Consider the following 60948-nt stretch of genomic DNA (forward strand, 5'->3'; position numbering starts at 1 on the left):
AAATTAAATATAAATAGTACCTAATGAAAACTGACCGCACGATGTACGATGAACAATCACGATCATAGGATCCCATCCCTAGGCGAGGATCCTTTTCCCTAAATATTGACCCAATTAAAATTTAAAACACCATGTGTATATGTGAGTGTAGTCAAATTGCAAATCAGTGTGCTCTTTTTTTCGCATCTGAGTTCGAATTCTCTTTTTGTTTAACAATTTTTCTTCAATGAGACGTAGCATTGAGTAGTACAAAAAATGAATGGCTGACATTAAAAATAAAAAAAATCTAACAATTGAGAACATTAAATTTAACGATTAAAACACCTGTAATATTGAGTGTTACGTAATAATAAAAGTACACCCTTTAAATTAGATTGGATTAAAATAAAGCTCCAATGAAAGAACATAACTTATAAGAAAAAAGGGCCAAGCTAGGGTGACCCGTTTTCGATCCACTATTGATCCGATTAGACTTTACAATAGCTGTGTCTTGTGTGGGATGGATGACCTATTTATCATTGTTTGGTTTTGTTCTTTTTTTTTTTTTTGGAAATATGCTTTTCGCAAACGATATAGTGTTGATAGATGAAACTCAGGAGGGGTAAATGCGAAGCTTAACCTTTGGAGAGAAGTGTTGGAATCTAAAGGTCTTCGCCTAAGCTGATCAAAGACAGAATATATGGAGTGCAAGTTCAGTGCAAATGGAGGCCAAAATGAGTTAGGGGTGAGGATCGGAGATCAGGAAATACCAAAGAGCGACCGTTTTCGCTACCTAGGATCTATCTTGCAAAAAGAACGGAGAATTAGATGGAGACCTCAACCATAGAATACAAGCTAGATGGATGAAGTGGAAGCATGCATCCAGCGTGTTGTGTGATCGTCGTAGGCCACTAAAGCTCAAGGAAAAATTTTATAGGACGGCAATAAGGCCAGCGATGCTGTATGGCACAGAATGTTGGGTGGTGAAGCATCAACACGTACACAAAATGAGTTTGGACATGTGCAAAGAAAGCCTACTGACGCTCCGGTTCGAAGATGTGACTACGGGATAGAGGTTCAGGGCCGAAGGGGTAGAGGAAGACCTAGGAAAACTTTGGAAGAGACCCTAAGAAAAGACTTAGAGTACTTAGATCTAACGGAGGACATGACACAAAACCGAGCGCAATGGCGTTCTAGGATTCATATAGCCGACCCCACTTAGTGAGAAAATACTTTGTTGTTGTTGTGGAAATATGTTTGGTATTATTCTTTGGTCTCTCTCTCTCTCTCTCACATGTATATAGTTCCTCAACTAATCCCATTAAATTTTCCTCCTCTTCATTCAAAGCTCTTGAATTAAATCTCCTCTTCCATTTCCAGTAAAAGTAGGTGTGTAAGTGTGTGTGTGTGTTTCCTTGTGTGCACATGAGAGAGAGAGAGAGAGAGAGAGAGAGAGAGAAAGAGAGAGAGAATGGCATCTTAATTTGCTAGAGCCACTGGTTTTCTAGAGAGAGAAGAGAGGTTTTGAGCGAGAGAGCTTTAAAAAGTTCAACGACTTCTGAAGAAATTTATGGCGCCTGTGCTGTGCTGTGTAGCTTAATTTTTAGTGAGAGAAAAATACAGTGAGAGAGAGAGAGAGCAATGTCAAGGACCAGTCTGGCCTCAATAAATTGCTCACCTATAAATCTCTCTCTATAATACTCCATTTTGTACTACCACACATCACACACCTCCACTTCCATATCTTCTGCTTCCTCTCCTGCTTCTTCTCTACTCCAACACCAAACCACCACCTTATAATCCTCATCAATCATCAATATTATTATTCCTCTCTACCCATTTTTTGTTTAGATCCATCAAGTTTCAAAGTCCCTTCCTTTTCTCAATCAAATCTCTCAAACATTCATGAAACTCCCTACCTGGGTTTTTCTCTAAGGTACGTTTTGCAGTAGCTTCTTCCACTTCTTCACATTAACTCACACCAATAAAGCAACTTTCCCGGAAAACAACATTTTCTCGGGAAAATATTTTGGAGGAAAACAGGTTCTGGGTTTGCTTGCTGGTATCTGGTTCAGTGATTGAGTGCCGGTTTTGCATCGCCGTTTTCTGAGTTTTTGGGTTTGGTTAACCATTACGTGGCGGACAAGTAAAATATGGAGATTGGGACGGCGTTGCTGGTTTTGACGGCGATCACGGCTTACCTCCTTTGGTTCACCTTCATCTCACGGTCGCTAAAGGGTCCACGTGTCTGGCCGTTACTGGGTAGTCTCCCGGGTCTCATCGAAAACTCGGACCGGTTGCACGACTGGATCTGTGACAACCTACGCGCCTGCGGCGGCACGTACCAAACCTGCATCTGTGCCATCCCCTTCCTCGCGAAAAAGCAAGGCCTCGTGACCGTCACATGCGACCCGAATAATCTGGAGCACATACTCAAGACCCGGTTCGACAACTATCCCAAGGGCCCCACCTGGCAATCCGTGTTTCACGAGCTGTTGGGCGAGGGCATCTTCAACTCGGATGGCGACACGTGGCTGTTTCAGAGGAAGACGGCCGCACTGGAATTCACGACCCGGACGCTGCGCCAGGCCATGGCTCGGTGGGTCAGCCGAGCCATCAAGCTAAGGTTCTGCCCAATTCTCAAGTCGGCTGAGCTTCAAGCGGAGCCGGTTGATCTCCAAGACTTGTTACTTCGGCTTACTTTCGATAACATATGCGGCTTGGCTTTTGGAAAGGACCCGCAGACGTGCGCCCCAGGTCTTCCCGACAACGGCTTTGCCACAGCCTTCGACCGAGCCACCGAAGCCTCGCTGCAGCGGTTTATTCTGCCCGAGGTGTTGTGGAAGGTGAAAAAGTGGCTTGGGCTTGGAATGGAAGTCACCTTGAGCCGAAGCCTTGTGCATATTGAGGAGTATTTATCCGATGTGATTGCATCCCGTAAGCTCGAGTTGCTGAGTCAGCAAAAAGATGGGAACCCACACGATGATTTGTTGTCACGGTTCATGAAGAAAAAAGAGAACTACTCGGACACTTTTCTCCAACACGTGGCGCTCAATTTCATCCTAGCTGGACGCGACACGTCATCGGCCGCGTTGAGCTGGTTCTTTTGGTTGATCACTCTTAACCCAGTAATTGAAGAGAAAATCCTCCGTGAAATTTGCACTGTTCTAATCGAGACACGTGGTAATGATGTGACGAGTTGGTTGGATGAGCCGTTAGAATTTGAGGAAATTGACCGATTGATATACCTTAAGGCAGCGTTGTCCGAGAGCCTAAGGTTGTACCCTTCCGTACCGGAGGACTCAAAGCATGTGGTATACGACGACGTTTTGCCCGATGGCACATTCGTGCCCGCCGGATCGTCGGTGACGTATTCCATATATGCGACGGGGAGGATGAAATCGACGTGGGGAGACGATTGCCTGGAGTTTCGTCCGGAGAGGTGGCTATCTCCCGATGGTAAGTTCATAATGCATGACTCAAATAAATTTGTAGCATTCAACGCCGGTCCAAGAATATGTCTAGGGAAGGACTTGGCTTACTTGCAAATGAAGTCGGTAACCGCGTCAGTTTTGCTCAGCCACCGTCTCACGGTGGTGCCGGGCCACAAGGTGGAGCAAAAGATGTCGTTGACGTTGTTCATGAAGTATGGACTCATGGTGAATGTGCACAAAAGGGAGCTGGGGGCAATTGTGTCAAGCATTGAAAAGGAGATGGCAATGGAGGGATAATTGCAAGGGGAAGAGCAAGAGTGTGGCCGTTAAATGTAACGGCGTCGGTGGCGGTGGAGTGGTGGTTGGGTGGCTTAAGAGGGTGTTTAATTTTTGGGGTGGTGGAACCCATGGGAAACGGGAGGGGACTCAGGGGTATAATGGGAATTTGGTAAGCAAAGCCCATTGTGGTAGCTTTCCCTTGTAAGCAAAAAGCTTTGCAAATTTTTATTTACATTTAATATTCTTTAAGTTCTTGTTTGTTCAGATTTCATAAATTACTTTTATCAATATTTATTACCATTCATTTGCAAGACATCTTGTATCGCTCTCTTGCACTTAAGTTTGAACTGGACGAGACATCCCGTATCGCTCTCTTGCCCTTAAGTTTGAACTTCACGTCCAGTAGCTTAGAGTATATTGCTTTGTTAAGAAAAGGTGTATATGATCAACCATTTGATATTAGTGCAACTTTTTATACATGCATTATTATATATAATCAATCAACCATTGAGGTAAACTCTTGTGATTCTAACCACTTGAGCGACGAGCAGCAAGTCTTGAGCTTATGGCAATTATGGCAATTAAAAGGGGAGATAAGATGGAGGCTATTATTGTCTGTGACTGTGACCCAATGTAGGTAGTCAGAAAGACAGATGTAGCTGGTTCTTATATTCCATCAACTTGAATGTGGATGATGGATGGAAATGCCTGGCCCTACCAGCTCCAGATAAAAAGGGCCTACATATGCTTCTTGTTCTTTCTTCTTCTGATTAATCTGTGAACTATAATTAGGAAAGAAATTAACAGCTAAACGAAAATTCCAATCACAAATCTGCGATTTAATCGGTATAATGCGAGCAGCATTACTATTGCATGTGAATCCAACTGCGGAGAATTTCAGTAAGAAACAACTCAGGTGGATGACGAAGTATTAGCATTGTATGGGCAAAGCAAAAGGTTCACGGGTGCAAGTTACCCATAACTTCTCTACATTACGAGCCATTTACTGAAACGAAGCAAGGCATTAACCTGTAAAAAGCGGGGTCTTAAGCCCACCCAGAGAGGGCCTCATATGTTGTTATAAAACCATCGATGGCGATGTTTAAAAGCTAGTTCGCTTAGCCAGATTTCCCTTCATGTGTTTGCGTTTCTTCCATCTTGTCATAATTCCGTCCCTTCTGTTCTTGCGTTTCTCTAGTCAATAATTTTCTCCCCCGTTGAAAATAAGTTCCAGATTAATGTGCCCATGATGTACAATACAACAGAGACCTTGAATACATCATCCCAAGAACCTGCAGAATTGAAGCTCAATAAGTCAATACTAAACTGGAAACCGGAAACTGGAACTTGAGCGCAAAAAGCGAATTCAGGAGAGGTTGAATTAAGTAAAGCATTTGATTGTACCTCGTTGGAGTATGTAGCCGGTTGCAGCTGTACCGAAGACACCAGCAAGAACTCCTGCTGTGTTTGAGAGTCCCAGCAATACTCCCTGTAATTGTATTTATAAGTTTGATTGCACAGGATTCAGACAATTTGATTACTTGTTTAGTTCTTTGGTAAGGGATTGAAAGCACAAATAACCTTGTTAAATTAATAGACTAAAAATTGATAACGAAAAATTGCTCCCCACAAAACTCCGAAGTGGAAAAATTTCGTCAAGTAGCCATAGGTTTATAACTTCATAAGATAGCAACTCACAGCATAGCGAGGTCCAATGTCTTGGTGGTTGGAGTAGAGACCCGATTGTGAAAATGCATCAGATCCCTGTCAATAAGAAAGAACGTGTGAACAGATAATCGTAGGACTAATACTTACCAAACACCACATATTCAAGCTTGGTCAAATTGATAACAACTGGTTTTTACCTGACTGCATGCCATGCATAGTACTGCCATTGCGGGTGTCTTGACACGGCTCAGCAGCGTAAGGAAAAAGGCTGGTCCCAGAAACCCAATTGATTGCATGATCTGTCAACAGAAAACGGATTTGTAGAAATCTTAAGAAACGCAAAACAGGAAAGTCGGCACCTGACCACACATTTAATAATTCAAGATTATTTTAGTCCTTACCTTACGAACCGTCGTTACAGAAAAACCTTTGCTGACAAGTGTATCTGCAATCCAGCCTCCTATATTTGCAAAAATAGCCATTGTCAACCATGGCAAGACACAGAGGAGCCCGGATTCAGTGAGGTTGAATTTCAAAACCTGAAGATGCAAGACAATGTAAAAAGATTTTAGTGACTCAACAATTTATTGATAGGATTAACATTAAATCTGCTTCTGGTTTGGGTCAAAATTGTTGATTTTGCATGCGGTTAGGTTTCGCGTGAGACATTACTTTTAGTTTCCTATGCATATGAGTGCCTGTATGCTCAATTTTGGAGGAATCAATTCCAAACCTGATTGTAGTATGTTGGCATCCATGTCAATAGAATAAATGTTCCCCAATTGTGGCAAAAGTGGCAGACTATAAGAGCCCAAACAGGTGGTTTTGATAATATTAGCTTCCAAGGAATGACCTTAACAGGTTCCTTAGATATGTTTCCACCCATGATAAGCTCTTTTTCCTCTGTGCTAAGCTCCGGATCTTCTTTTGGTGTGCTATATGCCTAGTGATACAACAATAAAGAAGATGTTCTAGAGTTAACTTTAATGGAACAACATCTGAAGTGCCATTCATGGCATTTCATTCATATATTTTCATGGTGTCAGGAGAAGATCACCAATTACGTACGACGAATGGGCATGAGAAACAATTAGTGTATATGATTTTATAATTCAAAAGACAAGTGATAATAATTCTGTACACTTTTACTTTTAAAATGTAGACTCAGTACTCGGTAGTAGTTCATTCACACAATCCCGGAAATGAAAGGGAAAAAATTACTGGATATTGCACGGCTCAAACAAGAACATATTAACAGCCTGGAGATATGATAATATTTATTTGTCTATGATCCATATAGTCTATCCTAATCAAGAGTAGACAAGGTAATTCAAGTATTTCAAATGTTGAAGGAAGCAAGATCTTACTTTATTCAGCCATAATGCCAACCAGATACTACCAAGAGAGCCAAACGAGTAAAACACAGATGGCCATTTAAACTTCTGGATTAGAATCGGAGAGACAGCCAACCCAGTGACAGAACCAAGGTACATGCCAGTATATACCAGTGAAAGTGCTCTGCTTCTCTCAGACACTGGAATCCATTTAGAGAGTATGTTATTCATAGCAGGCATAGCGACACCCTGTGAATGAACAAGGAAAAAGGAAAATTTGTTCAGCAATGAGAACCCTTGCTTGAATTACCAAGAGAAAAAAAATCCTATTTCAAGAAGGAAGCTGAGATACAATAACTCAAATGAGAAAATTTAAATAATTATACATAAAAACTGAAGGAAAAGTTCTGCGTGCTGAACTACCAAAGTGAAATGATACAATTAGTGTTGAAATTAACCTGTCACACAAATACAAGTTTTAAGTGGTAATCGTTTTAGGTTATTTATTTTACTCCTGTCTTGTTTCTTAAACTGAATAATACATTCCAAGCCAATTCCTAAACGAAAAGGTAAAAACTTCAATTAATATTACAATGCAGAGTCGAAGTCGGAAAGGACTAGAGATCCGAAGCAAAGCACTAGAAAAGACGGACCTCACCAATCCCCATGAAAGCACGCATGATAAGCAAAAATGGAAGGCTGATTTTTGCTGCAATAGGTGTCAAAATTGTCGCTACTGACCACCAGATCACTCCAAAACCCAATACACGCTTTCCACCAATTTTATCTGCCAAAATGCCTCCAAGAATCTATATACAAGAGCAATCATAAAGTTAATACGATCATACAGGAGAACTGAGAGTAGAAATCTAAGCACATCTGCATGGGAAATAGAGATATATGCATGTATCATATAAGTATCTCGAACACAAAATATATGCAGAGCCAACTATTCGTAATAAAACAGTATCCCTAAACCATTTAAGAATACAATCATGATTAGATGCCCGCTAATGATCTCAGAGGAGATTGAGAATTAAGGTGTAATTTATCTTTGAGTAATGCACACACGTTAGTATACTTAGTCAAACCTGAGTAAGTAGGTAACCCCAGAAAAAAGAGGACTGAATCAAGCCGACTGTGGCACTATTCCAGTTGAATTCCTGTGACATGGGAAGTATTGCAATGCTCATGTTTACCTAGAATATAAAATTTTAACATTGTTAGCTGATTGAGATGTATCACATTAAAAAACCAACACCTTAAAAACAGATTTTCGAGTTTTGAAATGCTTATGTTTAATGATGATGTAACATCAAGGTTACTACCATATAGGAAAATAATTTAATCTTGAAAGAAATTGGCTTGGTAGCGTAAGACACCTTGTCACTAATTACACAAGAGTATCTGTTGTGAGGAAAGAGGCTATATATATATATATATATACATGTATGTATCATTGTGTATATATATCTTGAACCTTTCAAACAACATATATGCACTATGATGAAAAGCGGAAAAATACTCACACGATCCATGTTGCACAATAGGAATGCTGTAAAACAAAGGAGTACAATCACCCAGCGCTTAGGAATCTCCCACCAAGAAGATAATTGACGCACACTTCCAGCTGCCAAAACAGCTCCACTTGACCCCTCTATTGATGTGAGTGAGTCCACCTCTGATTCTGTTATGTCATTATCCTCTGACTTGTAATAAGCACAGGTCCTGTTAACCTTAGCATGTTTATACTTATGATATTTCCCGTAATCAAGCTTAGCCAGCTTTCTTGATTGTAAATAACTTCTAAAAAAGTGATTCGAAGAAAGATACCTTTTACGACTTCCTATAAGTATTTGTTTAGTAATGATGCTCTGAGACCTTATACTAGATTGCAGAGAAATTAGATGAGGGTTTTCACCTTCATCACGCACCCTATATGTTGCCCTCCGAATGTTTGTATCTGAAGAGCTAATTGCACGCGGATAAGGGCTGTACGAGTATCCAGATATAGTACCACTAGCCCTCGGAGTACGTAAAGTTGGGTAAATTGTTTTCCCCTGATAATACAGACGCTTTCCCTTGTGATGCACAATGGCGTGGTTCGTTTGACATACCTTCCCTGCCAATATCAAAGAGTCATAAAGTAACAATGTAATCGCCTCCGAAGCATCAAAATGTTGACAGTATAAGCAATCCGAAATTGTCCCATTATCTATTTCTAGCCTGGTATAAAAATTGTCTAAAATTTTTTTGAGCCAAATTTAGTTAGTCCTTGATGAACTCAGAAAGATAGAAGTATTCCCAAATTTTCTCAGTACACATATTTATACATACATACATACATGTTTGTTTAAAAACAAGAAACCCATCTAAATTTATTAGGAAAAAAATTTACATGCACCGTAAATTCCCTCGGATTGTATTGAATTGTTGAATTTAATAGCAGAGTTTAACTTTCAATTAAATTACTACATTCCCAGGACAATTAAGCAGTGAATTCAACCATTTTCTATTGAAAATCTATCAACATATCCAAATTATCCACAGAAAATGTAAAGCAGAAAAAGCAGCATGCAACTAGATTAAACTGTTCAACTCACAAAATTGGAAAACTAAAAAAAAAATACAGCAATCAAATTCAACCACATGCATGCAATAATTCCACTACAAACAAGCAAGAATTCACAAAATGCAACCAAAATTAATAATACTGAAAAATTTTAAAAATAATAATTCAGAACAAGGTAGTGAAGCTACTATACCTGAACCGACAAAAGAACCGAATTTCCGGTTCGATATCAAACCGCCGATCGCCATTGAACGTATCCCCCAACCAAAAGCAAGCTATACCTCACTGAATCAACAGTTGCAGGTTCAACGAAACTCTCACTCCATTTCGGAATTCAGAAAGTCGAACGACCAGAAAGCTTAAAGGCAGTGGCTGTGAGAGACGATTCCATGCGACGCCGTTTTGGGGCTCTCTCTGTGTGCCTCGCTGCTTCTCGGTCGTTTTCACTCTCTCCCGACGGTTGAGAGGATAACCAGACGCTTTTTTCTCATACAAACATTTTTTTTTTCTGATTTTTTTCTTTTTTTATTATTTAAACAAGCGGGAAAAATTGGGTGGGCGTGGTAGTCGAAGGAAGGTGGGTTGACAGGCTGACACGTGGAATATCATCTTCGTGAGGGTGAGGGAAGAGGACAAAGTTATCCAAATACCCCTCCATGCAAGCTGGATATCCAGTGGATTTAGAAGGGCGAAAGGATAATTAGAGGGAAGAAGTATGGGTATTTTTGAGAATTGACACCAAAAATCACGATTGCAAATTTTTTATTTATTGTGTTTATTTTTGTTTAAATTTTATCGGCGCATAATTGAGCCGACGGGGAATATTCGTATACGTAGCTAAGTCATACGTGGAAAGTGGGGATCGTAATGTAACGTCAGTCTGGAGATTTTATTAATTTCACTCCCATGTCACAAAATCGTCTAACCTTTTACTATTATTTGCTATAATTGTCACACACTATTGCTTGAGATGATGAGAATTGTGAATGGATAACCTAACTGGATTTCACATTGAAGTTTTGTTGAGAGATGCAAAAATTCTTGTGTGTTAGAGTGACAATGAAACCTGGACCAGATAAATCCGAAACGACATGAAAATAATGAGTTTTGGGTCAATAGGTTAGCTAATCATGTTGTTTTTGGGTTACACGTTAATAATTTGTTAATAACAAGTTCTTAACATATTTACCCGTGAGTAATCTGTTTCAATCCGATAAGAAAATAGTTGGTTTAATTTGAACTCCTAAAAAAATTCGTACTTCAGTAACCATGGTATTTAATCCCACATAAGTGAGATTAAAAAAAATCCAAAGCACCTTAAAAATATCAAAGCAATTTAAAAATACCAAAGCACATTAAAAAATTTATAATAATTAATTTTCAAGTGTGAAAAATGTGAAAACAAATATGCAAATACTCATGATCGCACCCTTTAAACTTTGATGATGGGTCCAACATAGTTTGGATTTTTAAAACACTACAAACCCTCATGAACGTGTATTTAGGAGAGTTCAAAATAAATAAAAGTTCATACTAATTAATGTAAAAGTGTGAAAAATGTGAAAAGAATATAAAAACGTTCGTGATTGCATCTTCTACGCTCAGGACGATGATTATATCATCGTTTAGATTTTTAAAACCCTCCAAACCTCATGAATAGTATTTTTTTTAGTGCAAAATTAATACAAATTCATAATAATTAATATAGAAGTGCCATAACTCTTGAGGAGATCCCATAACCTCCCCTATTGTTCCAAGGCAAGCAGGCATCGCTAACTAGAGAAGAGCCTCGGCAAATGATGGGCAGGTTATTGGCGTGGTTGCTAGAGAAAAACCGCAAAGTCCACAAAATCCTCCCTAAGGAGTGACAGGGGTATTGCGGTCGGAACCACGCCGTCTAAGATTTGACGAACTTGAATTTTTCGGGGATCAAGAGAGACAACACCTCCCGAACATAGAAAATCTCGTGGGTCTAGACAGTCATCGTGACATCCCGTCCCAAATTTATACTTATTTTATTGCCTAACCTTGAGAAATTACGAAATGCCCCTGATTGATGGAAGTCCTACGTGGACATTCGAGTTATTATCACTCTTTATCACCTTGCATAGAACGCGTCTTTACGAACACGTGAGCGCAAACTGTTGGAAATGTACCCTAAAGCCAATCATATGATGATACTTTACGGACATTTCACATGTTAAACTAATCTAGTTTAATATATGAAGGGTAAAGATTATTGTTTAAAGCCTTCTCATATAAATGTTATATGCTTAAACGATAAGTCCAAAGAATATGTAATTGGGAGAATGTGATCTAAAGAAGTTGGATTCATGAGACCATTCTCTTTCGTATACATACCCTAAACGTTCCTGATCATAGGATTACCAATTGGGCATTGACAGTCCGTTAAGATCAGTACGTGCTATGTCTTCTTTTAGGGAGAGTGATTGGTCTGGAGTCATTGGTGTGATTGACATCAAGACAAGCATGTAGGTGCTCAATAGAGAATGTGTCACAACCCGTCCTGGAAATGTACATTATTTTGTTATCGTTGATGTGAAAAGACTAAAATGCCCTTGAACGTTTGTGGCATTGAGGGACTATGTGTGGTTGAGGACCAATGTCTTAAGTCCTTATTATTTTGGAACCAATTGGAAGTAAGGAAAATGGGTTGTTTTGATTGGTGACCCAAAAATTTGGACCACACATCCTATTTCTCTCTCACTCTCCTATGCTCTCTTTTCTTTCTTTCTCGGTTTCATTCTCTCTCATTCGAAATGGTACGGACAAGCACCCAAGACCCTTGAAACTTCACGGATTGTGGCCAAAATTAGTACCGTTGTGTTCGTGAGGACCATACGAGTTCAAAGGTACCCATTTCAGGTAAGAACTCGTTCGATATCACGTTAACAATTCAAGCTCCGGGTTGAGCACTATTCACAAACTTTTAAATGGTTATGTTTTAGGACAATCCAAGCTCATAGCAAGCTTAGTGAGTCCCAAGGAAGCTCGGAGTGCTTCATTTGAAGGTTTTGGACGTCAGGATCATGTGGATGAAGTTTGACCGATTTTCTTGGAATTATCCGGTGAGATCCCGTGACTTTTAGAGCTTTAAATTAGTATGATTGTGTTCTACAAGTTAAGAGCTTCATTTTGGTATAAAATACGTGAAAAATGTCCGGCTTCGGTGACACAGTTCCCGCATCTGGAGGTTGAAGACGATGCGTGTGGGCTGCGCGTGAGGTCGTGCCCTATCCGGCGCGTGAGCCATAGAAAAATTTATCTAAAAATATCACGATGTTCGTGAGGTTGTGTAGGTCACGTTGGTATATTTAAATACCAAAATCGAGCAATGTATGAGAAGTTATTAGCTAGTTTTGCTTATGTGCTTTAAAATAACGTTTTTATAGTTAATTCACATATAGGTGAGACTTATCCCGAGGACAAGCTTATCCACGGACGACTTGGGGGCTACGACCCTTCGACATACCAGTGAGTGGGCTTTTGTTTTCAGTTTATATTTATATACTTGATATATTTCCCATAAATGCATTTTTAAGGAAAGTATGCTTTGAAATAATATGCCAAATGCTTCTATATTTTGAATATGCATTGCATGGTTGCATATATATATATATATATATATAAATGTGGTGCTGTGGAGGCACATGTGAGTTCAGGTAAGTTATGTTTGGTTGTGTGAATCATCGATGATGTGATATGTGATATGTGATTAAGTAATGTTGAGCTCATAAAGCTGCACTTAGGGTGATTGTGAATTAGCCAGAGATATGAGGTACATGCCTGTTTATTTACGTCACCTTTCGCACTATATGCTCATATTGGATCCAACTTAAGTGCACAGTCATGTCATACATACATTATTCATGGTTCCGACTCGTAGGTGACTATCGATTCATCGCCCGGCTATTATGAGAGAATAGAGTTAAGCATAATTATATTTCACCAAATCTTGTCGTACAGACCCTCTTTAGTGGTTCCGACTTATGTGTAGTATATTGTCGTATAGGTCATTGTAGTGACTCCGGCTATATTGACTTTTGAGCTATGAATTCAGCCGTACAAACTACCTCAGAGGTTCCAGCTAACATATCATGTTTCTATGAAATCATTCTTACATGGATTGTTTACTTTGTTATATTTTGGCATGGCATACATATGAATATGATTATGTGAAGCATGAATTGAATTGATATGATTTCATATATATATATATATATATATGTATATATATACTTATATCTTGATTCTGGGAAAATTATACATGTTTTACAGCAAGGGGTTAGTATATTGATAAATGAAATGATTTTGTAAAACATTTGTTTTTACCCACTCACGTTTTATGTTTTGCGCCCCTCCAGGTTCTAAGTAAGCTTGTTGTTAGTGGCTCAGGATTGTCGGCTGTTCTGACTTATCTAAATAATAGTAGGACATTCCTGGTACTGTATAACTAGTACTTGTCATACTGGACTGCACCTAGACTTTATGCTTTGATTAGAAGTGTTTACTGTTGTAACTAACTCCTATCACTTTCTGTTTAGTAATGCACTCTAGTAATCTGGTTTTTAATTATTCATATAGTTGCTATCTTTATCGCTTCCGCACTGTGCACATGGCTACGTCACCCTCAAGTGACGGCCAGGATGGCTTGACCTCGGTCGGGGTGTGTCAGAATGAGTCTACTGAACACTATCAACAAGGAGTTCTCATACTTATGTCACATGAGAACTCATGGTTAGGATAATGTAAAGTAGTCCTTTGACCCGAGGCATCATAGTTGTCTTGTGGTTAGGTCATTGATCTTTGACTATGTCAAAGTCACTCTGTCAGAGGGTGTCCATGACATAGTTGGGGTTAAGTCACTTAACCTTTGAGGTAAGTGAATGCACAACAATGAATCTCTAACCTTCAAACCGTTTGAGGGAGAATACTCTATGATATGATTAAGAATCTCTGGCCATGAATGAGATTTAGGAAGTCGTTCCAAATCACATTCAAGATAATCATATAAGTAAAAGAATCACATTGGATAGTAGACATGAATAAGTTATCAAACCAAACAATGTGGTCAAGAGTATTGTAATCCTAGACTGAATAGGTTCTCTACCTCTTCTGATTAGCTTGGTTAACCATGACATACTGCTAGGTGTCATTCATGGTTTGTGGAAGCCTTAAAGGTGTATAATCACTAAAGGGAGAATTGAAAGGATGTTTCAATTCACAATTAATTTGAAGAGTTCTAATCCCCCACTACCTCGCTAAAAGGAACCTAATGAATTGTACATCGTGTAAGGTAGAAATTGAAGAAACGATGGAAATGAGTAAGGATAATTAAATGGTTTAATTATTTATGGCTAAGATTAATTAATATGTTAATTAATCAAACGAATAAGTTCGTTAAAGACCTTGGGTTAGTTTTGGCCGCAAGGCCCAATGGGATTTGAATGCCAAGCCCATTAACTCAAGTTGTATGACAACTTGAATACACAAAGGGTTTGAACGCCCAATGAACCCTTAAGGCCGACCACATTAGAGAATGAAGGGTTTTGGTTCTTTTGTCATTTAAGTGAAGGGTCTATATAAAGAACTTTATAGCCAAAATTCATTTAGAGTTTTCTTTGAGGAAATTGGAGAGAACACAAGCTCTCATTTTCTCTCTAAGAGGTCGGCCACCCTAGAGGAAAATAGCTAGCAATCTTTCTTCCTCTAGGCCACTCATCTCTTCTTCAATGCTCTTCTTGGTGTGGAGACTTAGAGGTTCCCTATTTTGGGAACTTGGAGAATCCATTCCTTCATCCATCCAAGAAGTCATAGAGCCAAGAAGCAAAGTGCCTCCATCCACATCCATGGAGTCAAGGAGCAAGGAGACTAAGGAAAGAAGGCCCTCACATGGGTGATTATCCTTTGCTAAGCAAAGAGGTGCTTCAAAGGTATAAAAGTTTCTCAACTACTTTCTTTAAGATTTAAGTTGAGTCTTGGTTCACCACAACTACTAAGCCTTGAACTTCATGGGTAAAGTTTTGTTTTTGAGTGCATACAAGCATGATTCCGCCTTTTAATTGTTAATTGCTTGCATAGATGTTGCTCAAATGAACTAGTTTTCACAAATATTTCCATCATAAACGGGCATAAATTGGGCGATTTGTGCACGTTTCCCAATGAGGGGTAAAATGGTAATTTTTTATTCTCAGAAATTTATTACTTGTTTACCTAGACAATAGTGAGTTACCGATATTACGGGTTGCAGACTATAATATCGATGGCTTATTCGTTGGGTTCGTTAAGTAAGTGGGCAAGTAGGCCTGTCTATGTTAGTATTTTATTAATTAGGTCTTGTACCTAATTAATTATTATTTGGGCTTGACCCAAAGACACACACACACACACGTTATCGAAGTACTCGACTATACGAATCCAATGGTGCAAATGAAATTGAATCAGAACTATAACGAAGATTTTACAGAGCACGGAACGCAGAGGATAATTTAGTAATTTCACTTCGCGGGAGATATTTTTCTATTTTTATTTTCTTTTATGGCTTTGGGCTGAGTGCCAAGTGGGGCCCATACCCCATTTTTCCTCATTCACCCCTGTGTCTCCCTCTCTTTTTCCTTATTTTTTGGAACACTCTTTCATCTCTCATCTCTTTTCACTTGAGTCTTCTTTTCTCCTTGTTAAACATTCTTTCTGCTCTGAATGCACAGACATATTGAACCACCCACACTCACCATTTTCACAGGAAGGCCACAACCTTGCAGAAGGTACCACCCCTCACCTAACTTGCTCAAGATACCAGGTTCGAAGCTTGAACGACACAATGGCTTCTTCCACCGTTCATCTTCTTCCCTGATAGGATCTCGATGAGTTCTCGACGACTCTGACTTGGGTAAATTTTGAAATTGACATAAATAGACTTATATTATTGTTTTGTACAAGATTCTCATTTTACATAAGAAAAATGATGAAGTTTGATGCAGAAAATACTCGGGGATCCCCATATTTTTGGAAGAAAGAAACAGTGGCCATCAGGCCACTTTTAGGCGAGTTTTTTTAGCCATCTTAGACCTCTGTTGGGCCTCGAATGGGTATAGATCTCTTCCTCATATTCCTAGCTTTCATTTGGTTATTGAATCACTGATTTTGGTTAAGAAATGAGCTCAAACGAAGCTCTGAAAGTTGGATAAAAACGTACAAATATGCAGGTCTTCATGAGGAAGACGAGTACTAATGTACTCTCAGGCGCATGACGGCGCGTGGAGGAGCCATAGGGAGTGGTGCGTGGCTGCAGTGCAACCGCCTTGTGGCAACTTAGTTTTAAAAGCTTACCGATTAGGAATTTACCCAACCAAACACTTTATCTAGGGAACCTCAAACCTATCCATGGAAGGCTAAAGACTAAACCTTAGGATCATAACTAGATTTTAGGTACTCAATCGGGTGACGATTAAAACCATTAACCCACTTCAACTTGATGCTCTCTCCGACAAATTTCTAGAGCCCTAGTTTTCTTCCTTAGCCTGATGAATTCGTAGTAGTCTTATCGACGACTCTCTCACCTACTTCAGCAACGAGATCAAATTTTCTCAACATCGACAATCAACTTTATACAAAATTCCTCAAATTTTAGCTTTGTTGAAATTGGTACTTTTCTTGGGAGACGGGATTTTAGTAGACGATATTCTTTTCCTTTCCCAAAAGGTTGCAAATGTAGAAAATTGGATATTCCCATAAATTATTGTGAAATATGAGACATCCTTGGACTTGTCAATTTTTATCGGCAGTTTGTTAGCGACTTTTCAGCTATAGCGTTTCTCCTCTTAAGTTGACCAAGGAAAGTTAGTTTAGTTTTAGACGTTAAATGTGAATAAAGTTTCTAACAACTGGGGTGTTGTTTATTTCTTACCCTTGTTCGTACACTTTTTGATAACATTGATAATTTCAAAACCTATTGTCATGCTCCACTGAATGCTTTGACTACATACTGATGTAACGTGACGAAGCGTCGCTTATGCTTCCCGACAGTTAGAACCGTATGAAATGAACCATCGTATTCATGACCTAGAGTCAACAATTACCATCCTTACTTGAAAACTGGATGACACTTCTTTGTGGAAAAACATGTCCAGAACTTTTACCAACCTTAGACTTCTCAAATACATCTTCATTTGAAATAAGCTAAATTCTAACAATGACGATGGAAGAACCAAATCAACGTCTAAGATTGCACTATCGTGTACTAGCCCGGTTGTGCAAACGTAATTATTGATGACCGCAGTAAACAACACATGTACGCTTAAACACTTTCAGCCTGTCATGTCCTATCCTATTTCAGTTGGATTTCACAAATAGTGACATGACATTACTAACAAATCATTGAGAAATCGTTCGAGTGGTTATAATCACCATAAGCTCCCCGTACGAGGTATCTTGTACATGCGGAGATTATGATGATGTTTCGGTGATTATCAATCGACTTGACAAGTCAGCTCACTTTTTGTTGGTCCAAATGGACTACATTTTAGACTACTTAGTAAAGTTTCTCTTTCTTGAATTTATCAGATTTTCTAGCGTTTCGATCCACATCTACTCTGACTGTGATTTTACATTCACCTTTTTGTGCCAGAAGGCATTCCAGTCGACCTTGAGTACGTGTCTACCCTACTGCACTTCATCTTGTTTCTGAGGCAGATGGACCATCCAGAAGAATCGCTCGGATGTTGAAATTTTAGTTGCAACTATTAATTCCTCGATCACCCAACAAATACTATGCTAAACGAATCTTTACTATTGGTGATTGAATATCTAGGAAGCTATAGTTGTAGTGAGATATATGCATTTAATCTAGTTACCTTGTATTCTAGATTTGATGGACTTGTTTTGACCCTCAAATTCTTGAGTGTTCTTTTAGCCTTCTCGACAAAATCTTTTTTGCTAAATTCGAAAGAAATTCACTATGAATCTATGCGATAAGGCATTGTGAACTACATGGTGTGCATGTCATTACTGTATATCACTGTGGTGCACGTTTCAGTTCCAAGTCGTGGGAAGTGTTCTTGAAGGCCATAGGTACTAAGTTTTTGGCCAATACCACATTTCACCCTCAGATTAACGGCCAATTTGAATGAACCATCCAGACCATGGAGGACATATTGCTTTTGTCTGTTTTGTAGTTTTAGCCTGGTTATGGTAGACACCTATCTCTATTTAAGTTGCATACAACGATAGTTATTATTTTGGTTTGGCTATGGTACCGTTTGAGGCGATGTATAGAGATTTTACGCATAGTACATGATTGATAGATAAGTATTGCGAACATGTATTCGAATGATCGAGATTACGATGTAGGAAATTGTGTGCTATTGACGTTGTTGCCCGAAAGGGTAATGCGTGAGGGGGATCGAGTCTTTAATCAGACGATTAGGTGAATTTCCCCAATGAGGGGCAAGATGCTAATATTGCACTATCGAAAATTTATTACTTGCTTATCGAGACAACAGTGAGTTGTTGATATTGTAGGCTACAGACCGTAATATCAATAACTTATTTGTTGGGTTCGTTAAGTAAGTAGGCAAGTAGGCCTATCTACATTAGCATTTATTTATTGTTTGGGCATGACCCAAATATACTACGCTTATTCACGGAGTACGTGTTGCTACGAGTGCGTAAGTGAATTTTTTCTATGTTCGGTTTTGATTTCAATACAACTATTTAAACTTTACTTTATTATATACGTATTTTGACGTTATATTATTATATATTTGTAAACACGGGAATTCCTGCGATGAATGAGACAAGAACACGTGTACAAAATAATATTTTATATTAATGATTTAAGGGTTACAATCTCTTCTACAAATTTAGGCTCTAATTCGATCTTCGTAATGTATAAATTTATGGATTGTGTTGTTGATCCAAGGGGCTGTCGGGGTTTGATCCTGGATGAACGATTGATGAATAATTAACACTTTCTTCAAGGGCCGTTGGGGCTTGATCTTGAATTGGTGGAAGTTCTTCAAGGGCCGTTAAGGCTTGATCTTGAAGGAGGATTTCACGAAGAACGAAGAGGGCTTTCTTGATCCTTTGAGATTTGCTTAAGAGTAGAGAAAATGTATGTCAATTTCCTCCCTTATGATTTTGATGGAGAGGCCTATTTATAGGCTTTGAGAATGAAGTACCACCATCCTTTTGTTTTGGTGGATGTCGTAGGTGGATTGGGTGGATATTGTAGGTGAGGTGAGTGTATGATGTATCTGAAATAAATGTATGATGTAGGTGAAATGAATGTATGATGTAGGTGAAATGAATAGAGGTTGTAATTTTAATACAATTGTCAATATTTATTTCACCGAAATTTCAATGTCTACAATATCTATTTTTAACTTTATGTTTTTATGAATGATGTTGATGCACAAAATCAGTGAGGACTTTGGTACAACAGAAAGTGTCAAGTTTGTGACCTTCGCTAGATTGCTCCGGTTATTAGTGTGGATAAGTATGTAAATGGATAAAGACAGAGAAGCAAAAACAAGATGTACGTGGTTCACCCATATTGGCTATGTCCACGGAGTAGAGGAGTTCTCATTAATTGTGAAGGGTTTACACAAGTACATAGGTTCAAGCTTTCCTTTAGTGAGTACTAGTGAATGATGTAGTACAAATGACATTAGAGATTATTGTGGGAGAATGATCTCTTTTTATAAAAGAGAGTTTGTAGCTTTGTTCTAGCCTTGACATGTGTCATGATGTGATTGGCCTTTGATGTTGACACGTGTGGCCCTGTGATTGGCCTCCTGGTTGGAGGGACACTCTTCTGGGTCCTTGACGGTATAACGTTGACCATTGCTTGGTAATTTCGAGATTGGTCAAGTATAGTAAAAATAGTGCTATCTTAAGTTCTTGAGTAAGGGAAGCTCCTCGGTTGAGGACTTGCAAGATCCAAGCCGCTGAGTAATTACGAAATTTCTAAGTACTGAAGTGTGGTATCGTTTTCACTTGCCTTATCTGTCTTATAGGTAGATGTGGCATCTTCTCTGGAAGTACTTTTCCTCCATCTAGGGGTGGTATTTTTAATCGATGGGGATGTACAAGGTAATGTATCAATTTCACTTGAAGCTTACTTGTAGTTTTGGGCTTGGTCAAGTGCAATACAAACCCTATAGTAGGAGTCCCCCAAGTCTTTGAGTGAGGAGATCTGCCGAAAAAAGTGACTGACAAAGTAAGCAATCAGAGTTCCAAGCAGTCAGTCTCAGATCGAAAGTTTGATCTCGTGTTCCAGCTGATTGTTCTCATTCTCCTTGTTCTGTAGACATCAACAATGATAAAGAAAAGGACTTGGAGAATAGATGATATGAGATACTTTTGCTTTTGAAGAAGTAACTTTCCACAAGCTTATTCTTAAATTGGGTTGAAGGGTTTTCTGGTTTCCTCTAGAGTATAAGGCCGACTCAAGAATTTGAGGGTCAAAACAAGTCCATCAAATTAAGAGTGTGTTCGACCTTGATGATATGGGATACTTTGCTGTTGACAAAGCAATAGATAAATCGGCACGTGTTCTATTGCGCTTGTCTCCACATGCTTCCTTGTATCATTCGCACTTGTTCTATCTGTTCCTCAGGCAGATGTGGTATCTTCTCTGGAAGCACAAGATGTTGAAGATGAGTACTTGAGAGCAATGTCAGGTAAGTAATCAGGCAATGGGTTCTAGGCAATCAGTTCTTGACTGGAAGCTTGATTCCAAATGTTGACTGATTGTTCTCTTTCTTCTTGTCTTGCAAGTAAGAATAATAGTGAAGGAAAAGACAGGGAAAAAGCATGATATGAGATACTCTTGCTTTTAACCCTGATGATATGAGATACTCTTGCTCTGGTGTGGCTTGTTTGCAAAGGTATTATCGGGGGAAAGAAAATTGAGTATTTCGAGAGGCTTCGTTGGGAGTGCTCCTTAGATATGAGGAAGGGTTGAGCATTTTTGCAGGTCTGCCTGTCTGTGGAGGATAGAGGTCGCCATATATAGGGGGAGCTGTAATGTTATTCCTTTACCTTTCTTGGTCATAGAAATGTAGTGGGAGCTGTAAGCTTCACATGTTTTAACTTTGTCAGAGCAATTTGAAAAAGTGGTCCGTGGTGTCTGGAGAGCTGATGTTGCGTGTGAAGATTGCAAACAAGCTTTATCCAAGGAAATCTGGCTCTCGAAGCTTGGAGAGTGGTGCCTCTTCGGTTTTCGGAAAGAAGATATGTTAAAATCTGGCTCTCAAAATTCGAAGAGCGTTGCCTCTTTGATTTTTGAACAAGCAATCTTATTGGGAGTCTGACTTTCGAGATTCAAAGAGCGGTGCCTTTTCGATTTTTAAGAAAGCAATCCTGTTGGAAGTCTGGCTCTCGAGATTTGGAAAGCGGTGCCTCTTCAATTTTTAAGCAAGTAATCCTGTTGGGGGTCTGGCTTTCGAGATTCGGGAGCAGTGCCTCTTCGATTTTTGATCAAATAATCCTATTGGGGGATATGGCTCCGAGATTCGGAGAGCGGTGCCTCTTCGATTTTTGAGCAAGAAATCTTGTTATGAGTGTTTTCTCTGATGTGAGTAAATGTTGGGCATTTTTGCCAGTCTGCCTTACCACGGAGCACGGAGGTTGACACACATAGGGACTTTCCAGTTATCAAGCAGTGGTGCTGTTCCTTTACCCTTGTGGGTAATATTAGGGTAGCTAGACCTTCAAATTTTTGTGTCTAAACTTTGTCAGAGATATTTGGCAAAGTTATCTGGGGTACCCTAGGAGTTGATGTTGCGTGTGGAGATTGTCAACAAATTTTACTCAGGAAAATCCGTTTCTTGAAATCCGGAGAGTGGTGCCTCTTCGATTTTTGAACAAACAGCCCTGCTGCTCTTTCTTTTATAGGGGCACCAATTGTGTGCAAGAAGTACGTTCAGAGAGTTATTACTTGTAGGAATTTTCCCCTTATTTTTGTACTTTAGATTTTTATTGGACCTCATTTCTCCTTCATCATTTCTGAAAATGTATGGCCTATCCAACCGTCGTTTTGACTTGAACTTTGGTGATGAGGCATTCATGCCTCCTCAAGATAACATATGGTGCCCATCTTTCTTATCCCCTACTGGTTCTCTTACTGTTGGGGACCTTGTGATGAAGAATGATATGACCGCTACGGTGGTGGCTAGGAACATTCTCACTCTCATAGATAACATACTACTTTTCAAACGGTTTGATGAGTTGGCTGTTAGGGATTCTCTGGGTCTCAGTGTTCAGTGTGCATGGTCTGTGTTTAATATGGCCCAACACCTATTTACTCGAACCCGCCATGTTGAATCATTGACAGCTGAAGTGATAAGTCTCAAACAGGAGATCAGAGGGCTCAAGCATGAGAATAAACAGTTGTACAGGCTCGCATATGACTATGCTACAAACATGAAGATGAAGCTTGACCAGCTGCAGGAATCTGATGGTCCGATTTTACTTGATCATCAGAGGTTTGTGGGTTTGTTCTAAAAGCATTTATTGCCTTCGTCTTCTGGGGCTATACCTCGTAATGAAGCTCCAAATGATCAACCTTCGGTGCCTCCTCCTTCTAGGGTTCTGCCGGTACTGAGGCTCTGAATGATCACCCTCTGGTGCCTCCTCTTTCTGGGACTTTGCCGATTGCTGAGACTTCTCCTGAGCAACCTTTGTGAAGGCTCCATCTTGTTTGTTTATTTTGATTCATGTATATGTACATATTTGTAACTTATCGGAGATATCAATAAATAAGCTTTGCTTCATTTGAATTTTTTCTTTTGTTGAAGCTTGTATGTTGAAGCTTTGTGAGTGAAGCATGTAGGTTGAGGTGATGCTCCCTTAATTTCCTGAGTGAGGAAAACTTCTTGGTTGGAAACTTGAAATATCCAAGTCACTGAGTAGTCGTGAAACTTCCAAGTACCGAGTAGTAGCATATGGTAGGAGTCCCTCAAGTCTCTGGTTGATGGAGTTGACGAAGGAGGTGTCTTGTTAGTAGCCAAGTTTCCAAAGTAACAAAACTTCACCATTTTCCTTTCTAAGTGGTAGCTCAAAGCTTCTCTTTTATGTACATTTGTTATGAAAGTTGTTAGGCCTAAAGAAGGGGAGGCCTAGGCTCTCATTTTTTTTTTTTCAAATTTTAGATTTTTTTTTTGAATTTTTGAATTTTCAAAATATTTTTTTTTTCGAATTTTTGATTTTTTTTTTTTGATATATATAAGCTTTTTAGGTGAAGCTTTTGTGTTGAAGCTTTGTAGGTAAAGCTTTGGAGTTGAAGCTTTTGTAGGTGAAGCTTTGGTGTTGAAGATTTTGTAGGTGAAGCTTTGGAGTTGAAGCTTTGTAGGTGAAACTTTTGTAGGTGAAGCTTTGGAGTTGAAGCTTTGTAGGTGAAGCTTTTGTGTTGAAGCTTTGTAGGTAAAGCTTTGGAGTTGAAGCTTTTGTAGGTGAAGCTTTAGAGTTGAAGCTTTTGTAGGTGAAGCTTTGGAGTTGAAGCTTTGTAGGTGAAGCTTTGAGGTTGAAGCTTTGTTGGGTACCATGAATTGATTTTGCTTCACACTATCTTGATTAAAAGTGTGTGGAGCTTTTGTGGTGAAGCTTTGTAGGTGAAGCTTTGAGGTTGAAGCTTTGTTAAGTACCATGAATTGATTTTGCTTCACACTATCTTGATCAAGAGTGTGTGAAGCTTTTGAGAATTGTAGTTGCCCTCCATTTGTTGAAGCTTTTGTTGGTGAAGCTTTTGTGGTGAAGCTTTGTAGGTGAAGCTTTGAGGTTGAAGCTTTGTTGGGTACCATGAATTGATTTTGCTTCACACTATCTTGATCAAGAGTGTGTGAAGCTTTTGAGAATTGTAGTTGCCCTCCATTTGTTGAAGCTTTTGTTGGTGAAGCTTTTGTGGTGAAGCTTTGTAGGTGAAGCTTTGAGGTTGAAGCTTTGTTGGGTACCATGAATTGATTTTGCTTCACACTATCTTGATCAAGAATGTGTTAAGCTTTTGAGAATTGTAGTTGCCCTCCATTGATGAAGCTTTCTGGACACAATAAATTAATTTTGCTTCACACTATCTTGATCAAGAGTGTGTGAAGCTTTTGAGAATTTTTAGTTGTCCTCCATTGATGAAGCTTTCTTGACACCATAAATTGATTTTGCTTCACACTATCTTGATCAAGAGTGTGTGAAGCTTTTGAGAATTTGTAGTTGTCCTCCATTGATGAAGCTTTGTTGAATTTCCCAATTTCCTTTTTTTTTTTTGGAAAACTAGAAATTTGAAAATGTGGGAGAGATAACATATACAAATTTTGCTTCCACACTGTTGAGCAAGAGATTGTGATGCAAGCCACACCTTGTAGTAGTCAAAGGTTTGGATGAACCATATAAATTGAATTTGCTTCGAACAGTCTTGATCAAGAGTATGTGAAGCTTTGTACGAGTTGTAGTGTTTGCATTGTTACAGAGGAGAAATGTCTGAAGTAGATGCAAGAGGGCTGAAGAGCTTGATCTTCGTATACCATGCACTGAACCCGTTGTTGGCTTGCAATAAGATTTTGTTGGTGACTATAACTCTTGTTAGGCATAAGTGCTCCCTTAGTTGAGTTGTAAAGCTTGAGGGTTTTTGATTATTTGTGAATGCTAGGAGTTCACATGTACAAGTTATACCATTCGTCTTTTGGTTGGTGGAATGAATGGTGAGTTGCTTTCATCACTTGGTTGGTGGTATGAAGGTGAGTTCCTTCATCACCTTTCATCACATTTCATCACCTGGTTGGTGGCACGAAGATAAGTTCATTCGTCACATTTCATCATCTGGTTAGTGGCATGAAGAAAAGTACGGGTTGTACATTTCATCACCTGGTTGGTGGCATGAAGATGAGTTCCTTCTTCACATTTCATCAACTGGTTGGTGGCATGAAGGAGAGTACGGGTTGTACATTTCATCACCTGGTTGGTGGCATGAAGATGAGTTCCTTTATCACTTAGTTGGTGAGAATAAGGGCAAGGTGCCGAGACACATTGTAGCAAGTGTCGAATGACACAAAGTATGTTGAACCCTTTTGAAGCACAATTGGCTTATGTATGAATGTGTTGGAATGTATGATGTTTATGTATGAATGTGTTGGAATGTATGATGTTTATGTTGATTGACATGAGTGATGCTTATGAATGTTTTACCCATGAAGGGATCCATGCTTTCGATATGTGAACCATGTTGGTTGTAACACTTAGTATCACATACTTTGTGTCAAAGTATGCATGTTGAAGCTTTGAGTTGGAGTATAGAGGTATGTCAGCATATACCAAGTATTCCAATGCTAGGAATGCAAAAGACTCAAAAGAAGTTGTCTGAATTCCCTCTTCTTTAAATAGTTGCCGAATGGCTTGTGTGACAAAAGATTTCAAGCGGTTGAGAGTCAAAACATTTGTAATGTGTATGCCTTCTTATAATAGCATTTCCTTCAGTACTTAGTCCTCCACTTTGAAAGAGTGAGGCTTGGCCCCAAAGTCATAATAGTTGACAGTACGTTCACCCTTGGTTGTCTTGATATGAACTTTTATCCTTCTTGTTGTAATGGGCTTGCTGAGACTAAAAATCCTTCCTCTTACCAAGAGACAAATACGTTTGGTGACTTAGTGAGTAGCTAAATGAGGCAGGAGATGATGCAATGGGTGTCTGAATGGCTAAGATCTCCTCAATTGGTAGAACTTGACTTCCACTTCCTATTTGTTGATAAGGATTAACCATATGGGGGTTCCCTCGGTATGTCCTTGCTTCGGCGAAGGCGTGGTTGTAAACCTGTGCCATCACCTCAGAGTAAGACTTTCAAATGTTGGTATTGATCATGTACTTGAAGAAATAATCACGTAGGCTTGCCGTGATGGCTTTAAGGGCGGTCTTGTCATCTACCTCAGCGCAGCGAGAATACTCATGGCTGAAGCGACCATTATACTCTTATAATGACTCGTCCGGCTTCTAGTGAATAGTGTACAAGTCATCTGCAGAATGTAAGCGATCATTCTGGAAGATGTGTTGAGAGACAAACAGTTTCCTTAGTTCCTTAAATGAGTCTACTGTCTCGGGTGAAAGATGACAATACCAGTTTAGAGCTTTGCCAGAGAGGGTGGAAGGAAATAGAAGACATCGCTCTTCATCGGTGTGCATCCGATATGCCATGGTGGACTCAAAGAGGTTAAGGTGTTCAATCGGGTCCTCCCTTCCAGTATAAAGTTGTAAACTAAGCTTTTGTTTTGTCTTCGCTTGAATGGGGGTGTCGAAGATCCTCATTGTGAGAGTGTTAGGCCTGGGTTGGTTCCAGTCAGGTATCTGGGCCTGACGTTCGGCTTTCAACTTGTTTATTCCTCAAGGAGTTGGAGAACAATGGGGTATTGAGTGTAGTCATGTACCACTGGAATTTTCTTCCACAAATCTCCATGGCCTCTTAGAAGTAGGAAAGTTTGAGCAAGAGCGTGTGGTTTTTCCTTGGACTCGCCATACTGACTTCTAGGGCGAGTCTGTCGAAATACCTCCGAGTGCCCTGTACCTTCATGTTCCTCTGGGACCTGTCGTTCCTTCCCTAGATTGGCAACTGGCCTGGGTTGATGGAGGAGACCGAGTCTTTCAAGAACCCTTGGGTCATTGATCTTCGAGCTTATGTGGAGGGGATTCTCTCAGCGTTGCTTTAGGAAGTCTCGGCAGTCACGATAAATGGCTTTCGATTCTTCTAACCCTTCTGCAAGGAGGTGTCTTCCTTCACTTCTCATATTTCAGGTCGAAGCAGCTGGGTTAAGAGAAGTCTTATATTGATCAATGTTTTGATGATTATCTCGTTCCTCATCAGGGATACCCATGTCGAAGGAAGGTGACCCTCCGTGTTGGGAAGCACCCATATGATGGTTGATGTCCACAGGGGCAACAAGCTCGCGTGTTTGAGTACGCCTAGTTTCGTGGAGCGTCTCAAAGAGCTTCTCATATTGCTCATGCAGGACCTTATTCTTCATTGCTATCTCGTTGTTCTGAGCTTCTAGCTCATCAACTTTAGCTTGAAGAGCAACCCTTTTTCCTTCATTCTTTCGTTGCTTCGCACTAGGTGCAAGAGGAGTGTCATTTTGTGTGATGTGGCTTCCTTCGCTCCCCATGTTGGAGAGGGATGCCTGGTCAAAATAGAGTGTACGAATGGTGGAAACCAGCTTGACAAAGCTGAAGAGAGTGGGAATAAGTGTCGTTCACACAGACGGCGCCAAATGTTGATGCACAAAATCAGTGAGGACTTTGGCACAACAGAAAGTGTCAAGTTTGTGACCTTCGCTATATTGCTCCGGTCACTAGTGTGGATAAGTATGTAAATGGATAAAGACAGAGAAGCAAACATAAGATGTACGTGGTTCACCCAGATTGGCTATGTCCATGAAGTAGAGGAGTTCTCATTAATTGTGAAGGGTTTACACAAGTACATAGGTTTAAGCTCTCCTTTAGTGAATACTAGTTAATGATTTAGTACAAATGACATTAGAGATTATTGTGGGAGAATGATCTCCTGTTATAGAAGAGAGTTTCTAGCTTTGTTCTGGCCTTGACACGTGTCATGCTGTGATTAGCCTTTGATGTTGACACATGTCGCCCTGTGAGTGGTCTCCTGGTTGGAGGGAAACTCTTCTGGGTCCTTGACGGTATAACGTTGACCGGTGCTCCTTGACCCTATATGAATACAATGAATGAACTCGATTTTCAATTTCAAAATATTTACACTTGTGGATACCACAAAATCTTATGTTATACTTAAATAAAGTACAAAAACCCTTTGCGCGACAGACAGACAGCGTCGCGCAAACTATCTTTGCATGACGCATTGGTTGGTGCGTCGCGCAAAAGGTCTTTGCTGATGACAGTACTTGCGTTGCGGAAAAAAAAATTTCGCGACGCACGTTACTTTTTCTTCGTGCAAACCCTTTTTTTTTTGGGACAAGGGTTTAGGGTTCTACGAAACTAGTATCAACGATCCAACCTTCAAACTTGTTTGTATAGACTTGAAGATCGCATATGCCAAAAATTGCAAAAAACAAACGTTCAGAGATCAAGTAATGAGACAAAACTTTTCAACGGTTATAAACGAAAAATCATGATTTAATGATAGTTTTAACTCCGATTTTGAAGATTTTTTATAGCTACACTCCTTGACCCTATATGAATACAATGAAAGAACTCGATTTTCAATTTAAAATATTTACACTAGTGGGTACCACAAAATATGTTATACTTAATGAAAGTATAAATAAACTCTAAGTGTTAGTGAATCTATTGTTTTGATGGGATACACATTCTACGAAACTAGTTTTAACGATCCAACTGTCAAACTTGTTTATATATACTTCGAGATGGCATACGCCAAAACTGGAAAAAAAAAAAAAAACCCTTCAAGATCAAGTAACGGGACAAAACTTTTCGACGGTTATAAACGAAAAATCACGATTTGATGGCTAATTTAACTTCGATTTCGATGATTTTTTTACAGCTACACTCCTTGACACTATATGAATACAATGAAAGAACTAAATTTTCAATTTAAAATATTTACACTAGTGGATACCACAAAATCTTATTTTATACTTAAATATAAAAACTCTTTGCGCAACGGACATACCGTGTTGCGCAAACTATCTTTTTGTGATGCATTGGTTGGTGCATTGTGCAAAAGGTCTTTGTGCGATGGTGACACAATACTGCGTCGCGCAAGCTTTTGGCCCCAAACCAAGACTTTTATCGCTTTTTTCCCAACATTGCGTGACGAAGGTTCACGTTAGTCGTGCAAAACAGTTTTATGTGACAGCTGTTTGCGTCGCGCAAAGTTCCATTGCGTAAAATGTCCTTGCATGACGCTTGGTTGTTAACGTTGCGCAAAGTGTCATTTTGCAACATAATTTGCTCTGTAGCTCAAGTATATTTTTGTGCTAGTGACACCAGATTATGGGCATAAAAAATGATGATTTTACCCTTTGAGATATGTCATGTGCAAGTCATGTGACTTAAGTGAAGAGAAAATTGAATGGACAAACTTAAAATCTTATGGCAAGAATGAAATTGGCTATTTGAAATGAGTTTATAGACTTATTTTTTCGAAAAAGTAATTCAGGAACTTAGTTTTCACTGGAGTAATAATATAAGAAGAGTGCTGCTAAGCCTACCATGTTGTCTTATTTTCTCACTCGCTTGAAAATAATAATTTTATTGACAAATTTGTCATAGTGTAAAATGACCTCCAAAGACCTAGAGACCAACCAATCAAGTTTTGCCACATAATTATTGATTATATATTTTAAAGTTTTGAAACCTAAAACATCATAGTGAGAAGTTGGAGATTGCTTTCGCCTTAATGAACATTCCACTACAATGAAAAATCCTTGTCAGGATTTGTATTTTTATCAGTCAATGCAATAGGATTTGGTGATTTTGGTTTTCCCATCCTTGCATTTACTTGTTTCATATTCTTATTGGAGCATAAGTATGGCAACTGGATCAATTCATTAAGGTTGTTTCTATGTTGAAGAAGAAGAAGTTTGAATTTGTCTAAGTGTTTTGTTCTTAGTTGTAGTTTATAGACTTGTAATAAATGGTCAAGATTATAACATCTTAATGGTGTATAACTTGACACGTGTCTAGTTTGTTAAGTGTTAAGTGAATGCATATGAGTTGCACGTGATTCATAGTCACGGTGCTCTGATGGGTTTGCAACGAGGCCATAATGCCTTGTTTGTAGCCAAGTTTTATGGATCAAAACCAATGAAGGTTCAAGGAGCTATGAACTCCATTTCTTTGTGAAATTCATCTCTGCAATATCTTCTTGAATATCAGTTTAATTCCTGATTGATTTGATAACAATTTCATCTTAAAATCTAGCTCAAAACTATCCTAAACACTAACATGGCCTCAGAGCCTAGTTGGATTTAAATCTAGGAGTAAATCTGTCAGTGTTCACCTAGCTTTTCAATGAAGAACTTAGATGCACAAATATGCTTGAATCTAGCATTAATCTTCGAGCACCAGTCTTCATTGGTGTCAACTACGAATTTTGGTGCATCAGAATGAAGACTATCTTTAAGTCTCACAATCTATGGAGTTTTGTAGAAGATGGTTTTTGTTGTCGAAGGAAGGGAAGGAGACGGATGAGAAGCAACTTCTTGTAGCTCAAGATCTTATCTCCAGAGATGCAAAGGCTTTGGGATTGATCAAAGGCATTGTGAGTAATAAAATCTTCCCCTGAATCGCAAATCAGGAGATTGCAAAAGTTGCTTAAGATGTTCTTAAGCAAAAATTCAAGGGTGATGCTCAAGTCATGGCTGTGAAATTACAAGGTATCCATTGTGACTTTAAGTATGCTAGGATGAGAAATAATTAATCTCTCTCTGATTACTTGACAAGATTATTTTCTTTTGTGGATAAGATGACAATGTTTGGTGAAACTTTGCCAAACAAAAGACTAGTTGAGAAATTGTTAACTAGTCTAACTCCTGCATATGATAATATTGTTATTGAGGGGACCAAGAAATTAGATGAGATTGATCCAAATGAGATTGTTGCAACTTTAAAGGGGTTTAAACAAAGGTTGAAGAGGCATTCTGAAGAGAAAGTAAATGAAAAGGCATTTAGTAGCCTAAGTATTCAAAATAAGAGTGGATCACAGACAGACTGCTGGATATAAGGGTAAGAAGCCTTAGAAGTTTAGAGATAAGACGGGTGATACCAAGTTCAATGACAGACCTCAATATCTAACTAAACATTGGGTTAATAAGGAGAACCCAAGGAAGGCATGTAAGATTTGTGGTAATCTGCATTATGGTGAGTGCGGGTTCAAAGGAAACCTAAATGCCACAACTGTGGCAAATTCAATCATTTTGCTAGAGATTGCAGAAGTAAACTTGTTCAACAGGTTCAAGTTGCACAACAAATGGATGAGAAGACATCTATATTATTTGCCTGTAATTTTGCTGCAATAGTCAAGAGGGAGCATGTTTGGTATATTGACAGTGGATGCAGCAATCACATGACTTCACATGAGTCTACGTTGATTGACTTAGATAAGAATGTCTCAACAAGAATCAAAATGGGAAATGGACAGCTTGTTCAGGCAATTGCAAAAGAAACATTGGTGATTGAAACCAAGATAGGTGTTAGGTACATTAAAGAAGTAATGTTGGTGCCAGGATTAGATGAAAACCTTCTGAGTATAGGTCAAATGATGTAACATGGTTATTTTCTATTATTTGGTGATGATCAAGTTGCAATCTTTAAGGATAGAAACTTGGATCTATATTGTTACTATACAAATGACTGGGAATAAGCGTTTTCAATTACTCATGGAAGACATGAATGGTTCTGCATTGAAAGCCAGTGTTGAAGGTGATGCATGGGAATGGCACAAGAAGCTTGGTCATTTAAATTTTAACAGCTTGTAATTATTGTCTGATAAATAAATGGTGTTGGGTCTACCAAAGCTCAAGAAAGCATTTGGAGTTTGTGAAGGGTGTAATACTGGAAAGCAGCATATAGATGCTTCCAGTAAAGTGCTAACTTAGAGGGCAAGTAAGCCATTGGAGCTAGTTTACTCAGATGTGCGCAAACTAAAACAAGTCACAACATTTAGGGGAAACATGTATTTTTGACATTCATTGATGATACTACCAGGATGTGTTGGGTTTATCTTTTGAATCACAAATAAGAAGTGTTCAAAGTGTTCAAGAAATTCAAGGCTATGTTTGAATCGCAAAGTAGCTACAAAATTCTAAAACTGAGAAGTGACAGAGGAGGAGAATACACTTCTCATGACTTTCTGCAATTCTGTGATGATTTGGGGCTTGAAAGGCAATTAACAGTGGCCTATTCTCCACAACAAAATGGTGTTCCTGAGATGAAAAATAGGACCATTGCTGAAATGGCCAAAAGCATGCTTCATGACAAGCAACTACCCTATAAATATTGGGGAGAAACAGTTAACACTGATGTGTATCTTCTCAACAGGTGTCCAATTCAACATAAAACTCCACTTGAAGCATTTAGTGGGAGAAAACTAGGTATTCAACACTTAAAAGTGTTTGGTTGCATCTGTTATGGTCACATACTAGGACAATTGAGGCAGAAAGATTATGAATCTTCTATTAAAAGTATCTTTGTTGGCTATGGAAAAATGGATCAAGGTTATAGGATCTACAATCTGAAAGCAATAAAGGTCTTCATTTCAAGAAGTGTAATATTTGATGAAAAAGGGTACTTAGAATTGGAATGCTGAAACTACTGAGAAGTTAACATTTCCAATCAAATGTGCAAAGAACCTAAGATGGATCAAATGTCACAGAGAGAAGATGTTCAACTAGAAGGGAATGAAAGTCAAACTCAAGTGGTCTCTGATACTCAAACTGATGGTGGTAAGATAAGCTTAGTCAAAACCACACCAGTTAGAGAAAGATCATTGAGTGAGATATATGCTAGATGTAATGTTAGCATGATTGAACCTAAAAACTTTACTAATGTTGCCACTGATATAGTTTGGAAGAAAGCTATAGATGCTGAAATTGACATGATAGAGAAGAACAAGACATAGGCATTGGTTGACAGACCATCAGACAACTCTATTGTTAGAGTGAAGTGGATTTACAAGACTAAGCTGAATTTGGATGGGACAAATCAAAATCACAAAGTAAGACTTGTTGCCAAGGGCTATACATAGAAGCATGGCATATACTTTAATGAAACGTTTGCCCCTGACCCTTAGTGCCTTAGCAACTCAGAAGAAATGGAAACTATTTTAGCTGGATATGAAATCAACTTTCCTTAAAGGTGTATTGCAGGAAGAAGTTTACATTGATCAACCTGAGGGATTTGTAGTGCAAGGTGTAGAAGACAAGGTCTATAAACTTAAGAAGGCTTTGTATGGGATGAAGCAAGCTTCAACAACTTGGTATGAAGAAATTGACACTCATTTACACAAGTGCGGGTTTATTAGAAGTCCAAGTGAACCAACCTTGTACATCAAGTCAAAGGTTGAAAATGAAAGCAACACTGAATTGCTAAATGAGTTCAAACAAGATATGATGAGGATATAAGAAATGACAGACTTGGATCTTTTGTATAATTTTCTTGGAATGAGAACCATGTAATCTGAGAATGGAATCTTTGTTAACAAGAGAAAATATGCTGTCAATTTATTGCAAAAGTTTGGATTGAAGGTTCGAGGAGCTATAAACCCCATTTCTATGTGATTTTCATCTTTGCAATATCCTCTTGAATATTTGTTCAATTCCTTATTGATTTGATAACAATTTCATCTTGAAAACTAGCTCAAAACTATCCTAAATACTAACAATTCTTTGGTTGCCACCAAAATGGAGGAATGATAACTCATATATTTCATGTATTTATACCATCCATTTATAGTCTCTTTGTGATGTTTTTGAGTTAAACTAGTTACATTTTACCATATTTTGTGTTAGTGGACAGTTACATGTGCTTTAGAATCAATTTGAAGGGAAAAGAAGTCTAGTTGGTAAAATGACAATAAATAGTCAGATGGAGTGATTAGTAACGATTTTGCATTTGGATTGGATAGCATTGATAGGAGCATATTTATGCGACCGAGTTAGCTTGTTCTCATGCATTTATGTTGTTATTTCTTAGTTAATTATGTATTTTAAGCTATTTTCATGTGTTTGTAGGTCCATAGGCCTTATGAAGCAATAAGATGCATTTTGGTGCATTTTGGAGCAGTTTTGGGCTTGGAATGAATAGCACATGCATGGAGCAAGGTGGATGGACGAAATTGAAGACTAAAGAGGTTAGGAATGTGTTAAAGAGAAAGAAGAATTAATGTAAAAAGGACAAAGAGCTCAGCCACAAAGGGGTGTCACTCCACCATTCACCTTTCCATCATTGCCGTGCACCACCATTGCACTCCCTTTGGATTCCTATATCGTGCATCATCATCCATGTTCCCTCCATTGACTTATTTGTTGCATCATTCCACCTCCTTTTCCTTTCTTTACCATGTGCACAATCATTCATGTTCCCTAGCTGCAACACCATTCCATTTTACCCCTATGCTTTGCATCATCACTTCACTTTCACCTTTGAATCATTTCAAACACCACTCATTGCACTCAATTACTACACTATTCCTTGTTCCCTCCACCATTTCAGATTCATGCATCATTACATTGAATCATTGCACTCAATTACTACACCATTCCTTGTTCCCTCAATCATTTCAGATTTCATGCATCATTACATTGAATCATTGCACTCAATTGCTACACCATTCCTTGTTCCCTCCATCATTTTATATTTCATGCATCATTGCACTCAATTGCTACACCACTCCATGTTCCCCTCCATTGCCATGCACTTCCTCTAAAAGGAAGTGTGTGTAACATAAATTTAATATATACTTTGTTAGATCATTCACTCCCATTTCAACACAACCTTCATCCAAACACATCCATTCCTCCATACAAACAAACCTTCAAACACTCACCAACACCTTGTGTCGTAGCAAAGGAAGGGAAGGAAAGTGCTTGGGCTGCTGTCCAACTTGGATCGTTGGAGCGTTTAGGTGTTTTCTTTATTTTGTTTCTAATGTTTAAATTCATTTCCTTTCGTTTTGTTGTAAATATGAGTGGCTAAACCCCTCTTGGCTAGGGGTGATTTCAAAGTCATGATTATGTGTGCAATATAATTTGATAAATTCCAGTTATGAACTCTTGAATCATGAATGCAATTGGCTTAACTATTTGATTGATAACTTATTTGTATTTGTTAATTAAGGGTCGACACTTAATTGGCATGCATAAATCCGTTGCTAGAATATAAGAAAGTTTCACATAATCGTTACAAACATATATTCACATGTAGTGAAGGTCACTTATAAACGATCGCGTTAAGTTCAATTCCTAGCATGAGTGACATGATGTCATAGTTGCAAGTGCTTTGTCAATGCTTATGATTTTCATTAAACGTAATGATCTTTGATTGTATCTCTATTATGATGTCATGTAGGGAACTTTAGAAGAATGTTTTGGGTTGTCGAATGATGTCATCCAATCCAATAAAACAAGGAAAATCTGAGGGTTAATTAGTGATGTCACGGTTAATTTGGAGCATTGTCGTTCATAATTCAATGAAGTAGTAACTGGAAATCGAGTTGTTTGCATACATATCATGTGTGGAGAAAAAGCCTCTAGCTATCCCATCCATCATCTTATTTCTCAAATTTATTTTACAATCTGTCTAGTTTTTCATACTTGTTTGTTTGTTTCAACTCCGTCCAAAACTCACTCCCCTTTTACTTTAGTGTGTCTAATTAGTTAGAATCTATTTTAATTTGTGTTTTTAAAATGTTTTGATTCAAGTAAAAGTCAATTTTTGTCCAAAGTCATTCCTAGTGTCTAGTTTAAGTTTATTTAGTTGTTTTAAGCTGTTTTGAGTATTTTAAGTTTGCTTTGAGTCTTGTGAGTCTTGTTAAGTATTTTTTTTAAGTTTAATTTTATGTTTTTGAGTCAATTTAAAGGTTATTAGCAAGCCCTCCTAATCCCCGGTCCAGAACAATCCCTACTTATACTTATACTACAGTTGTCAAAAGAGGGTTAAATTTGTGTGTTAAGTTAATTTTCGCATCAAGCATGCATGGAGGAAGTTCAAATAGAAAGCTTCCCATGTGCTGCTAACTGTTTTCAATGTGCAAAGCTGTGGAGACACATCAGAGTATGGGTGTGCAAAGCTGTGGAAAGATAGCAGAGCATGGGTGTGTGCAAAGCTGTCTTTCATGTGTTTGAAAGGTAGAGCTGGGGGATCCCATCCGAACCCCATATATTATTCTATCCACAACAAAAACAGGAGCTCCCTCTTTGGGGACGCCCGTGAGCCTCTTAGACTAGATACAAAGACTTGCCTTGTATACATTTTGAGGAAGACAAAAGACTCATGGGAGAAGGTTGTTCTTGGATAAGTTCTACATCAGGATTGCTTCAAGGGTTTTCCTCTTTTGAATTGATTTCCATTCATGTTGTGTATTTTTGTTTTAATTTCTATGAACACAATGTGTAACTAAGTTCATAGATGGAGATTTCGATGTAGCCTTGCAAAACTACTTTATGTTATTAAGTTAAAGTATACAACTACCAATCTGTGTTCTTGTTTCATTCACTGGTTTTATAGTTTAATTTGTTTGATAATCTTAATGTTTGATCACCATTAGGGCTACTTATGAACTATAAGATCAAGGTTGTAGTAAACATCATGCTCAATCTTGGTAGACATGTGAATGAATGAAGAGACTGCTATGCATACATCCTGCCATGTGATTTCTTTGGTTCTTTGAAGTTTTCTTGTTTTTAACGGATTCTTATTTAGTAATCTAAATTGAACATCACAACTAAGTTACAGATTAGGAGAACTTGCTCACAACCACACATCAAATGGATGGTCATAAATGTGTAAAACGAACGCTAGTTGCATATTGGAGAGTTGAACGCTAGTTGCATATTGGAGAGTTGAATGAGTTTTGACTTAATTTTCATGGAATTGGCTTGTAATGGTGAAATCGATATCCCTAGTTCCATTCCCATCGTTTCCGAATCATTCTTTTGTTCATATTTACATTCTCTTGCATTTTAAGTTACTTTACCTTTCAAATCAAAATCCGAACTCAGCTTGTTGGTTTCATTGTTTAGTTAGGATTCACATTAACCTTGTAATTTATAGAGGTCTAATCACTCCCTGTGGTTAAACACCCTTACTTGTGCCATTATACTAACCATATTTTTGCACTAGGAAGGAACTCAACAAGGAAGGTGAACACAATATTGAGTGAGTTGTTAAAATTCTCATCACTAGGTTTTAAAGAGGATTTCATGGAAGATTTCACAGAAGATTAATATTAAAGTGGATAATGATAGAGATTATGCACCGGAGCGGTTTTGAGGCATGGTGATATTGCGATGGTTGGCGACCAAAGCCGGGAACTAGGTGTTGGTATGGTGTGGGTTTTGAGTAGGGATGACAATTCTAACCGTTAAACCCGATAACCGTGGATAACCGCCCGAATGGATTGGGTTTGGTATTGAAAATTCGGGTATGGTATGGATATGGGGAAAAACCATGAACTTTATTCAGTTATGGTTTTGGATATGGTTATAGGGGTCCTTAAATCGTATCCGTCATTGAATATATTATATATATTTGATATATAATATAATTTTATTCAATTTACCGAACCCTCCCTATACTAATTCATTATGCATGCATCAAACCCTATACTATCTTTATTATTCACCATGCATGGGGCATACCAACAACCTTATCAATTCAATACTCTTATTGTTATACTCAACCAAATTAATTCATTGAATCATTTTATATATCAATTATCAAATGTTACAAGTTTATCAAATTCATCTCTTTTTAAGAGTCTCACTGTCAAGAAATTGGTGCATGTTATCATGAAGAACTTCAAATATATTGTTATGTTTTTTGTAATTGGATGTTGCTATTTAATGACGGAATTAGTATCTACTAAAATTTATAATGCGTTAATTGGATGAATATAATTTGTTTTTTAAACAAAGATAGATATAACCAATAACTTATTGAAAATCCGTTACCCGGTGGATATGGTTGTGGATAATCCCCGATGGTTACTTTTCGGTTTTGGATATGGTTAATTTTTATGGTTATAGGGATGGATATAGTATTTTCGTCCCCAAACCGAACTGTTGCCGTCCCTAGTTTTGAGGGTTTTGGTACGTTTGAGATGGGGATTTGGGGGGTGGTGATGTTGGGCTGAGGGTTTGGGGGTGTCGATGGCTGTTTGGCTGGGGTGTAAAGAGATGATGAGAACAAATTCACGTCAGCTTGTGATTTCTTCATGGACATTCGAAGCTTGATCTTGAATGAAGTTGTACTGTGAGGAGCTTCACGTGGCAAGTGATCTTCGGCTTTGTCGAGGATGAATCAAGACGTGTTTGTTGTGCTTGTCTCCACATATTTCAATGTATCATTTTCACTTGCCTTACTTGTTCCCCTTGCTTAAGTAGTATTTTTCCTGGTTTTCCCCCATGCATGTGTGGCATATTCTTCTGTAGTATTTGCCTTCTGATTCAGGAGTGGAATACAACCCTTACATTTGGATGGTTCATCACTTCTTGGTTACTGGAGACCCAGCTCCAACAACAGTTGAAGATGGCTACTCGAGAGCAATACTAGGTAAGCAATCAGGAAAGGTTCCAGGCAGTTGGTTCCTTACTGGGAGTTTGAGTTGAGGTTTCGATATATTGCTTTCTTTATCCTTGTCTTACAGGTAAAAACAAGGACAAAGGAAAAGACAGGGAGATTGCATGATATGAGATACTTTTGCTCTTATCCCTAATGATATGAGATAATCTTGCTCTGGTGTGACTTGTTTGAAGAGGTATTCTCATAGAGGAAGAAAACTGAGTATTTCGAGATGCTTTGTTGAAGATGCATTCTCGGAGATGAGGAAGAGTTAGGTGTTCTTGCAGGTTTGCCTTGTTATGGAGAACAGAGGTCGACATATATAGAGATTTCCCCAATAGCAGGTAGTGGTGTGGATGTGGCATTGTCATCCACGCTTGTCGGCAACAGTGTTGTAGTTGGAATGGTAAGATTTACGAGTTTTCAACTTTGTCAGAGATCTTTGACAAAGTTGCACGCGATAGCAGAAAAAGCTGAGATTGCGTCTGAAAAATGCCAACAAACTTTATTCAGGAAAATCTAGCTTTTGAAATTCAGAGAGCGATGCCTCTTCGATCTCTGAACAAGTGGCTCTATTGCACATCAATTGTGTTCAAGAGTATGCTAAAAAAGTTCTTGCTTGTAGAAATTTTCCCCTTCTTGCACCTCTGAGATTTTATTTGACCTTTTTTTTTTCCTTCATCATTTCTGAAAATGGCTTGCCCATCTAACATTTGCTTAGATTTAAGTCTTATGAGTGATACAGACGAGCAGCGTCAGGATAATATATGGCGCCCGTCCTTCTTATCTTCTAATGGTCCTCTTACGGTTGGGGACTCTGTGATGAAGAATAATATAACCGCTACTGTGGTAGCTAGGAATCTTCTCACTCCAAAGGATAACATAATCCTTTCAAAACGATCTGATGAGTCGGCCGTTCAAGACTCCTTGACTCTCAGTGTTCAATGTGCGGGCTCTGTATCCAATTTGGGCTAACGCCTACTTGCTCGAACTCACCAAGTTGAATCATTGATGGCTGAGGTGGCAAGTCTTAAACAAGAGATCAGATGGCTCAAACACGAAAATAGAGTGTTACACGTGCTTACAAATAATTACTCGACGAGCATGAAAAGAAAGCTCAACCAACTTTAGGAATCTGAAAGTCGGATTCAAAGTGATCACCAGAGGTTCGTTGCTAGATTCCAAAAGCAACTTATGCCTTCCCCTTCTGGTGTTTTGCCAAGTACTAGGGTGCCATATGATCAATCTCTTGCCTCATCCTTCTAGGGTACTGCCGAGTACTGAGGCTTCACATGAGCAACCTTTGTGAAGGTTCCATCCTGTTTGTTTGTTTTAACTCATGTGTATGTACATATCTGTAATTTCTTGGAGATATTAATAAATAATCTTTATTTCATTTAGTGTATTGTGCTAAATACAATAAAGCATATACTTCACTAAGATGTGGTACTTCTGGACCAAATATCAATTTATCTTTACCCTCACGAAGATAAATGATCATTCTTAGTGTCTACATTATTTGAGTATTTAACTCATAATCTTCAATCCATATGGTTTTTAATATCATAAACATAATGGATAAGATTCGTGTTGGTAGATTGTTCGATCTGCAGCTCTAGACAACATATCTCTCAACACTTTATAATCTTTCTAGACTCTTCGGGAGTTTCAATTTAATACCATCAACTCTTCAGGAGTTGTAATTTAATATCATCAACTTCTTGCAAGAGATTTTAGTATGTTGCAACAATATCATAATGATAGTACTCACTAAGGCAATTTATACCATCCATTGGTATTGAGTATATATTTTATGCTTTACCTTTCCGGGCTTACTTTAAGCAATTTGAATCCTTCAAGGATTTTCTACACTTCATGACACATTTTCTTTTGGAATTTATACAGAGCAATGTGCTCCCATGTATACTTGAGGGATTTACTTATGGAGATATGATGTGGGCGACTCACAACCCTTCCTTTATAATTCTCCATTCATTTGAACTCGTTTACAAGAGTATAATTTCAGGTTTCTATTAGTAATCTTGTGTCATATCATGTGAGTGTATTACACTGTATTACAAATGCCCATATGTAACCTCCTTGGTTCAACATCTTTTGGCTATTTGTATTGTATTCAAGTATATAGGTCCATTTTTCCACGTTCTTACAAAATTGTAATGGAATTGCCTTTCTCCATTTTTTTGGCCAATTATTTTGTTGGCGAAAAAGAATGGGACTCAATATCAACATAGCTCATTGATGAATTTAGTAGCTACTTATAAAAACCAAAATTACCATTGGCTATCATCAATCTATGATCCCATATTCTCATGTGCATGCGCATGCATAAAAACTTTTCATTTGTTTTTTGGATATCCATTGCCTCTTCAAGGGCATTACATTATCTCTTCCAGGATAGTCATAATTTAGAGAATGTGGATCATAACCTCTTCTAGAGCGTTATAGAGCTTGGATTTTAATCTTCACTTCCAGGAGTTGAGTCATTTGGAACATATACGTCTATCATGCTTCATGCATGAGACATCAATATTCCTATGTCTGCGGATTGTCCTTTCTGGGACGTGTATCGATTCGGCGACTATCATTCTTCTGGCATGCAATAGTTATGCTTCGGGAATGCAATAGTTCAGTAGTGCAATATTCTTCTTCTTTCGAAGGATTGAACCTTTTGAGTCTGAGTGTCTACCATGCTTCAGGGGTGCAACAAATAAATCATTTGCTGCCATATTATTTTGTCCAACAGGGACATCAATTCTTGTAGGCACATTTACAGCAAGTATATATGATTTCATCACTTTCGTTGCTTCATTCAATTATTTCTATTTCATTTTCTCATTGATTGCTTCATGAATCAAAATAAGACAGATTCTCATCGTTCTTCTGGAACGGTATTTTCTTATCATTCTTTTGGAATGATATTTTCTCATCGTTCTTCTGGAATGATGTTATTTTTTTCCCCTAATGGCGAGAAAACTGTCTTATCATAGTCTGCAAATCATGCGGTAAATATATCCCCAATCAAGGGTTCCAAATGTTGAATGATAGATGGTGGATCAAATTCAACATAAATTCCCAGTTTGTATTGATGCCTTATTTTAGTACGTTGTGGCAGTACTACAGGCACATAGATAACACAACCAAAACTCGTAAATGTGTAATGTTTGGTTGGTGCCTAAACACGAGTTGTACTGAGAAATATTGATGGTTGGCAATTGGTCTCAACCAAACTTAATAATGAATTATGTAAAATGACATGTCCACATGTAGAAAACTTGCAATTTCATTTTCATGAGCAGAGCTCGGGTAATCAATTTCATCTGCTTAATACATGTTTCTGCTAAACCATTTTGAGTATGGACATAAGGAACTTCTAGTCCTTATTTAATAGTCTGTAGACTGAGACTCTTATGGCTTTTATTACAATTAAGTTGAGGCACTGTGGCACTTCAAACTTACAATACTCATCAAGGAATTTCATATCCTGATCTTCAAGATCAAGGGACTTCATGCCTAATCCTTTTACATGATGGAACTTCAGGTCTAATCATTTTTATATGATGAGGATCAAGAAACTGTAGGTTCTGATCTAATCAAGGAACTTCAGGTCTTATATATACTCATTGTAACAAAAGATAAGTACAATAAATAAATTAAAGCAATATGCGGTAATTCCAACCATAATGAATAAATTGCATATAATCTGAAATAATAGAAATACAAAGATAACTCTCACTATTCTATCCTCTCACATTCCTCTCTTATTCTTTCCTCTTTCTCTCTTTCACAATCTCTTCTGTGAACTTCTCACCCACTTGGATTTGTGTGGGGTTTGTATTTATATAGAAAATATGTGTCGTATGAAGGAAGCTTTAGCATATAATGGAAGGACCCATTATTTATTCTTTGAGTGGACATCCACTGTTCTACAACATTGAAATCTTTTTTCTTTGTTAAGTTGTGTATATTACCCTATTCACTAAGGGTGATAATAAACATATAATTCTTAGCATTTTCCCCATTATCTTTTTATTTATTATCCAACTACCCAATTCTAACAGCTACAATCTTTATTCCTCCATACTTTCTATCTTTTACTTATATGACTTTTTTTTTTTTTTTTTTTTTGTGGAGAAAGGTTACACAATTTAGTTGGCCTGTTGTATTCTAGAGGGGACAAGTCCAAAGGTATACTGCTGCACCTGTTTGTGACTTTTGTAAAACCGTAGTAGGCTTGAATCTCTTTAAAGGGAGCGAAATACCAGCACCTCAGCCTATTTGTTAATGTGCTTCTTAGAATTTTCTTGTAATTTTCCCAACATTTCCTCTTGATAATCAGGTAAAAGTGAACTATCACTCGAGTGATCAACACTCCAAACACATGAGAATTCATTACGAACAGCAACGACAGATACCCAAACTTCAAAACAAAGCCAACAACTTGTGTGGGCCTTCAAACTAAAAGCCAACATTTTTTTCTTTTTTTCTTTTCTAATTTTTTATCTCTCTTTTTTTTCTCTCTTTTATTTTATTTTTCTTCAAACATCATGTCTTCTTTCTTTTTCTTTTTCCCTGTATCATTCTTCATGTATCCTTCTTCCATTCTCTTCTATGCAACTGCAAACTCGTGCAGCAATCATCAAACTGCATTGAAACTCCAGTGCAATCGTCAGACCAACAAAAAACAAGAATAAGGCTTTCAAACTAGCAACGACATGGTTGCAATGGTTTGGTAGTTTCGGGATTGGTCAAGTATGGTACAAACAAAGGATTTTATATTTTAGTATTGTATTGAAGGAGAAGGAAAGTTTGAGTTTGGAGACATGAAAGAGGAATCATTGCAATCCATGACCAAATGACATTCTCTTTTGTGCAACCACTCTAGTTTGATTTCTTATTTATATATTTTCTTCTATCTTTTCACTACTGCATATATAGCAAGTTATTTCAAATTTTGGAAATGAAATTTTTTTAAGGTGGGTAGATTGTAACAACCCATCCCTAATTTTACGATTTTATTAATTTTAAAAGAGTGAATTTTTGAAAATGCCCCTAGAGGTGAGATTGTTAACTTTCATTGACCGTCATTTCATGACACGTATGAACCATTCTTTTACCGTATACACAAAGTACTCAACGGTATGAATGCGTAGGCACAAGCGGAATCGAATTTGGAGTTACAATGAAGATTTTACTGAACTACAAATCCAATAAATACTTTTGTAAAAAATTATTATTTTATATTTTATATATTTTTTTTTTACCCAAAAGTACACGTGTCGCCTCCATAATTTTCTTGATTATTTTTTGCTCCACAGCATCGAGGCCCAATCGTTATACGAGTCTCAAGCCAAGCCTAAATACATGCAAAGGTGTGGAATTGAAGAAAGAATATATTTGCAATCATGCCATGCTATGGTAAGTACGCCAGCCTTTTATGTAAATCACGCCATGCCCATGCAAGTCCATGCATATTCGTCATGCTAATCACTATTCACGCTAAAATAAGCTCAAGTCACATGTTTGAGGCTTGTCAAGTGACTTGTGGTGTGGATAGTTACGGAAGTTTATCGGGCCTATGTGGAATCAAGATTATAGAACCCTAGAAGGGAGTCATTGTGAAACCCTGTCTTTGATTTATCGTATTTTGTACTATCGGATTTATGCAATTACCATTGTACCCTTAAGTTGACTTTCGTTGACCATCTCGTTGAAATGTGTAGTCTTAATTTAATTAATTTACTCGCATCGTACTCATCGTCACGAACATGTAGGCGCGAACGGATTCGAATTCAGATGTATAATGAAGATTCTACGTTCTAAAGTCGAACATTTTCAGATATTTTATGTTTCGTCTTATACATTCTTAATTTGCGAACCAAGGGGACCCACTTGGGATTCTTGTCCCCTTAGCCTTACCCTATTCAAATACCCTTCCCTCCCTTTTCAGATTTTCTTACTTTCCTTTTATAACTCTTTCTCTCTCTCTCCCCCTTTACTTTTCTCTTTTTCACGTTCCACACCCTCGAGACCTCTCTCTCTCTCTCTGCAAAACTCTTACTTTCCTCTTTGAGTTCACTCACACTCACAAACACTTTCACCATCTGGACAGATGAGCTTCGAAGATCCAGTGACAGGCCGTGGAACTCCATAGTGACAATCTCACTGTTCATTTCTTTCCCCCGATGAACTCTAACCACTTTTTGTGAATTTTTCGACGTATGTAAGCTTCTAGGAACCCTTGGGATGTGTTTTAAGGTTAGATTAGAGTTTGTTTTAAGTTGTAAGCACATGTTAAATGGAAAAATAGCTCAGAGTAAGCTTTTCCTAGTTTTTCGGCAAGCACGGCCACTTTCAAGGTGTTTTCCGGCCAAACCATAGCGAGTTAGCCATCGTGCAAGGTACCATTTTGTTAATCTCGTTGAGAACTATGATTTTCTTCTTTGCATCACTTGATTTGGTTTATCGAAGAAGTTATGAGCATTTGAAGTTTTGCTTAGATTTCGACCGACCCATTTTCTAAAACCGGGTCAACCCGACCAGATACCCCTAAACCTGATCCAAACTCAATTGTTTAACCAAGCCAAACCTAGAACCTAGATCCAACCCAAATTTGACCTGACCCAGTCAGATACCAAATGCCTTTCAACGCGTGGGTCCGCACGTAGGCCTACGCGTAGGCACCTGTCTTGGCTGGCACATGGAGCACACGCACTTCCACAATAGGTACTATGCTTCACTGCCATCCACGGCGGAAACCACAGCAGTGCCGGTGACTTTTTCGGTGACCCAACTCGGCGAGTGGTAGCGTGTGGGGTTACCCGAGGTACCCCCTAGGCTTTTCGACGTCTTGAATCCGTTTATGATGTCCTTTTCCCAAAATTCAATCGTTTTATTATAGTTTTATTAATTGGTGCCTTTATGTGCTTAGGTGCTTTTGTTAGTGGTGTTTCTGTCCTCCCTAGTTCGCACGACTCTTCGACTAATGAGTATCTGTGAGTGGTCCCCTTCCAAAATGCATGATTTTACTATTAGAAATGCATACATAAAAATCATGATTTAATGGCTCGTTTTATGAAACGTTTATGAGTAAATTGGTTTTACGCTTTATAAAATATCATGCTTCATTGGATTTATGCTTATTAAGATATTCATGAATATGATTTAAGATAAGATGTTTGAGTTATTGAGCTCTATTAAGATATATACATATATTTTGGAAATATTATGTTCATGTTTTTATGTGCTTATTTAGTGGTTACTCATACAATCTACCTACGGGTGAATGAAGTAGCCTATGGGCGAATGATACTGCCTTCGGGCGAATGAAGATTTAGTCCTACCTATGAGGGATTGATATCATTATATGGCTTCGGTTGGGTGATGTAGGGCCTACGAGTGAATGATACTGCCTTCGGGCGATTTTGATTCCACTACTAAGCACACTATATATGATATATGTTTTATGAAGCTTTATGGCATGCTAGAGTTTTCAGAAAACCTATTACATATTATGCTATTGAGTTTTCATAAACTTTGGGGTTTAATATGTTGATGAATAACTATTTTAGTATTAACTATATATCAACTTGGTCCACTCATGTTTTGTTTTGCGCCCCCTAGGACCTAGGAACGAGGCATACGATCCAAGCTACGAGGCATTTGTTGGAAGTATGCCCATAAAGCCACTCATTTGATGTAATAGCTTTTGGAATACTTATTGTGTTAAACTATTATATGTTTAATGAAGGTCAAAGCTTATTGTTAATCACTATTTATTGTATTATGTGTTTAAGCAATAAGGGAAACCAAGGAATGTATTTAATCTAAGAGAGAAGTGATCTAAGTAAGTTAGATTAACGAGACCTTTCTCTTATGTTCATTCCTAACCTAAAACGTTCCTAGCCATAGGATTGCCAATTGGGCATTGACAATCCGTTATGTATTATGTTAATTCAAGCGTGAGTATGACTAGTCTCAAGTCATTTAGTGTTGACACTGAGACAAACACATAGGTGCTCAAAATGGTAATCGAGTACATTGAACTACGATAAAAAAAAGAGTTCGAACATACACGTCATGTAAGAACTCGTAAGTTGCAATATGCAAAGTAGTCATTTGACTTGAGGCATCATAAATGTCTAATGGTTAGGTCCTTGATCTTTGATCATGTCAAAGGAATTCCATCAAGAGTGTCCACGACATTGTTGGGGTCAAGCTATCTAGTCATGTAGGCATATAAATGCATAACAAGGGATCTCTAACCTTCCATGGTGGAGGGAGAATACTATGAGATATGATTTGGGAGTCTTTGGCCAAAGCATACAAATATGACTTAGGAAGTTGGTTCTAAATCATATAGAGAAGTATCACATTGGATATCAGACATGACACAAACTATCACTCAAACAATGTGATTAAGAGTATTGTATTATAGAATGACCGTATTGCATTGTAATTGTAACTGGATAGGTTATCCAACCAGTTCTACTGAGCTTGGGTAGCCATGACATACTGCTAGGTATCACTCATGGATTGTGGAAGCCTTGAAGATTAGCAAACACTAATCTTCATCAAAGGGAGAATTGAAATGTAGTTTTAATTCACAATATCATTAAGAGTAACAATCGCCCACTGCCTCGCTAATTGGAACCTGATGGATTGTACACCAAGTGAGGATGAAAGTGAAGAAATATAAATGAGATGGATAAGCAATTAAAAGGTTTAATTGAGAATGATCAAGATTAATTAATTATACGAAAGGTTCGTATTGGGCTTCCAAGTAAGTTTCGGGTCTCAGGGCCCAAAATGGTTTTGGTCCACAAGGTCTGTTGAGCTTAAGTTGTGTGACAACTAAAACTAAATGGAAATTAACCTAAATACAAAGTCAAAACTGGCCATAGGGTGAGTGGTAGCAAACTTGGGTTAATTGCAAGTTTGCCACTCAAATGTGTGGTGTTATAAAGGTAACTTTAAAGTCATTCTCTCACTAGGGTTTTCTTGAGGCAAAGAAGAGAAACTTTTTCTCATTTTTCTCTATACAGGCCAGCCTTCCTAGGGGAGTTCACTAGCATCCAACTTCCTCTAGGTAATCCATTTCATCTTCACACTATCATCCTTAGTGTGGAGACTTAGAGGTACCAAACTTTTGGTATTTTTGGAGTTCCTTTCCTCACATCCTCAAGGAGCAAAAGAGTATCAAAAGGAAAGAAAATCACAAGGAAGATCTAAGGAGCTAGGAGGTGACTTGAAGGCTCTCCACTTGGGTGAATCCCTTATGTAAACAAGGATGAGCTTCAAGGGTAATGAATCTCAAAATCCTTTCTTCTCTTTAATGTTGTTCAAGAGTCTTGTGGTTCACCGTTCATTAGGCTTTGAAAATCATGGGTTTTAGAATTGTTTTTTAATGCATGCCTACTTTATAGTGTTAATAGTTTGCTTTTGTGTTCAAATGTTCTTACATGTTCTTAGCTAGGACAAATAATTTCCTACAATATTCTCATATTAGTGACTTTGTGTCCTTCTTTCCACTCGGACATTCTTGTAATAGCACTTTCTGTTACACCTTCTGCTTATATTCTGAATTAGTAGTATGCTCTGAACATGTCATGCGTTATCACTATTATGTTGTTGGCAGTTGAATATTGTTATATTATTTTTGTAAGGTTTGTACTTGAATATTACATTTCGTAGTCACTCGCGAAGGGCTGGTGAGCTGTGGGCAGTCATATTCAGTTGCTGAGACCTTCAAGGGTGTGAGCTACGAGTGGGAGTATCTGAGAAGCCTGCCCAGTTGTTGAGGGCAATCTTGTCTTTCTCAGGCAAAATTCTACGTGTCGCCTTTAGAATTTTTGGGATTATTTTAGGCTCCACAATATCCATGTTCCATCATTTGGCCTACACTCAGCAAATTTTCATCTAAACCTGGAACCAGCAACACTTCATTTATGTGTATTTTTCCCCTTTTAGTTTCAACAAGTGTCTTTTTCCCTATGGCCTAAACAAGATCACCAGTGCCCATTTTCACTTTGCAGGTCATTCACTTGTCAAGATTGATTAGTAAGAATTATTGAGAAGTCATATGATTGATGCAAGCACTATCAACAAACCACACAGATTTGCTTGGTGCAATTGAAGTTGCATAACAATCATAGAACCTTGTTCCCGTGACAACTTTTTCCTATTTTGCACAGTTTTCCACTGGCTTACTGTTATCACAATCCTTAGTTAGATGACCAAATCGATTGCACCTGCCACACTTAGGCTTCCCCTTAAGATATGCATACACCAAAGTGATACTTGTCACATACTTGACATAATGGTTTCCTATTTCCATGACTGCCACTAGGTTGCTTGTTGTAAGAAGTGAACTTGTTGTTCCAATTCCCTCCACCAGAGTTGTTCCAACTGTTACCACTACCATTGTTCCAGTTGTTGCCTTGACCAATTTTTCCCTTTTTGTATTGACCCCATTTTTTGTTTGGCTTGCCTTGAGACCTTTTGAAATTTCCTATAGCATTTCCATTTCCTCCAACTTTAAAAATGCTAAATGCTCTCTCAGTACCAGTATATTTGTCTCTTTCATTATGCAAATCTCTCGTCTTGTCATAAACCTTAACTGAGGCTAACACTTCTTATATTCTGATGATGTCAAAATCTCTGGTTTCTTCAATGAAATACACTATAGACTTATATCTCCTGCTCGAACTCATTAACAAATTTTGAACAATTCTTTTCTCAAACAGATCCTTCTAGTGATTTCAAGTTATTCACTACTTCAAAGAATTAAGCTAAATAATCATCTAAAGCTTCAACATCATTCATTCCTAAATATTCAAAATCAGCTCTAATGGCTTGTAGTTTCACAACTCTTACCTTTTTATCTCATATAAACTCACTCCTCAAGATGTTTCAGGCTTCTTTTGTTATTTTCTCATTCCTAATACGAGGGAAAAGTTCATTTGAAATTGCTCCTTGAATGAGGCTCAGAGCCTTGGCATTTTTTATTATATCTTCCTTTTAGATAACAAGTGCTTCAACTGGAATGTGCTCAATTTCGCTTTCTTCTTCTTCCTTAGAGTCTTCTTCTCTAAGAATTTGCTGCTTAAATATGCCAACTTCAACCACATCCCATAGATCGTAAGCTATAAGGATGGTTTCCATTTTGACAACCTAAAAATCATAGTTTGAGCCATTAAGCTTTGGTGCTCGTAAATCACCACCAAATGAACTTGATCCTGCCATTTTCTCAAGTAACGCAACATGGAGACAATGATAAAGGAACGACCTTTAATCCTTTTTGGGTCTTTAATTTTTAGAAAGAAAAACTCATAGTGCCCTTCCTTAGGAATCAGATCTAGAGCTCTGATACCATGTTGAAATGGTACCAAGCATATAGTTTAGGTTGATAATAAAGATAAAGGTTGAAACTTTGAATAAAATTGCAGAACTGCATAATGCAGAGACAAGAGAAACTATGTATTTTTGCTTAATGAAATCAAAGAACATTTACAAGGTTATAATACCCTAGCTTGGTCAAAACTCAGATTCTACAAATTAGGGATCAAGGACTCATCTCCAGCCACTCAGGACATCGGAGGCTGCAATCCTTCCACTTGGGAATGGATTGGAAGACACAGTACGACTCCAAAGGATTGCTAGAAAGCTTAAACTTCGAGTATGAAGATCTCAGAAGCCACATTTTAATGAGCATGGAGCTGCCATTTTTTCAGAATGTTTGTGCTACTGTGCAATGTGAAGAAGCAAGAAGAAGGGTGATGAACCAAGAGTCAAGCCACAAACTGCTTGAGGCTCGAGGGTATGCTGCAAACTACAGGCAAACTGACAACAAGGTGTACAAGGGGAAGAATCCACACTTAAAGTGCAAATACGGCAATGTTACAAGACATGTGGAAGAAAGGTGTTGGGAACTACATCCAGAGTTGAAACCTAAGTTCAATAAGAATATTAGGTTAATCACTCCCAGAGCATCACAGATAACTTCCTACGAAGCATAACATGTTACGAATCATGCCTCGAGCTCGCTTAACCATGGCTTAGTTGACTTTGCTGCCAACCCCTTGTCTCTTATCAACCAGTTTGAAGCGTATTTTCAAAGCAAATGACATAGAGAGGTTGTACCAACTCCTAAGGTGGACAGTGACAACCACACTGCACTTCTTGGCCAGTTTCCTGGGTTCCATGCTAACCATGACCATGTCCATCCTGATAAAGCTTCAGGTATCTTCAATGCTTTCTCCACTGCACTTCAAACTAGTGTTGAACTTGATTATTGGATAGTTGACTCAGGTGCCACTGATCACATGACAAATAAAGTTTCAAACTTGCATGACTTTCATCTTTTCTCAAAACCTTCTCAACTGTCAATTGCAAATGGAAAAAAAAAATGTCCCGGTGATGGGCAGAGGAAAATTAAATTTGATGTCAAAAAAATATCGAGTCTAGTGCTCTATATGTTCCATCGTTTCCCTTTAAATTACTCTCCATAGGGCAACTCACTTCTACTTTCAAATGCATTGCCACTTTCTCACCAACTAATGTGGTATTTCAGGATTGTATCACCAAGAAAATGATTGGTGAAGGTTTCTTTCTAAATGGCCTGTATTATTTTTACAAGAAGTCCCATCTTCCTAAAGCTCTTCAAGCAAACTCAAGTAAACCCTAGGATCAACAACTTTGGCATCAAGTACTAGCTCATCCATCCGAAGTTATTTTGTCAAAACTATTCCCATGTTTTGTCACCCATCTTTTAAGTGTGATACGTGTCAATTTTCCAAATTTGCTAGGCTGCCTTATGGTTCTTCAATGTCTAAGTCTAGTACACCATTTGAAATGGTACACATTGATGTATGGGGTCTTACTTTTGAATCAATAAAGGGTTACAAGTATCTTGTCATATTTGTTGATGATTTCACTCGAATTACTTTCTTTTATCTCATGAAATCTAAAAGTGAAGTTCCAACTATTTTTAAAGATTTTCATAAGTTGCTTGTAACAAAATTTCACTCAACTATTAAAACCTTGAGATCTGACAATGGCACTGAGTTCTTACCCAATATCATGACTCAATACTTGAGTTCACAAAGAATTATTCACCAAACAAGTTGTGTGGGAACCCCACAACAAAATGGGATAGCTGAGAGGAAGAATAGAGATCTACTTAAGAAGATTCAAGCACTCATGTTGCATATGAATGTACCCAAAAGGTTTTGGTTATATGCAATCCTTACAGCCACCTATTTGATCAATAGGCTTCCTAGTCATGTTCTAGGTTTCAGATCACCATATGAAACCCTTAAAGACAGATCAATAAATCTATCACACTTGAAAGTTTTTTGTTGCACTTGTATTGTACATGTGCAAACTCAACATCGTGACAAATTGGATGCTAGGGCAGTCAAATGCGTGTTCATGGGATACTCCTCCACCCAAAAGGGATATAAATATTTTTATCCTATCACTAACAAGTGTGTTGTATCTAAAGATGTTCGCTTTGAGGAAGAGACTCCATTCTTTAAAAAGGGTCCTACTTCATGTGAGGGGGAGCTTTTGTGTGACTTGTTTCCATTGCCTATATACACTCAGCCTTTGAGTCATGATGATTCCTTAAAGGGCAATGGCAGTCAAGAGCAAGAAGTCATGTTGAAAACCATAACCTCAATAGGTTCTCAACCCAACTCACAAGGAAATGGTGATCTTGAGGCTACACCTCAACCCTTCACTCACCAACCTTCTCAAGATGTTAGGAGGAATCCACCTCGAGAAAGGAAGGCTTCTGCCAAGTTTGTAGACTATGTTACTTATGCTTCTAGATATCCCATCTCTGAAGCAATATGTAATCACAGTTTTTCAAATTCTCATGTGGCATTTCTTACTGCAGTCTCAAATCTTGTAAAGCCTAACACTTTTCAAGAAGCCAATATCATCCCTCACTAGAGGAAAGCAATGTCTGAAAAACTTCAAGCCTTGGAGGAAAATTGTACTTGTAGTATCATTCAATTACCTCTAGGAAAGAAGGCAGTTGGGAGTCGTTGGGTTTACAAAACTAAACTCAAGACTGATGGCTCAATAGAAAGACACAAAGCTCGGCTTGTTGCTCGTGGTTTCACCCAAACCTTTAGGATTGATTACAAAGAAACCTTTGTTCTAGTGGCAAAAATGAACACAATACGTGTGCTACTTTCTATTGTTGTTAATTGTGGTTGGTCATTATACCAGATGGATGTTAAAAATGTTTTCCTTCATGGAGAGCTTTAGAAGGAAGTTTACATGAAAATTCCCCCAAGTTACTCTCCAGCAAAGGATGGCATGGTGTGCAAACTGCACAAGGCTATCTATGGTTTGAAGCAATCACCAAGAGCTTGGTATGCCAAGCTTAGTTCATTATTGGAAAGGGAAGGTTTTCTTAGAAATAATGCCGATTCTTCCTTGTTTGTACGGAATGGAACCAGTGGGAAGTTGGTGGTCCTTATTTATGTAGATGATCTTATTATCATAGATGACAATGCATCTGAAATTGGAGTCTTGAAAGCCTCCTTACATCAAACCTTTGCCATTAAGGATCTTAGGAAGTTGAAGTATTTTCTTGGCATTGAGATGGCAACTTCTCAACGAGGTTTGTTTTTAAACCAACGCAAGTATGCCATGGATCTACTCATGAAAGATAAGTTCACTAATTGCAAGCCAGTTGTCACCCCAATTGACAGTAAACTTAAGCTTACCATTGATGGCGAGGCACTCAAGAATGTCACCTATTATCAATGATTGGTTGGCAAGCTCATCTATCTTACTACCACGCGTCCAGACATTACCTTTGCTGTGAGCTTGGTCAATCAATTCATGCATGCACCCACAGTAGAACATCTCAATATTGTTAAAAGGATCATATGCTATCTCAAATGGTCCATCGATAAGGGTATCCTCATGCGTAACAACCATTTCACTGAGATTCATGCATACACTGATGCTAACTAGGCAAGCAGTGCTATTGATAGAAAATCCACCACTGGTTATTGTACATTTGTTGGAGGCAACATTGTCACTTGGAAGAGTAAGAAACAAGTCGTCATTGGTCGCTCTAGTGCTGAAGCTGAGTATCGAGCAATGGTTGCCACTGCATGTGAATTGATTTGGCTTAAAGGTTTCTTGTTTGATCTAGGGTTCGAGAGTACAACTTTCATGCCTCTCATGTGTGATAATCAAGCAACCATGCACATTGCTGCAAACCTAGTTTTTCATGAAAAGACCAAGCATGTTGAAGTTGACTGTCACTTCATCAGGGCTCAAGTTTAGTCACAACTCATCCAAACGGTCTTCACTCACAATTATGGTAATTCATTAAGATACGTTACTTGGTAAAGATGTGAATCGACGATCCGACCGTTGGATCGTCACCAAACTTTAATACATTATAGTACATAATATTTAAAGATCATAGAAACGTACAGATCAGGAATCCGAAGAATGGATCTTCCCAAATTAGATTTGTAAGTTCATAAAATAAAATGTTGACCGCCACTTGGTTTTTGGCAATTGGCGGAGATCCGACCGTTGGATCGTAATGAAATTTTAGGATGTTTTTCTAGAAGCATAATGTGAATCTTTGGAAGTAACGGATTGGAAATCCATAAGGCGGATCTTCCAGATCAAATCTTAGGGATGTGTTTTATGTAAATTATGTACTTTTATTGATCAAAACTCTGAGATGTGATTTGATAATTGGTCATAGGCGACGATGGTTCGTGATGTCTCGATTTGCATGCTAGGGAGTCATAGCGCGGACCTCAGGTGAGTGGGTCTTTTCCTTTCTATCGTATATTATATATATATATATATATATATATATATATGATTGATAATTCCATAAAAATTGACTAAGGCTCTCGCGTCTGCACATTTTCAGCGTCTTCTAGGCAAGCTTGGATCAACTATACTCCTCGATCCAGCTTGAGGGGGAGTATTGAGAGTTACTAAACCTAGACAGATTATGCAATTCCAGAAATCATGGGTGCAACATGGCTGCACGGCACCTTCTGTCTTTCCTGACAGATTATGTGTAAATCACTTCTTAGTCTTGTAGTTGGTTTCCTCAAATTAAGGAGTATGGTTGATCTATAGTGTTTGGTGTAATTTCCTTCAATTAGCTTGTCTCTAGGGTTTAGTCTAAGGACCGTTGGGTGTAACTAGTCCATCATTTTCTTTTATATATGTGTATCCTTGTACATTCACATCATTGAGAAATACAAGAAAACTTAAACCAAAACTGCAACACAACTCCACCACCAACCTCTTCTCTTAGACCCAATCACTCCCCGAGCTTCAAGGTATTCTGAGAGCTACAAACATTCTAATTTCTGTTTAATCTTTTGATTATTGAAATTGATTTAATTATTGTTTCACAGTGGTGCTGATGCTCTTTCAGCACTCGTTGAAAGATTAGAGCGATGAGATTGTGTGGAATTTGGATTACATTTCGACATCCAGCCATTGAAAATCATGAGCCCTTCAACCGATTCCGAGGTCTCGCTTGTACTTTAAGGTTTTTTAGGGTTGCTGCCTGTTTCATCCAGACAGCGCGATCTTGGCCCACCAGCACATCGCCATTTAGGTACTTAATATAGCCAAAAAGCTCAACCAAACCCTGTGGAGGTCGGATTTCTGAGATGACAATGTAGTTTCTTCTGTAATTGTTTTTAAAAGTGGTGATGAATATATTACCAACCCACGATGTGATTGAGCAAGAAGCTTGTTTGGATGCTTTGAATGCTATTATGTTAGATTCATCAGCTAATCAGATGCTAAAGCTTCAAACTTCAATTTTATCATGCTTGGTTTCGGAGTAGTGATGGGATTTTTATGCTTTGATTGTCTTTGTTTTTATGTAATGCATAGGATTTTGAGGCTTTTCATGGTATTGAGGAAGTTGCGGAGCTCATAAGCAAGTTGATGAGAATCTCATGTTTTGATTTATTTTCTATTTGTTTTCTTGATTTTGTTCTTATGTTAGTTTCCAGTGCATAATATCTGCAATTACGATGTTGAGATGGTGTTCTCATTGTCCTAAATTGGGATTTGAAGCTCCATCTACTTAGTGTAGTTTTCGGAGGGTAAAGTCTTTTGAATGAGTAGTCATCTTGATAAATTCTAAGGTGATTGGCAAAAATTGTTTGTGGTAGCCAAACAATAGTTGTGTCCTGTGTGTGCTAGTTCTTCATCACAATCCTTGCACTTTTTATCATGAGTTATGCCATTTTTCAGCTTGCATTGGACGAGTCTTGATAAAATCCCGTCTTTCCTTATCTTCTACGTTTTAATTTGAGCTACGTCATGTTGCTCATTTTCATGTTTGTTAATTGAGTAACGAGGCCATCTGCTAGGAATCAATTAGAGTTAAGGTTTTCAAATACTGGTGTTTCTAGGCTGCTAATGTAATGCACACTGAAGAAAAACACCTATTACTTTTGATTAGGTTGAAATGTGGAGAGTTCTTGTTGCTGCTCAATGGTTTTCTTTTCAATTGAGGACACCTCGACCGATCTCTTTTATCATTGTTTTGGTGGCCAATTTCCAAGTCAGGTTGAAAAACTTAGACGGTTACATTCCCTTAATCTCATCAAGAATGACAGTCTCATCGAGAACGACTTTAAAAATGTAGAAAATATGTCTCAACTCATAAGTACTATCAAAAGTATCACATGTGGAAAGCTAATCCGGGAAACCCGCGCCTCAGGAAGGAGTAGCAGCTCAGTCTTCACGTGAACAACTGTGGTTAGCTGTCTTACGCCAAAAGGGAGTGTTGCAGTTAGGTCAGAAGAAATCGGAGGAAAGGCCAAGCCACAATTAGAGATTCCTTAAGAACCCTAGCAATGAGTCATTCACCTGCAAAAAAGGGAGTCAGAAGCCATTAAAGGATGATCCAAGAACATCTTAACACAAAGGGAATTCAAACTTGAGAGGGAGAAACATAGAACCATCTTTCTGCAACCTTAGAGTTTTCCCTCAAACTTCATTCAACCCCTTCAGTCAGGGAAAGCCTCTTTAGAACCAAGAAAGCCATCTCTTGAAGTCAACACCCATGAACTTCTCTAGCTTCTCAGTATGAGAATTCTTAGCCCCACTGACACCCACAACAGATTGTTGGTGGAACAACAATCAGAATCAATTAAATTAATGGAAAGTTAATTTCTGATACAAGTAACTATACTTACGAAATATATATGTATATAATCACAAAGAATAAAATTACAAAATGCAATGAACTAACGGATTTTGCAGATAGACGCTTGTGGATTTGCAATGTCCTTGAATCAGAATTTGGCTCATACTCAGTGCTTGTAGTTTTTTAGGCGTCTACTCCACCAGGATTCAACTATCTATGATCAAAATTTCAACAATGAAACTTTGATTCTGGCGAACTTCTATGTGTTTCTCTCTTAGGAAGTATGTATGAATGAGTATGCAAATTGACGTATTTGATGCAAGCATACATTAGAAATATATAAGCAGTAAGATGCCGTTTCACAATAGGTGTAACTATTTGATTCAACTTCAAACAGCCACAATTGTTTGAAATAATCTAAAAGTTCAAAAATTAATTAATTAATCCCTAATAAAACATTTAACCAATCAACATTTTAATATGGAAAAAGGACGTACCTGGAATTTGTGACTTTGTTGGTCGAGCTCCAAATTGGGCCCGCGATACCTTTTCGGAAAGGAAATGACGCCACGAGCAATAATCATCACTTTTCTATGATGCACGATGGATTTTAGCCATTCGAGATTGTTTACTAGTCCAAAAACGCATTTAAAGTTTTGTAACAAAAATCGAACTTTCCGTTTCACATCCGTTGTTTGTTCCAGATACTTCCCAACCTTTCCAATGTTAAAATTTTAACTCAAGTATTGTTCTTTAACACCAACAAAATTAACTCTTTCTCTTTCCAACTAAAGTTAGCAGGTGTGACCTCTTATACACTAAGCAATTGTTTTGGTATTTTATATTAGGGTGAATTACTTTTCATCCTTTTAGGTTTGTGTTCAATTGCATCCTCATACAACATCTTTAAAACATCTCAATCTCATAAATTTACTTATTATTTTATTTCAATTTCATCAGTAGTGGAGCTAGGATTGTGGACTAGGAAGGGCCCAACATGCTTTCCTTATCTTAGAAAATTCTGACGCATTCTACTTTGGCCAACTTTCGTTTGGGTCTAAAATGATATATTTATCGTCATCATCTTTCTTTGAATCAATCCACAAAAATGGGGAGCTAAACTTGCAATATTACGACCCTCAGAATAAGCGAGGGATTCATAAATTTTGGAAAGTGATTTCCATACCTTTTCTTTTCTCTATGTACATCCAATATTTTTATAAATGTTAAATAAATGAATCAATGGTGAATTAACGGACATATATACATAAAAATGTGTAGAAGAAGAAAGCATGTGTGTGAGAATCATTTTCCTAAATTTTCATTAAGGTGAGGTAGAAGAAGAAAGGAAAAAGTTCTCAAATGGATAGTAAATTTGTTACCCAATAGGTATTAACTTAAACATGATACTATCTAAAAAATATATGGTAGGAGTTCTACCATATATACAGACCAAAAGTGATTAGATTGTGTAAATCATAGTACATTTTTGTGGGGTTCTACCGTAGAACCCCATAAAAATTTACCATGATTTACACAATCACATTCATAACCTAATCAAGTCCAAAGTCATCTCTACTAATTAATGAAACTCTTTGTCAACCAAAAAAAAAATGAAAAGACAAATTAGTCTTCTATCACACAAAAATTTGAATAATGTAATTTCATAGGTTCAAATTTTACTGTTTTTTATTGAAGCCTCACCTACATATGATGTTAAAATACCTCTAATATTAAAAAAATAAAAACATAAAAAATTAAAAGAACCAAAAACAAAAACCTCCCACTCCCCTCAAGTTCTCTCTCTCCCTCTCTCCCTCTCATTTTCTAAAAAAATGTGTTTATGCACACAAAGTGTGTAGGCAAATGCTAGTATAAATTAAGACAATTAATCCTCTTTTCATAAAACTTTTTTAAACAAATTTGAACTCAAACATCTATCCCAAAATACACCTATGTGCTCACATTCTAACAGAGAGATGAAGGGTCTGATGAAAACTTGATATAGTTCATCGAGTATAATTAATCAGATTAGCATATAAATACAGGCCAGGAGTGATCAGATCGTGATGAGAAAACCAAACTACCCCTCATCATTATCACTCACCATGATAACTAAAGTTGAGGGACTAATGGTCAAGGAAATAAAGTTGAGGAATCATTGCTCTAATTGGGTTAAAGTTGAGGGATCAGTACAACAATTTCCTCTTAGAGTTTAGGTTTTAGGGGAATCTTAGGTCTTGTTCGTTATCATTTTGCAAAACAATTTTTTGTTTCGTAGATATGGAAATAGATGAAAAATGAATTTTATAAGACTATTTTATAAAAATAGGGGTGTGCTATCCACACACCCTTTTTTACTTCTCACACACCCTTGTTAATTCCTGTCCGCTGATCTTCTTCAATTCATCCGATCCGACAGCCGAAAACCAAAAACGTGTGGGATAAGTAAAAAGGGGTGTGTGGATATCACACCCCTAAAAATAAATTCAAAAAACAATATTTAGACTAAATTATGTAGAATTTCCTCAGTTTCTCAAAAATATTTTCAAAATAATAAAACCTAAAGCTAGGAATTGTTTATTATTATTATTATTATTATTATTATTATTATTATTTGTAAAGAAACCGGGAATACAACCTAAAGCTAACTTACATCATAAGAAACAAAGCGAATTCGAGAGACTCCATCAGTATCATCCATGAGCGATGATCAAATCCTAGCAGGAGGTTTATCAAACACATGAACGCCAATATTCATATTAAAACGCCAATTTACCAACTGATCTGCCACATAATTATTCTTCCTGTAAATGTGTTACAACTCACATCTCCTCAATTGTCTCATCATCAATCTACAGCTTTGTATGGTTCTGTCAAGATGATAAAAGTTATCCATAGGAGTTTGCTTTACCAACATAACAACATACTTACAATCCATCTCAATGACAAGATCAGTACAACCCTTATCCAAAAAAACTGCAAACCAAAATATAAACTCCATAACTAAGCATCACTAACCTGACCTTACCTCAAATTGACAGCAAAGCCTACCAACCAATCTCCATAATGATCCCTTAGTACGCCACCAGCCCCAATTCGTCTAGAAATTGTCCTTCTAAAGCCACTAGCCCTAATAAAGGAATTGTTATTGGCACTTTAAAATTCAGATTTTACAGTCCAAACTTTTTATAATTAGAAAGAAAAACACGCTTATGAGGTGTGTTGAATGAGATTTTTGGAATGCTAATAACGGTAGGAAAATTTTGTTTGAACCCATACAATCTCAATCTACACCCAACTTCAACTTTGATTGCATAATTATTATCAAATACAAGATGAAATTAACAATAAAACTAAAATTTATCAATAAACCTACACCCAAAGGTGGGATTCCATGGCTAGTTGTATCCAAAAAGTAGCAAAAGAGGTATTAGGAGAGTCCAAGGGCTTTGCCCCATACCAAAAGGAATCTTGGTGGTGGAATGAGGAGGTACAAACAAAGGTGAAGGCTAAGAAGGAATGTTGTAAAGCCTTATACAAGGACAGGACAGATGAAAATGGTGAAAGGTATAGAAGAGCGAAGCAAGAGGCGAAGAAAGCTGTGAGAGAAGCTAAGTTAGCGGCTTATGACGACATGTATAAGCAACTAGATACCAAAGAAGGAGAGTTGGATATCTATAAACTAGCTAGAGCAAGGGAAAAGAAGACAAGGGACCTAAACCAAGTGAGGTGCATCAAGGATGAGGATGGAAAGGTTCTTATTACAGAGAATGCGGTCAAAGACAGATGGAGAGGTTATTTTCATAATCTTTTCAATGAAGGACATGAAAGGAGTACTTCTTTAGGGGAGTTGAGTAACTCAGAAGAGTGTAGAAACTACTCCTTTTATCGTCGAATCAGGAAGGAAGAAGTGGTTGTAGCTTTGAAGAAGATGAAGCAGAGAAAAGCAGTGGGCCCAGACGATATACCGATCGAAGTGTGGAAAGTCTTGGGAGAGACAGGTATAGCATGGCTCACTGACCTTTTCAATAGGATTTTGAAAACGAAGAAGATGCCAACTGAGTGGCGAAAGAGCACTTTGGTGCCTTTCTACAAGAATAAGGGCGACATACAAAATTGCATGAACTATAGGGGTATTAAGCTAATGAGCCATACAATGAAGCTCTGGGAGAGAGTCATTGAGCATAGATTGAGGCAAGAGACACGGGTTT

At 37.9% G+C, this 60948-nt stretch overlaps 3 protein-coding genes and 1 long non-coding RNA gene across 5 annotated transcripts; 3 read left to right on the forward strand and 1 right to left on the reverse strand.

The window, feature by feature from the left end:
• The first annotated feature begins 1441 nt into the window (after nt 1-1441).
• On the forward strand, nt 1442-4005 carry LOC126628581 (cytochrome P450 86A8-like). The gene has a single exon (XM_050298323.1). The coding sequence runs from the start codon at nt 2133-2135 to the stop codon at nt 3708-3710; it is 1578 nt and encodes a 525-aa protein (XP_050154280.1). The 5' UTR covers nt 1442-2132; the 3' UTR covers nt 3711-4005.
• A 525-nt stretch (nt 4006-4530) lies between these two features.
• On the reverse strand, nt 4531-9780 carry LOC126628579 (ascorbate transporter, chloroplastic-like). Of its 2 annotated transcripts, XM_050298322.1 has the most exons (12): nt 9460-9780; nt 8528-8816; nt 8224-8422; nt 7786-7893; nt 7348-7503; nt 6728-6943; nt 6094-6303; nt 5762-5899; nt 5558-5659; nt 5391-5456; nt 5097-5181; nt 4531-4984 (listed from the first exon to the last, which is right to left on the reverse strand). In XM_050298322.1, the coding sequence occupies exons 1-12, from the start codon at nt 9512-9514 to the stop codon at nt 4887-4889; spliced, it is 1722 nt and encodes a 573-aa protein (XP_050154279.1). In that variant the 5' UTR covers nt 9515-9780; the 3' UTR covers nt 4531-4886. The 2 variants fall into 2 exon arrangements, with proteins under 2 accessions (XP_050154279.1, XP_050154277.1); XM_050298320.1 differs by having other exon boundaries at nt 8224-8816.
• Nucleotides 9781-30724: 20944 nt separating this feature from the next.
• On the forward strand, nt 30725-31736 carry LOC126630153 (uncharacterized). The gene is made up of 3 exons (XM_050300284.1): nt 30725-30910; nt 31211-31455; nt 31574-31736. Exons 1-3 carry the CDS (start codon nt 30725-30727, stop codon nt 31734-31736), a joined length of 594 nt encoding a protein of 197 aa, XP_050156241.1.
• Nucleotides 31737-54816: 23080 nt separating this feature from the next.
• On the forward strand, nt 54817-55528 carry LOC126628583 (uncharacterized). The gene is made up of 2 exons (XR_007625481.1): nt 54817-54899; nt 54978-55528. It is a non-coding gene; the product is annotated as an uncharacterized LOC126628583 (long non-coding RNA).
• Nucleotides 55529-60948: the final 5420 nt, after the last annotated feature.

Source organism: Malus sylvestris, chromosome 7, assembly GCF_916048215.2.
Source record: "Malus sylvestris chromosome 7, drMalSylv7.2, whole genome shotgun sequence".
NCBI classification, from domain to species: Eukaryota; Viridiplantae; Streptophyta; class Magnoliopsida; order Rosales; family Rosaceae; genus Malus; species Malus sylvestris.

Bases quoted from the DNA above. Each gene is read 5' to 3' on its own strand.
- LOC126628579 (XM_050298320.1), bottom strand. From the start codon at position 9,514: ATGGCGATCGGCGGTTTGATATCGAACCGGAAATTCGGTTCTTTTGTC. The intron at 7,894-8,223 runs GTGAGTATTTTT...TTTATATTCTAG, and splicing joins TATTGTGCAACATGGATCGT to GTAAACATGAGCATTGCAAT. The intron at 5,660-5,761 runs GTAAGGACTAAA...TTCTGTTGACAG, and splicing joins CTGTAACGACGGTTCGTAAG to ATCATGCAATCAATTGGGTT.
- LOC126628581 (XM_050298323.1), top strand. From the start codon at position 2,133: ATGGAGATTGGGACGGCGTTGCTGGTTTTGACGGCGATCACGGCTTAC.
- LOC126630153 (XM_050300284.1), top strand. From the start codon at position 30,725: ATGACAATGTTTGGTGAAACTTTGCCAAACAAAAGACTAGTTGAGAAA. The intron at 30,911-31,210 runs GTAAATGAAAAG...CTTGTTCAACAG, and splicing joins AGAGGCATTCTGAAGAGAAA to GTTCAAGTTGCACAACAAAT. The intron at 31,456-31,573 runs GTACATTAAAGA...GCAATCTTTAAG, and splicing joins GAAACCAAGATAGGTGTTAG to GATAGAAACTTGGATCTATA.